General features: G+C 42.1%; 4 protein-coding genes across 6 annotated transcripts; 2 read left to right on the top strand and 2 right to left on the bottom strand.

Moving 5' to 3' along the window:
* Positions 1–8,730: 8,730 nt before the first annotated feature.
* LOC117840016 (uncharacterized) lies at positions 8,731–11,889 on the bottom strand. Its single transcript, XM_034720474.2, has 2 exons — positions 10,265–11,889; positions 8,731–9,359 (listed from the first exon to the last, which is right to left on the bottom strand). The coding sequence occupies exons 1-2, from the start codon at positions 11,727–11,729 to the stop codon at positions 9,247–9,249; spliced, it is 1,578 nt and encodes a 525-aa protein (XP_034576365.1). The 5' UTR covers positions 11,730–11,889; the 3' UTR covers positions 8,731–9,246.
* A 3,216-nt stretch (positions 11,890–15,105) lies between these two features.
* LOC117839913 (cytochrome P450 89A2) lies at positions 15,106–17,173 on the top strand. Its single transcript, XM_034720349.2, has one exon. It carries the CDS (start codon positions 15,290–15,292, stop codon positions 16,871–16,873), a length of 1,584 nt encoding a protein of 527 aa, XP_034576240.1. The 5' UTR covers positions 15,106–15,289; the 3' UTR covers positions 16,874–17,173.
* A 4,544-nt stretch (positions 17,174–21,717) lies between these two features.
* Positions 21,718–44,959, bottom strand: LOC117840268 (callose synthase 10). 2 transcript variants are annotated; one of them, XM_034720750.2, is made up of 51 exons: positions 44,496–44,957; positions 43,783–43,880; positions 43,519–43,673; positions 43,203–43,326; positions 42,885–42,998; positions 42,324–42,443; positions 41,242–41,331; positions 40,569–40,666; positions 40,360–40,477; positions 38,778–38,906; positions 38,219–38,295; positions 37,915–37,993; positions 36,973–37,065; positions 36,780–36,882; positions 36,501–36,624; positions 36,227–36,416; positions 36,102–36,154; positions 35,436–35,496; positions 35,263–35,344; positions 35,078–35,127; positions 34,891–34,977; positions 34,699–34,775; positions 34,542–34,566; positions 34,093–34,187; positions 33,934–34,015; positions 33,664–33,824; positions 33,406–33,526; positions 32,601–32,698; positions 32,424–32,514; positions 32,185–32,345; positions 31,998–32,107; positions 31,073–31,204; positions 30,826–30,894; positions 30,570–30,747; positions 30,102–30,219; positions 28,773–28,892; positions 28,081–28,205; positions 27,907–27,987; positions 27,648–27,760; positions 27,093–27,145; positions 26,219–26,395; positions 25,596–25,643; positions 25,343–25,501; positions 25,145–25,258; positions 24,986–25,074; positions 24,422–24,580; positions 24,045–24,147; positions 23,816–23,935; positions 23,187–23,237; positions 22,916–23,098; positions 21,718–22,364 (listed from the first exon to the last, which is right to left on the bottom strand). In XM_034720750.2, exons 1-51 carry the CDS (start codon positions 44,731–44,733, stop codon positions 22,134–22,136), a joined length of 5,727 nt encoding a protein of 1,908 aa, XP_034576641.1. In that variant the 5' UTR covers positions 44,734–44,957; the 3' UTR covers positions 21,718–22,133. The 2 variants fall into 2 exon arrangements, with proteins under 2 accessions (XP_034576641.1, XP_034576640.1); XM_034720749.2 differs by having other exon boundaries at positions 30,570–30,894; positions 44,496–44,959.
* Positions 44,960–55,355: 10,396 nt separating this feature from the next.
* On the top strand, positions 55,356–59,879 carry LOC117835117 (uncharacterized). Of its 2 annotated transcripts, XM_034714489.2 has the most exons (4): positions 55,356–56,540; positions 57,407–57,531; positions 59,568–59,630; positions 59,715–59,879. In XM_034714489.2, the coding sequence occupies exons 1-3, from the start codon at positions 55,364–55,366 to the stop codon at positions 59,589–59,591; spliced, it is 1,326 nt and encodes a 441-aa protein (XP_034570380.1). In that variant the 5' UTR covers positions 55,356–55,363; the 3' UTR covers positions 59,592–59,630; positions 59,715–59,879. The 2 variants fall into 2 exon arrangements, with proteins under 2 accessions (XP_034570380.1, XP_034570379.1); XM_034714488.2 differs by having other exon boundaries at positions 59,568–59,879.
* The last annotated feature ends 1,069 nt before the right edge of the window (positions 59,880–60,948 follow it).

Here is a 60,948-nt window from a genome sequence, read left to right as displayed (position 1 = left end):
TCTGTATTTCTCTTCCCATCTTTCGTCATCTTCCCATAAGGAACTAGGATGGTCCTAACCATGTTGAAAACATAGTGCCCATCTCATTTTTTTGGAGCAGATTCTAGTTCAGGCATACCGCCAAAAAAAATTATAGAACTTCTTACTTTGGTACATGTGTCCTTCACCAAGAAGTGCCTGTACCAAGGTAAACTACCTTTCTAGAATCCTCTAGGAAAGACCATACGGTGTCACCAATGCATACCGTGCATCCTGTCTTACCTTTCACCTGTCCTAACAAAACAAACAATGCTTGGTAATCATTGATGGTGACAAAGATAATGGCTTTGAGATTAAATTCCTATCATGTAAACCGTCAATGATGTTAATACCATCCATCCATAAAGTTTCCATCTATTGCATCAAAGGCTCAAGAAAAACATCTATATAGATGTCAGGATGCTTTGGTCCTCGTATAAGTATGGATAGCAGAAGGTACTTTCTCTTTTGGCACAACCATGTTGGCATGTTGTACATCATCAAGATCACTGGCCATATGCTGTGAGTGCTGGTCCTTTCACCAAACGCATCAGATTCATTCCATCCGTACTTAGTTCAAATTGAATATTTCTTGGATCATTTCAAATTGTGGATACCACTCATCGAACTTCTTCCACATACGAGCATCGGATGGATGTCAAAGCTTTCCATCACCCTTCCTATGCTTATCTAAATCCCACCATCGCATTAGTTCAGCGTCCTTTGGGTTTGAGAAGAAACTCCTAAGGCGATCGGCAATATGGAGGTACCACATGACCAAGGTAGGAATTCTACTCTGTTTCTCAAAAATGCCTAAAGTAGTGTCTTCTGGCTCAACATTGGCAATACTATTCCTTGCACCCTTCCTCTTCCTTTTATTCCCATCGGTTGGACTTTGCCTGTCGTCATCACAATAACTAGAATTATTTTCATACCGACTTGCAGAACATACATGACATTTGTCCAAGCCTTTGAAAGTATCCCCGCGGTACAAGATACAATGGTTTGAACACACATGAATTCTTTCCACACCCATCGTGAACGGACTGACAAGCTTCTTTGCTCGATATGTGTTGGTGGGCACTCTATTTGGCTTTGGAAGCAACCAAGCCAAGATACGCAGCAGATCATTGAAACTACCATCGGACCAGTCGTGCTTAGCCTTTAGAATCAACAGCTCAAGTATGAAATAAAGCATGGTCCAGTGTTTTGTACATCCCTTTGAACGCTCATACACATTTTCCTCCGTTGATTTCTTTACCGTCTTAAAGTTTGCTAACACCTTTGCACTACCAACCAATAGTTCCGCTTTGGTGTTGTTGATGGCAGTAAGCACACCATGTTGTGAACCGCAAGCGCACGGATCATCATAACTTTTCCCTTAGAGTATTCCATCCACGGTTTATCAATCTGTGGATCGGTAGTGAACTGGCTAGGGTTCTCTATCTAGCTAAACGGATCTAATCCTATCATGAAGCAGGAATTGTATATAAAGGTAAATCCAATAGTGAGATAAGTATTATAGACAAGGTAAACAGATCAGATCCATATATACGAGGTAACATAACCAAATGTAGCATGAGCCTATTGTCTTCTTGTTGTAGTTCCAGCCAAAGTGATAACCAATCTATGTAGCACCTTGATAAAGAGTCATCTCTCAGAATATGCTAGCTAAATATATGAGAATAAGCATGCATCATAGCAAATCAAAGTAAGCATAAGATTAGATTGATATCACCATCGTGTGTACATAAGCCTTGATGATCACAAGGCTCAGCTCCAAAACTCCGCCATGGCTTCGTAGCGCAAGGACGACCATGGCGGCTAGGGTCTAGCCTAAGCCATCTCCTAGACAACTTCGAAGATTTGTAGCGGCCCTCAGCTCCCTCTGGTGTGTGCCCTCTATTTGTCGAATTCTGGTGGATGGATCTGCGTGCTCGATGAAATATCGGAGTATTTATAGTCTGGAGAGGACGTGGCAGAAATTGGAAGGTGAAAGTAGCAAGGAAAGCCCCAGGCCGATCAGCCTGGGGGGTTGGCCTGGCCCTTCCTAGTGGCCTCTCGCTCCCTCCTTCATCCACAAGTCTTCTTAGGTGTCCTGGAGTCTTATTTTTACCTGCATGTGGGCCTGGCATGCCGATAGCTTCGGGATAAGATTGATCTTTGATAAACTTTCCAAATCTCTACTTGATCCTCTTTGATCCCGAACTCATCTTGCCATATCCTTGCAAACATAGCCCTTAAGTATCTTGGAGGAGTGCTTGAAAAAAATGAGCACCAGATGAGCCCTTTTTGGGCCTGTTGGCCTTCGTCTTTTACTGGTTTGTCGCTTGTTCTGGGCTTTATCCAATAATGCTCCATTTAGTCCAATTTCCTACAAAAACACAATATGCTCCAAAATACATTGCACATGCGAAAATGGGGTTATTTTAGGTGCCAAGTGGCGGGTTAGTATAAGAATATATATGAAAACACCACTTAAATGGTAGTAAAAGTGTGTACATAATGAGCGTCAATAGGTGTGACGCAACAACTGGCTCAGTGTTGGCGGTCCTTAAGTGCAAAATCTGACTATCAATGGACTCAATGAATAAAGGAAAACTAATCTTTCTTACTCCCATATTTAGTTATAATAACCTAGTTCCACATGTATTGACAAATAAGTGAATTCAGGAATACAAGTTTACATAAGGAGAGAAACATGCACAAATGCTAGAGAAACAAACCGAAGATCATTCTCCACGAAGCACGAATACCAAAGGGCCCACATGCCACGGCAAACTAGCCCAATCCAGCGAGGGTCCTCAAGGAAAAGGTCCAAGGCCCACCAGGCAGCCCACCATGCAAAGGCGGTGGAGAGGCAGCCTAGCCCAGGGTTGGCTGAACTCTAGGTTCAGCCAAACATGGACAGGCACCCCTCGTCCTCATCCTCCACGTGACAGTGCCTGGTTGACTCTAGATGGCGGTGGGAGAGGATTACCTGAAGATGCCTCCCGGGAACCACCCTCTACCACCAATAAAAAGAGGAGACGCCCCCTCTCACACACACCACACATTTGGAGCCTCTCTTCCTCTAAGCTAGACTTGTAATCCTTAGGCTAGTGGAGCTAGGCTAGAGCTTTATTCTTGTAGTGCTAAGCTTTCCTCCAAGTTCGTTGGGGACGTAATCTCTGGCCCTCGGTATGGATTTGTACTCGACTTATCAATATCTTATTCATAATATAGAGTATGGGTGTTATGTTATATAGTATATCATTCCATGTCTTGTGTTATCACAAGTTATGCATCATATGTGGATAGGCTAGTTTATCTAAATTACGGCATCGGTTCGTTGTGCTTTTAGGCTGGCTCTAGCTCTATGCTTGTCGATCCGAAGGGTCAGAGTCCTGGGGAAGCTAGGGTAGTTATCACGTACATGAGCATGGTGCTCAGGTACGGCGGCAACCTTCAGATATGGCTGCATCCCATGGTCTCTAAGGGTAGGCAACAGGTGGTGACAGCCCTATCCGTCCTTGTATTCCCCCACGTTCGAGTATGGCGTAGGAGTTCTGAAAGATACCTTGCCTTGATAGACCAGGGACGAGTATTCTCCCCATAATGTTGTATGCTTAGAGCTAGTTCTAACTGTGTACTTGTATGACCCTTGCTAGTATGAATAGGAACCACTAGGACCCCTGAATGCCTCACTCCCAATAACCTTAGGCTTATTAGTTTATTCTTTATTCATGAGATTGGCTTGTGCGTGTGTCACATTACCCATATATCTTTACCATGGCTCACCCCTATATGAACTTTGGTCTATAACTTAAGCTTATTATCATGAATATGTATCTAGTAAACTCTTTTACACCAATGCCATCCTTTGGGAAAATATAAATAACGATACCCTGAATACTCTCCGGGTAAAGCTACAACGGTATATCCAAGCGCTTGCGGATTTATTCGTAACGTTAAGAAATACCAACACTTAGGAAATCACTGTCATCAAGTTCCTCGTCGCCACTACTATCATAACCACCATTATCGTCACCACTACCATCGCCACCCTCGTCAACACAATTATCACCATCGGAGCCACCACCATCATCATCGCCCTCATCAAAAGAATAATCATAAGCATCAAACATTCTATCAAACTCGACATATTTCATGATTTCGTCAAGCGATCTTGAGGGGGTGCTTTCTCCCCATGAAATGTCCAAAGCATTTAGTCTTCAACGAAACCTTGAACCATCACATGTGATCTTATTATATTTGTCTCCCTGAATACTCTTGCAGGTTTTGCTTGGACAAGCCACCATCTTTGACTTCTCGACTATTGCATTATTCCCCGTGGCTTTAATAAATTTGTTAAGTTCTCCACGAAAATAGGCATCCGTTCTTCGTGCTTGGTACATCCATATCCTATCCATCTCTCTAAACAGAAAAAAGTATACAAAATCAAAATATCATCCATGTCAACTTGTTTTATCCTAATAAAAACACTATATATATAATTACACACATGTACTATTTCCTAATGAAAATATCATCCATGTCAACTTGATTAAAACTATCATAAATGTTAAACAAACACTAAATATATAATTACACATGTAGTATTTCCTAATAAAAATGAAAATATAGAAATCTTGGAAAAAATGAAAAACGATTATTCATCATCCATGTCAACTTATTTTTTTCCTAAAAAATCTTGGAAAAAAATGAAAATTATATCATGCATGTGTCAATATAGAAAAATCTAAATCTTCTTCTCCCTCCTCCATGGATCTAGGAAATTCATCATTCATGAATGAGGCTAAAACATCAAAGTTGAGTCCAAATGATTAGATAATCTTGTTCTTCTACCTTAATAACCTAACTTCATCCAAAAGTTTGAGGTAAATGGAGCTCCAAATGGCTAATCCACACCTTGGAGATCTAGATCTATCTAGAGATATATGGAACTCCATTTGAGCCTAAAACCCATGCAATAAGCTTCAAAAGATAAGGAATTAGCATCAACTTACCTCCTATAAGCTCCAACTCCAAGGAAACAAAGTTGAAAACCTTCCCCTATCTTTTTCGCTTTTTTCGATTTTCGGGCAGTATCTCCCCCGACCAGACTGGGTGCTGTCGGGAGGAAAAAGAAGGCCAGTTGCTGTTTGTCGCCCAATTCCAGGGGTGGGCCACCCCGTGCAAATGGTTCTCCAGGGGCGGGTCGCCTCGTGGCCTGCCCCTGCAAATGGTTCTCTAGGGGCGGGGTGGATGCTACAGTAACTACCCCCATTTTGTAGATGCGGGTGGCAATTTCGCTCAGCTTTAGAAAAAACAGGATGCCCCTACAAATCATTTTTGTAGTAGTGGTAGCGAGCAGCCAGCCAAGTTGGTGTAACCTTTTTATCGTTTGTGTGTAACCTTTGACAACTGCCATTAGAGGTGATAAGCGAGAGACCCATGAACTCCCTCTTCTCTCCTTTCTATCTGGTGATTTGTGCTGTGACACTGATCTGCTAAATCTCGCCGGCTCTTCTCCTTGGCATGTATCAAGGAGGAGGGTGAGCGGTATCTTCGAACCGTTGCAGTCAGGAAGCCTTCACGAGGGGTGACAATAAGGTTTCTGGACAGTGCAACTACGCGACCGCTCAAATCGATCGACTCTATTCTGCGCTGCCAAATTTTTGATCTGCACTACATCGCGTAATCCTGCAGTGAGTCTACCCAAGGATGGAGCACTATTCTTTAAGTCCATATATTGGTTTCTTACCATTGCAGTTTACGCAAGTTTCAAAGTAGGTTACATACCTATCATGGATTACATGATGTTTTGTATGGTTACTCTTGCTTTGCTTATGCTGCTTTTACACACCATTTAGTTACTTGAGTATGTTAATGGTTACGCATATCTGTTTGAAACTAGAGTTGGGTTACGTAGCAGTAACACTAGGTTACATAATATGCCTCATATTTATATCTGATAGATTTAAATGCATATTTCCAACGGTGGCATCTAAAAAAGAATTATTTCACTTACAATAGGCTTGCTACTTCAACTCATTAAGTAGGGTACAGTATAAGATATCCTAATTTATGTTTTTTCCTTGTAACAGTGCATCAAAAATCACATAGCCACAAATATAGAAGGTGAACTTAGGGTGTATTTGATAACGCTCCCGCCATTTCGCTCCACGTGAGAATCCATGGAGTGCTACCAAACGGCGTCCAATTCTTCCACATTTCCACGAGTCAAATCGGAGCACTCCATCCGCTTCCACATTGAGGGCGGAGCGGAAAAAAACTGCTCCCCCCAATTCCCTCCAGCTCCAACCCTCTTGTGCATCACCAGCCGCTCATCCCCACCCACCCAACCGTCCACCGGCCGCTCATCCCCGCCCACCCGCCCGTCCACCAGTTGCTCATCCTCATCCACCTGCTCGTCCACCGGTCACCCAGCCCCATCCACCCACCCATTCACCAGCCTCTTGTCCCTTCCTACCCGCCGGAGGTTGACCAGAGATCAATTCGTATGATTTGCGGCCACAAGAGCTCGGCACGAGGGCGATTTGCAGCTTTGGGAGCCCATCGGGAGGGTGATTCGTGGCTGCTTGTCCTCCTGATTGGTGGCCGTGCCTCTGCTTGGGTTGCTCGTGCTGCATGGGCAAGGGAGTTTGATTCATGTTGCTGGGGCTCGATTTTGCATCATCGGTGTTTGATTCATGGCGCTGGAGCTTGATTCGCGACCACCGACGTCGTGCCCTTGAGGTGGAGGATAAACGGGTTTTTTTTTTGTGAGCGGAAGTGGTCGGGAGCAGGATTAATTGGAAGCGAGGAGCAGAGCGCAGCTCAATAGCGCCGCGAAACATGCTGCCAAACACGCCCTTAACGGATTCTTTTTGCGTTGGTTTTGACATAGAGTAAACAAACAGCCTAAGGGTACGTTTGTTTGAGCTTCTGGCGGCTTCTCAACGGGAAAGTCCGAAGGTTAAACAAATAGCAAATTTCTGGCAAAAAAAAGCTGAGTTTATATGGAAAGTTAGGAAGCTAGTGTTAGTTTTTTAGAAAAAAGAGCAGCAGCTTTTAAAAAAACTCAAAAGCTGCAGCTCAAACAACAGGCCCTAACCTTGGAGGTCCAGGTCCATTTGTAGACATATCAGCTCTTTCACCATCTGAACAATGTTCCCAACCGATAGTGTGAATAGGATGATCAGCTTTATCATTACAATTTTGTGAGCTCCTCACTTCCTTTGCTTCGCATTCATCATTAGCGACAACCTTTGGCAATAATTGACTTACATCGAAAAATCCATGTCCTTCTAACTTCTCTTCATGAAAGTCAACCAAAAATCTCTACCAGCAATTGTGAAATCGTAGAATCAATTTTGTTCTAAATCATGCCAACTACAAACAGAATTGGGTGTCAATGAAGAAACAAACAAAGTAAGTACAACCCCTGAGAGAGATGGAACAATCTCCTTTTCTAAATGTCACCAGAGCTGGTCTCGGCATTTTGTATAACAAAGTATGCTTAGACTTAAGCAAAATTGAGCAAAGCCAAAAAAAAAAGTTAGGTAATTTCAGGCCTAAAATTTGTCTGCATACGTCCCACGGGTAGTGATAGACCTATTTCTCAGACCAGGCTCAAGCTTGCCTTTCTTTTTTATGGAAAAATAATTAAAACAAATGGTTTGGTACGTCCGAGCTTGGGTTTTCTCAAAAAATTTTGAGTATGTGTTACTCTGCCCAATCCTGACCCTACAAGAGTCGTGGGCTGTACTAAAGGGGTGTTTGGATACAAGATGTTAAACTTTAACAGTGTCACATCGGATGTTCGGATGTTAATTAGGAGAACTAATCATGAGCTAATTATAAAACTAATTGCAGAACCCTGTGCTAATTCGCGAGACGAATCTATTAAGCCTAATTAATCCATCATTAGCAAATGGTTATTGTAGCACCACATTGTCAAATCATGAACTAATTAGGCTTAATAGATTCGTCTCGCGAATTACACTCCATCTGTGCAATTAGTTTTGTAATTAACCTATGTTTAATACTCCTAATTAGTATCAAACATCCGATGTGATGGGTGTTAAACTTTAACACTGCACAAAGGCTGTAAAGCTCAAACGAGCCATTGGCCGTCCCAGCCTTGAATGCTCAGCTGTAATTGTGCTATTTGTTATGATATGGTTGTACTATTCTCATTGTGAACTTAGTAAATTATAAAGTTTCAATCACGGGTGTGACCAAGTAGAGGGCCTAAAAATTTACCTACAGAATTTAAGGATCTTGTAAAAAGAAAATAGACTGATTAAATTTATTTATTTATTAAAAATGGACCTGAATTTTTTGAGGAACGTGAATTTATATATGGTGGTGGTGAGCTAAAAAGAGGATTAAGCCGGAGTACAATTGGGACATATAGGGGTGTATATGGATCAAATACGCACTGATACTTACCGATACGAATACAGAGAGTTATTTTTTTCTTAGATTCAAGGGAAATGTCATATAAGGTATTCAAAATTTGATCCAGCGACACACAAGGGAATAGAAGAATTTAAGATGGCACACGAGAACTAACTCAGAAAACTGGGTGCACGTGCACACAACTATGCATCCAGTGAAATAAATCAAAGCATCAAGTTACAGTAATCTCACCCCGATGACAAACAATGACCACTACAGAAGGAAATAACCAACAACCACTCTGGAAATACCTAAGCATCCTCATCCATCAAAATACGATGCCATTGTTGCACAGGCTCAAAAAATATGATGCCATTGTTGTATAGAAAATAGCAATCACCCCTTGAGCGAAATAGTTTACAAACATCCAGCTACATATATTGATACAAACACCATGGACAACTTAAAAATGGTGCCACTCATAACTATTTGAAGTTTCTTTCCTACAAATAAAAGAACAATTTTAGCATTCAACATACAAGACACTATCTGAGCTTTCAAGCATCAGATTAATTACATCTAGTGCCATCCCTACCATAACAGTTACTTTGTTACGGCAACAACACATTGTGCAAGGTTAAGTGTTTCATTAGGTTTCGTTAACTAGACGAAGAGGAGAGCCAATTTCCATAGGCAAATGCATAATGGAGGGAGCAAAACCAAAGACACTCTTGCTCTTGGCAACCAACACAAGAAGGCTTCACAAACCATGACCCTATCAAGCATAGATGGCACAAGTGGCATACTAGCTTCAAGGATCATCGGATCCCACCTATCCACTTAACGATCCTCAACCATCAGATTCAACTCCTGATCCTTGATGACCTCTATGTGAGTCAACAGATCCTCCTCGCTCATGGCCGGTGGCACCGAGGAGCACACTGGAGCCAGCCCTATCAAAGATAAACAGCTTAGCTTACCAGATCATACATAATCTACTTTGTGTTTTATGAATCAGAAAGCAGATAAATCTATTTTTGAATTTGCACAGCAATTTATTAAAGAACCTATCAGTAATTCATTTATTAAACAAGCTGAAACTGGTTGAACTAGCATGTTAAAAGAAACCAGCCAAGGAATTTGCATATAGAGTCAAGATCTTTCAACCCTAAATGCTCATAATTTTCTCGATAGTTATATTTTCATCCATAAATTGGTACTACCCTTGGTTCAAAATAAAGGGTCAATTCTTTACTTTGCACAACAGGTCATAGTAAAGCCCCCACAAAGAACAGGAAAGCAAAGCAATTCATCCGGCAATTACTTAGGTACTGCAGCACTCTCATTTACAAGAAAGCATAAAAGAATGCACGAACAGGGTGAAGGGAAAGGTCCTATACTCCTTTATTAAAGAGTTCTTAGGGATCTAGGTTTAAGATAAGCTGTTGCTAAACAGGGAAATTTCAATGAGGCGTCCACATCTGGTGCTAGAGCTCTTAGGTATCCGGGTTTAAATTGTTAGCCTAGGAAGTTGGTCAGGTTGGGTTGTATCTACTATTTAGCTGGTGATTGTGTTTTGCTCACAGCAATTTGCTCATAACACAGATATTGAGGTGATGTGGTGTGGCTTTTGTAATGGGACCGGTTGTACTCTTCTCTTTAATACAAGATAGGTCTCCTACGTATTTGAGGGGGAAAAAAAAAGAAATGTCGCAATATGAAGAGCTCAATTAATAGCCAAAGAAATAACTGATACAACTCCACTTCAAATTGTTAGTCTTATACTCATGGAAATGAGAAGACATCCCATATTCCCGTTAACTCAGGGAAATACTACAGCTATATGCATTATATTTACCTGCTGCGCAGAAACTTGTGAATGGATAGCATGTGCGGTAGCCCAGTTTTTGGGGAAGTTTCTTAAACTGCGCAGACTCAAGATGGACCATGAAAACAACACCACCACCAGTTGCTATAAACACCACATTACAGTCTTCAGCAAATCCTATTATCTCTGAAGGATACCCATGTGCCCATCGCTTCAATGGAAGGTGCAGTTTAATAGTATTTCTGAGTACCCATCCAGTATCACCATCGGACTTGGCCTTCCTCTTCCATATTCGGGCATTGAAACCTTCTAGAATGAGGAAGCCAAGCTCACCATCTTCTGTCGGCATTAACAAGAATTGGCACTCGTCACGGACAGAAGTGTCAAGATCAATCACTTCCGGTGGTACCTCTAGTGTAGCTAGGCGTTGCGTATCCAAATCAAACTCAAGTATGGTCATACTGCTTTCATTGAACAGCCAGTAGATGGAATTTCCGACCAGGGTATTGCAACAAGCAAAATCATCCGGGTCAAATGGGCTCAGCCACATTATTGAGATGGCATCTCCCCATGTCCCTGTCTCCGATGAGTAAACCCAGACGATAATTTCATCCCCACAGCGGCCAAGGAAGATCACCTGGAAGGGGCTAGAGTGGCAAGCGCCGTGGACATGGCCCTGGTCGCCGCTGGCACAAATGACTGTCCCATCTATCATATACTTGTTGCCACCGGACGCCGAGGGCAAGGGCACAGGGCACTGGTCGCCAGTGACTGGGTCCCACACGAGGAAACTGAATGGCTTGCCGGTGACCACAAGGACGCGGCCGTGGCGGCAGCCGTAGACCCTGCTGCCCCTTGGAAGCCGCAAGGAGAAGCGGCCAGCGGCGGGGATGCGTTCCGGCGGATCCAGCACGGGAGTGAAGCCAATCTTGCCTCTGTTGTGGGAGAGGACGCCGAGCAGGGGGGCCTTCCGGTGATGTTCACGGAAGCGGTGGAGGAAGCCGGGGTCAGCGACGAGGCGGCGCCAGCGCTTGCAGACGGCGCCGGCGCGCGGGACCGATGACGGGCCCGGCGGGAGGCGGAGAAGTATTTCCCCGAGGATGTCCTCGTTGTCCAGCGCGGCCGGCACCGCCGGCGAGGTAGCGCTGACCGCCGCGTCAGCGTCACCCTCCGCAGATCCGGATTGCGCGGGAGATTGGGGACGCCTAGGCCGCCACACCATCGTACCGCCGCGTTGGCTTTGCCTCCCGGCGGCCGAGGCCCGTCCCGCCGCAGCTCCGCCCGAGGACGGCTCCACCGAGGTAGGCCTCTCAGAGCCACGGCCACCCCGCCTACCTTGCTCTCCGCCGTCGAAGTCTCGATCCTGGGCGGGTGTTGGCATCCCACTGCCAGTGGCCGAGGTCCATCCCTCGACCGGAGCGCTCGGCCCTGACCTCCCGAATCCACGGCTGCCTCGCCGACTCCGTCTTCCTCCTCCTCCAGCAACTCGATCCATGTCCAGGGCTGGCGACTAGGGCTCCAGATCTATGGCGTGGGGTTGGGGATTCGGCTAGCGTCACAGGAGAGGTGATTCGCCGGAGACGAGGAAGGGAGGGGGGTTGGACTAAAAGAGCATCTTCTAAAAATTTTTCAAAAGGTTCTTTTTGCAAAAAGACGAAGGACAGCAATTTTGAGTGCCATTTCAGTGGTAATAACCGGGGATAGTTCTGTCGTTTATAATTGATCCGACATTTCAGTTTTGTTTTCTTCGTTCGTTTCAATTTAAATAGGATTTTTGCCGCTTCATTCGTTGAGCCTCGTCATGTTACCGTTGAAAATTAGTTTCATAGCTACCCTAATTATTAGTCTTTTGTATCTAATCTATTCATTAATATTTCGACATTGCTAGCGCCGAACGATTTCTCGTCGGACAGTCCGTTACAAGTTGCAACATATATAAAAAGAAATTGCAACAACCAAATTTATCTTTTGCGACATAAAAAAAGATAACAGTTTGCTAACGTCCAATCATAAAGATTCTAAGAAAAATTCACACTACAAATAAATGGAGATGTTTTGTGCAACATCCAATCTGAACCTCATTTTAGTCAAAGGATCTGCAAATTAGCTAATGAAACATCCAAAACTACCTTATGCAATATCAAAATTATTTGTTTGCAACATAAAAAAATCGAGCATTTCAGATCGATTTTTGCAACATTGACAGTACTCTTCATTATCAAACTAGTAAATCATTCATTATCAAACTAGTAAATCGTCAAAGCACTCGCCAGGTGTGTAGCGCATCAGCTCCCGAGGGCTAGCTTAAGCTCCCCGATGAGCTCGCTCATGCTTCAATTTGTCGACGGAGGCATCAGTAGGCATGAGCTCCTGTTGCACCCTCCCACGTTGTGTCATGGCATCGAGCAGCATGCGGAGGAGCTCAGCGTGGCTTGCGACACCACAACGTGTGGCATTGAGGACCGCGCCCGCTGCACACCTGCTTGACCTCCACGGGGCGCTTGTCGCACCCGTTGGTGCGCCGCCGCGCAACCTCATGTGTGGCGCCACACTAAGTGCTCACCGAGACCACCGAAATGCCTTGTACCACGCTTCCTATCTAGGAAAGAATGGAAAAAGGGAGAAGAGTTGGGGAAGAAATCATGGGAAGGGAAGGGATAAGGTTTCCTGTGGGACCTACTTGCTTAGAGAAAAGGGAAGAGATAGCTGGGGGCGTGTATCCGGTTTTTTATCGTGTCGGATACATGGAGGGTAGAATTACCGTTTATATTTTGTTTTCTCATTTGAAATATGTGGCATTCGACCAAGTGGAGTCCACGCTATCCTATGTGTGCCAACTCTCACCGGTAGCATTGATATGGGAGCCAACTTCACCGGTGGGTGGCGTGCAACTGCTATTTTTGCCACTAGCTGTTTGCTACCCACCCTTCTCTGTGTATTTTTTAGTACTCCTGTTATAGGATCAATATTTATATTCTTATCCCTAATTTAGATTGTAATTGTAATTTTTCCCTCATCTTTTTAACTCTGTATTTTATCTTTCCCTATTCTCAAGTTAATGTGATTTTATCCTTGGTCAACGGTGAAAATATGGGTAAATGCATAAAGATCAAAGGTAAAATTGTGTTGACTCATGAATAGTAAAGGCAAAATGACAAAAGACGAGTTGCATTTAAAGTAGTGGCAAGAACACCAAATAACTACTCCCTCCGTTCCAAATTGTATGTCGTTTTGACTTTTCTAGGTGTATGTTATGCACCTAGATATTGTGTATGTCTAGATGCATAATAATATCTATGAACCTAGAAAATCCAAAACGATCTACAATTTGGAATGGAGAGAGTAATAATTAACAACTAGGCAACAGTTTGTACTGTAACACTAATTGAGGCATTGTGTTCATCCTATAAAATTTCTTGGTCAAGGGAGAGCATGGTGACTTTATATTACTTGGGCATTAGCCTGTGGCTGTACCTCCTTGATATTTTCTCGTGAACCAATTACTAGCCCCTCTCGCCCGTTGTTTTAAGGTATATGCATCTCAGTTTAAAAATATGAAGTATGTGTTTGACTCCACCAATCCACCAATATGTAATACTCCCTCCATTCCGAATTGTAGATTATTTTAGTATTTTTAGATTCACAATTTTTATTATGTATTTAAACATAGCGTATATCTAGAAATACCAAAACGGATAGAAGGAGTAGTTCACGTATGCAATGCGCACGCCACGCGAGATGGGCGGCTGCCACAGCTACCGGACGACTTGCCCCCCAGCTCCGTCGTGAAATCTCCATGGAGTCCCGGCGCCCTACTACTGCATGCTTGCCGCTGGAGAGTCAACCGGGAGATGGGCTTGGTGGCTGAAACTGGATCGGCACACAGCAACATCAAACGAGTCGCGAGCCACCACCGTCGTCGGCCATCGCCCCGTCGACACAACTAGTACATAAAAGTCGTCCTCACTGCTGTTTCCATGCTCTAGGACATTTCCAGTTTGACAGCGTCAAATGTTGGACTTGCACTATCTGTGACGCAGGCATGCAGTACACACAGTATTCGAGACTAGATTAACGTTCGCCGCCAAGATCCATCCACCCATCAACATTCAACAGGGCGGGAATGATCTTCAATCTGTTGCCCAAGGTCCTCTTTGGTGTGCAGAAAAATATATCCTCATGTTCAGATCCTGCAAGAAGCCCATCGAAAAAAAGTCGGCGATGATTTCTGCATGTAGGCCATAGGAACCGGCGGGAAAAATCTCTGCGTTCCGTCTTCCGGGTGATGCGAATGCGACCATGCGCTGTCGCAGCAGAAGAACATGGATCGAGTTACTATTAGTAGGTTTCCATTTCTTTGCTGCGGTAATGCGCGCTGGTTGGTCCTTGCGCGTTCCATCTTTTCTTCACCTGGAGTTGGCACTACCAAATGCTCGGCAGCTTCGCTTTCCTTCGCATCCAAGCATACAGAGCAGACAAAGACACGTCCACTTCTCCCTCCAATAAAAGTTACATGATATATTAATTTTCAGAAAATCTCGAGAAATTTGACTGTATCAAAATATACAGTGGGATTTATATTCAAGTTTATTTCGCATTAAATTGGTTTCATGTTCATTGATGGCATATATTTTGTGAGTTAGCAATGGACAAAGGTTATGTATGAAGACCGAGCTCAAACAGTAGAAACACGTCAACAACCGTATACCAATGGCCTCCTCAACAAGCCCTCCAGCTCCACAGTATCCGCTTAAAAATGTTTCTCCACATGAACAAGAGATGCAAGAGATAGTTTAATTTCAAAACCCGCTTGCATCCTTGGGAGGAGGTAATATCAACCTGTCTTCCCTTGTGTAACTAAAAGCAACAGCTAGTAGCCATTCAGGAATCAACTTCTCGACTATCTGTGAAAAAGTCACAGCAAAGAGCCGAAGATTAATCCCTTTTTGTAATAACGTAGTAAGTAGAGATCGTCGTCATTCCTCTTCTCCTCTATAAAACCTCACCATCGCACATGGATCTATCATCCATCTGAAGCCATCGACACGAAAACAAATGGAGCTCACCTGGCCCCTCCTCGCTGCTCTCCTCCTTCCCCTCTCCTTCGTCCTGCTGCACTCCCACGCCAAGACCGGCGGCAAGGACGGCCGCCGCCGCCTGCCGCCGGGGCCCGCCGTCGTGCCCGTGCTCGGGAACCTGCTGTGGGTGAGGCACCACGGGATCGACGTCCTGCGCGCCATCCGCCGCCTCCACGCGCGCCACGGCCCGCTGCTGGCGCTCCGCGTGGGGTCCCGCCTCGAGGTCACCGTCTCCGACCGCCGCCTCGCGCACGCCGCGCTCGTCGAGCGCGGCGCGGCGCTGGCCGACCGCCCGGGGTTCGCGTCCAGGGACCTCCTGGGCCTCAACGCCGCCACCATCTCCACCTCCAGCTACGGCCCGCTGTGGCGCCTGTTCCGGCGCAACTTCGTCGCCGAGGTGGCGAGCCCGGCGCGGCTCCGGCTGTTCGCGCCGGCGCGGGCGGCGGTGCTCGCCGAGCTCACGGACAAGCTGCGGCTCAGGAACGGAAGCGGCGGCGGCGGCCAAGAAGGCACCATCGTGGAGACGTTCCAGTACGCCATGTTCCGCCTCCTCGTGGCCATGTGCTTCGGCGAGCAGCTCGGCGAGCGCGCCGTGCGCGACATCGCCGCCGCGCAGCGCGACCTGCTGCTCTACTCTTCCACCAAGCTCATGGTCTTCGCCTTCCTGCCCGCCGTCACCACGCGCCTCTTCCGCGGCCGCCTGCGGGCCATGCTCGCCATGCGCAAGCGGCTCAAGGACATGTACAAGCCGCTGATCGGCGCGCGCAGGGAGCTCGTCGGAGCAGCCGCGCCCGAGCCGCAGCAAGACGACGAGGCGACAACGACGACGCTGCCGCACTGTTACGTCGACACGCTGCTGGAAATCTGGCTTAACGACGGCGACGGCAGCGAGCGCGCGCTAACCGACGACGAGATGGTCGCGCTGTGCTCGGAGTTCCTCAACGGCGGCACGGACACCACGTCGACGGCGCTGCAGTGGATCATGGCGGAGCTCGTCAAGAACCCGGCCATCCAGGGCAAGCTCCACGACGAGGTCAAGTCCACCATGGCCTCCACCGGCTCGGACCATATCGCCGAGGAGGACGTGCAAAAGATGCCGTACCTGAGGGCGGTGGTGCTGGAAGGCCTCCGGCGCCACCCACCGGGGCACATGGTGCTTCCGCACGCGCCGGCGGAGGACATGGAGATGGGCGGGTACGTGATCCCCAGGGGCACCACGGTGAACTTCCTGGTGGCGGACATGGGCATGGACGAGCGCGCGTGGGAGCGGCCGGCGGAGTTCGCGCCGGAGCGGTTCATGCCGGGCGGCGACGGCGAGGGCGTGGACATCACGGGCACGCGGGAGATCAGGATGATGCCGTTCGGAGCCGGGCGGAGGATCTGCCCCGGGCTCAACGTCGCCACGCTCCACCTCGAGTACTTCGTGGCCAACCTGGTGCGCGCGTTCGAGTGGCGGGAGCAGGAGGGGGAGGAGGTGGATGTTGACGGCGAGAAGGTCGAGTTCACCATCGTCATGGCCAAACCGCTCCAGGCGCGCATCGTGCCCAGAGGACATTCTTGAGACTCTTACGTGCTTGCTTCATTATACCGAGTCAGTTACTTGTAGTACTAGCTGTAATTGGTTGCTTTGTGTCTGTGATTTGTGAATTAGTGGATAATAACGCCATTTTGTTGCTAGTGGAATTTTTTTTATAGATTTAAGAGTTTTGCTATTTATCTGTCGACAGTTTTTTCGCAGAAAATCTGTCGAATTTTTTAATGTTGTAAATGTCATCATTTGATGTTGCAAACATTATTCTTTGATGTTTCAAAATATTTCATGATTTTAGAGGAGGAAATGTGACAGATTCTCTTGATGTTACATATGCTATTTACTATATTTCAATATATTATTCTTGTACGTACTTCATGTTTCGATCATATGTAACATAGGAGAATAACATCTGCAACATCAGTGAACAACATATACAACATCATAAAATTCAATAGATTTTGCCCCTAAAAATCTGTCGACAGATAAATGCACACTCCCTAGATTTAATTAGGGGAAAGCTATCCAACAGAGTGTTGGGGAGGCTCCTCAGACCTGATTTCCTACAAGCAGCGCATATGCTTGTCGTAGTAGCAGAGGGGCTCATCTTCCCCGACGCCAACAATGGCTCCAATGAGGTTAGAGTTCAAGGTTAAGGATTCGTGTTCGAGCTTGGGGGTTCATCGGAATATGGAGGTCTTAAAAGAAAGCTTTGGGGCCACAGGACGACCTGATGGTACAGTGGTGGCGGTCATAGGGTCAGCGAGAGCAAGGCGGCGATGATGGTGATGACAGCAGCGGCAGAGAGGGAGGCATAGGTATAGATTTCCAAATGGGCCGCATAACCCTAGTCCGGCCCTAGCACGAAATGGCCTGGCACGAAATGGCACGACGCCTATTCCGTGCCGTGTCGTGTCATGCCATCGTGCCGAACAGTCAGCCCAGGCCCGGCACGACGATCCTTTTTTAGTGTCGGACCGGCACGGCAGGCACTAGCGTGCTAGTGCCGGGCCAGACACTAAAGGCCAATGACCACTCAAACTGAACAACATAAATCATTCATCTTGAAAAGAACAACAGATTCAACAGATTAAAATCATCTTAAACTTCAACTTCACAACACATACAAGAGATAAACAATATCAACATCACAGATCAACATCACAGAGAGGCACAGGAGATTATAACTTATAAGTTTGAGCTGGTGCAATGGATGCCTCATTAAAAACCTATCTAGGTAAAACTCACACCTTGTGAGAAAAAATCTTAGATAGGAAAAAAAGAGTACAGCCCAGCTCAATCAAATTGTAGTAGTTCAAGACTTCAAGTTATTACAGGCAAGTGTTACACTTCTGAATCATCAGAGACATCTAGGTACAAATTAGCAGAACTTTCCTCAAGTTCTTCATCCTCTACTAAGTTCTGAAGTCTTGCTTCTGCAGCCTCCCAATCCTTGACGCAAGAGAGCATCTCGACCACCTCCGGTTTCAATCGACGCTGCCTCTCCTCGATGATCCTGCCAGTAGTGCTGAAAACAGATTCTGATGATACTGTGGAGACAGAAACAGAAAGAACATCTCTAGCTAAGATGGACAGAACTAGATAAGTTCTTTTATGCTCACAAGATAAGATGTTGAAGTTATCATCAAAATGGGTGACAGTGTCACTGTCCAAGTAGACAGAGAGTTCATTGCCAATACCCATACTAGTTGCAGTAGTACTTGCTGCTTGCAGCAAAGCACTTGCAGATGATCTTCTAGACAAAGCAAGAGGCAAAGAGGGAGGAGGGGTGGAGAAAGAAGTAACAGGGACATCATGAATTTCAAAAGCAGATACACCAGAATTTGAACCTATGGAAAAAATATCATCCCAAGCACTAGTTTTCTTACCATAAGTGGTGGAGGTGTAGGCCTTTGCAATTTTACTACACCAAACTTGTCATCATACAGTTTAAATGCAATAGATAGTTCAGCTCTAACATCAGTGAAATAAGCAGAATAATCAGTACCAGTAAGATTAGATAACAACCTGAGCACATTTTGAAAACCATTCAATTTAGCTCTAGGGTCCAATATGAACGCAACAGAATAAAGCATAGGAATGTCTCTCCAGTATCTTTCATAGGAAGGACCACATGCCTAAGCAATTTATCATTTTCATAATGTTTAAGATGCTTAGCAATCAAAATGAGCTGATGCAACATAAATGGAGAGGTAGGATAATAAGCATCAGATAGTGCAATAGTATAATTATAAAAGAGTTCAAACAAGGATAGCATACTCTGTGCAACAGTCCATTGATCTTCTGTCAACAGTAAAGCATCTTTTTCACCCCTGGGATAGTTAGTCTCAATGAAAATATTAAATGTGTGTCTGTAAGGGAGCAAATGCTTGAGCATGAGGTAAGTGGAGTTCCACCTGACATCCATGTCCAAATCAAACTTTCTAGGATGAACATTCATAGCAAGATAAAATCTCTTAAATGCAGCAATGCGCTGGTTAGAAGCATTGATGAAAGATATTGCAGATCTAAATGCATCTAGATATGGCTCAACGAGATTCAAGGCAGATTGAACCATGAGATTGATGATATGACAAGCACAACGCTGATGTAAGAACAATGCTCCAACATAAGCAGCTAATTTAGGACTAAGTTTCTCAATAGCAGTAGAATTAGCAGATGCATTATCCAAAGTAACAGAAAACACCTTTGAAATCAAACCATAGTCCTCTAGCACATTACTCACACGGTCAGAAATGTTCTGGCGAGAGTGAGATTCATCAATGAGCCTTAAACTAATTAACCTCTTCTCTAATTGCCTATCAGCATTAACATAATGAGCAACCACACTAAGGTAATCTTCCTTAACATTACCAAACCAAATATCAGAAGTGATAGACACAGATGAAACAGCAACAAATGATTCAATAAGCTTAGCACGGCAATCAGTAAAGTACTTGCACATATCTCTAGTGGTTGATTGCGTAAAGATAGCATAAAATCTAGGATTATGAGCAAGTTTAATATACTCTTCAAAAGCAGCAGATACACTGAAACATAGAGGAAGATCTAGTCTAGCAATCAAACGATATAGTTGAGTACGAGCTACCTCAGCAGAGTAATCCCATTGACGGACAAAACCGTCAGGGTTGAATTGGATCAAAGACTGGGAACTACGAACCTTAGCCCTCCTATTTGGGAATTTCTCAACATGCCTGTTGAGATGGCCAGTGCGAATGGAAGATCTAGCAGCATATATAATGCCACAATGATTACACTTGGCAGAGACCCTTACCTTCTTCCCACTGATGTCCTTGAAGATCTTTTCAAAGTCCTTCCAGCACTCAGAGGTGGTGGAACAGGTCCTCTTGGTGCTGTTGCTCACCATGTCTGGATCAGGAGCATCAGGTGCTTCTTGACCAGCAGGTGGTGCTTCAACATCAGCTATGTCGATTGGATCGACAACGTTGCCACCGAAGAGCTCGTCCCGCTCTGCCTCCATGTCACTCTCGTCATCACCTCGCTGGCCCATCATCCGAAGCTTGTCGCTGATGGTGTGCTCCTAGAAATCGTCGCCGCCGTCCATCGCCGACGCTCTGGTCCCTCAACGGATCAACCTGCGAACACAAGACAGAACAAATCAGTAGAAGAATACCAACGAATCAGCAGAAGAACACCACCAGACAACAACGCAACGACTTACTAACGAATCTGGAGGACCAGAGCGCACAGCAAGGTCAACGAACAACGAATCCGGAACACCAAAGCCAGGGAGGAGCGAGAGGAGGCAACATGATAGAGGAGTGGGCGAGAGCCGAGAGGTGGGGGAAGAAAACAATAACGCAATGGCTTACCAACGAATCCGGAGCACCAGAGCGCGCCAAGGTGAACTAACAACGGATCCGAACACCGGAGCCAGAGAGGAGGTGGGGGTTGGGGGAAGAAGATGACACGCCAACGAATCATTAGAAGAACACCAACAAACAAACGGTTGGTTGGGAGGTAAGGGGGGCCAGGGGCGTCGGTAGGCGGCCGACGCCAGCCTCCGGTCGCCGAAGAGGGAGGAGACGAGAGGGGCACACACGAGAGAGCGGAGACGAAGAGCCAGAGGCGGCGAGGCGCGTGAGAGAGCAGAGAGCCAGAGGCGCGTGAGAGAGGTGCAACTCGAGAGCAGCGTCCAGGGGAGGGAAATTTCGCTGGGGTTTGCGGCCGCGAGGGGGAGGACGGTGGCCGATGGCTTGATCCAACGGTCGGGAGGCGAGGGGACGCTGGCGATCAAAGGTTGGGAGGCGAGGGGCGCGGGGGTGTCAGGCCAGCATCGGGCCGGCCCAATAATCGTGCTGTGCCCATGCTAGCCCAAAGTGCCGAGGATGCGGCCAGACCCGGCACTATCATCATGCTGGGCCAGCCCTAGCACTATTCCCCTCATGCCGGGCCCGTGCTCGTGCTGGGGTTTTTAGTGTCAAGCCTCGGGCCGCCCAGTGGGCTTGACCCATTTGGAAAACTATAGGCACAGGTTGCTGCAGGTCCGTGGCGACATCCCGCCGCAGCTCCCGCACGACCCTACCACGCCGCAGCTCAGTGGGGGTTTTGCAGGTGGACCTGCTACAGCTGAAGGTTGAAGACAACTGGGACCGTTGGATCACCATCCGATGGTGGCAAAATTCTAGTGCATCGATCTCTGGAAATGCTCGAGTGTGCTGTAGGCAACCCCAATTAACCCCAGATGAAAACCAAAGCAGCATTCATCCATATTTTACATTGAACGTAGATCGACAGCCGATCTGAATCCGTGGTCAGTGCTTAATGAGAATCCGTGGCAGCCTCATGCATCAGCTAGACGACCCCAAGCTCTAAACAGTACTCCAGAAAACTCATCAACTCAACATATTGCATTCCATGAAAATGGTAGACACCAGGTCCACGGTTTAATAAAGCCTGGATATTCTGGGCAACGATTCGCAAAGCGATTACGGAGCTTGTCATCTGTTGCACAGCCCAAACGTGCATGGATGCAACGGGCTGCTGCTAGAGCAAAATCGAAAATGATTTCGCCAAGATCACGTGAAGATACATCTGCTCAGGTTACAATAATAAACACATCTACTGCCGTAGTTCTTTCTCCACACAATTAGAGTCCAAATAACGGAGGCAATTATGTACAGAGGCTGCTGTTCAAATCGAGTAACCCTCACTAAATTGTTCAAGCCAACTAACTAAGCTGCCCTCACTAACTCCAAAAATGTACAACATAAACATAAGGTGGATGCGACCCAAAGGCCTTTCATGTCTACTGATTCGCCTTGTTCCCTGCCAGGATGAGTGAGATCTCCAATCCACGACTGAAGGCTTGGTTGAACAGGATACGTGACTGGAAGGTTGACACAAAGGGGAACCATGAGAAGAAAACGATGGGCACAAAAATGAGGGCCCCCATTCCTGCATCGTACATCCGTGCAATCTCGCGTACAGAATCCCACAGGCCAAGGGTTTTCACTACCCTCTTCCATGTGATGGCCAGCTGCCATGGCAAGTAAAAAGTTAGTAAGGCATGTGACTACGAAGTAATGTGATGAGGCAAGCACATGAACTTTGAGTTCGCCTGAATTGTACTATCCATATACACATGTTCCTTCTAACTGCTCTAGTGATAAAACATGATATTCCATCAGGATTCTGATTAACTAATCAAGTTATATACAGAAGTGCTATTGCATATTTAGTACACGTTCCTTCTTACTGCTCTAGTGATAAAACTTGATATTCCACCAGGATTCTAATTAACTAACTAATCAAGTTATCTACAGAAGTACTATTGGCATATTATAGATGTATTTGGAACGCTAGATTACAGAAGTACTAATCAAGTTATGTAACTAATCAAGTTATCTACAGAAGTACTATTGGCATATTACAGAAGTACTATAGGTATTATAGATGTATTTGGTACTGTAAGACAGTGACAAATTAACTTTGTGCTTCCAATATTCCACTATTGTTATTATTAAGTAGCAGATTGGTATCGTAAAGCATGTAGAAAACCAAATGATATAAGGATGTTCTTGTACTTACACATAAAACACACCAACCAGTTGCTATAAAAGCAAGTGCACTCGCAAATAAATCAGCAATTGTGAACCGGGTGAAAACAATAAGTAGGGCGATTCCTGCAACAATCCCAAGAGCAAGGAGGCCCTGTAGAAACCGAACAAAAGTCGGCAAGGCAGTTGACTTCTTTGGAGTTGCAGTAAAAAGCTGAAACCAGGACAAAAACTTAGTTTAGAGTTCATCCGTATAATTTGAAAATGTGCAATATGTGAAGGCCAACTATAACACGATAAACCTTGAAAAGGAGAACCATAACAAGGAGAACAATCCATGAGAAACCATAGACCTGGACAGTAACAAAGGCATTAGTATGGAAAGAAGTTAGAAAGAGAGAAACATGGTGGTAGGAACAAAAGTAAAGCACAGCATGCATCCTGCTATACTATTATTTATGTTTTTATGTTCCTTTTTTAAAACATTTAAGCTATAAATATCTACAATAGCCTCTTCAACACAAAAATCCATGACAAGATTGCAAGGGCAATAACATTGTTTACTAAGACCAAACTATTAAGTTACATTCAAAATTATCAAAATCACAAGTATTTTAGATCCAAACTTCTGACATATATACCTGGTATTCTTTTTAAGACCTGGAAGGTGAAGATATAGGATTCCTACAGTAATTGTACTAACATACTGACGCTTTCGATGAGGATATCCTACTCGCATTCAGAGGAGCTACCATCGATCAGTTTGATCAACAACGGAGAAATGAGAAGTGAAAACAAAGCATATATATGATATATGAAAATCGGGTTAATAAGAAGAGTTTTTAAACGGAAATACAGTAGGGGCTTCAACTACTGTGAGCAATCGAGGAGTTTACATTGAAGAACTACTAACTGAGAGAGCTTGACTTACTGCAAGGGATGTATTATGCGCCGTAATCTTAAGCTTGTACACAATGCCATACTGAAACATGAGAAATCTGAGGGTCAGGATTGTCTCTAGAAAACGTCCTCTGAAAGTCCGGATATGAGCCTGCATAAACATATTTAGATAAACTAATTAAACAGTGTTAATTGTTCAGTAAAAAGAACAAACTACCCAGCGTTAAAACAAATATTTCCAAAACAGGTGCATAACTGACCTGCTCCTCCTCCCACCAACTTTCCCAACTATTGTCACCCTTTACCCCAACTCCACCTTTATAAAGTAACCAGTTTGTCCAGTCATCGAAGTCCTCCACAGTCCTTATATTTCCAATAATGCAAAGTACAAAAAGTTATTGAGGGTACATGTATCTTATGCATGCAAAAAATCACGCTCTTAAACCCAATGTTAATGATAGGTATTATCTCCCTATACTTCAAGAAAATATTTCATCAATGTTGTGTTATGTTTCTCCACAGTGTGAAAAGCTAACTAAACTGTCAACTCTCCCAATCAAGGGTCATCTTGTTTCGATTCCAACTGCCAATTAACTTAAAGGAAAAGGATTTAAAGATAGGATTGGAATAAACATACTTCTGCCACTCAAAACCAGAGGGGTTGAATATGTATGGCGCAAAAAGCCAGGACATAACAAGGAACCAGCTACTGATAGTTATCAGAATAAATGAAGATGAACCGCCCTTCGTGTAGCCATACGCAATGTAAATGATGAGGAGGAGAGCAACCTCGAGCCTGCAATAAGAATGCCTTTCAGATCCATCATTAACTAGTGCAAGCAAGCACACTTAACTAGAACTGCAGCATCAGATCCCAGTAATGCCTAGGAAAACAAATATCTGAGTGTGATTCTGAACCTTAAGCCCAGAAATTCAGCTTTGCCAACACCAATGTAACACATGGGTTACTGTAATGGCTCAGGTTTCATGTTTTGGATGCATCAATACACCCACTTTTAAACAATAAATTGCACCTCGTTACCAGTATGCATGTGGCACAGTAATATAAGATACTACATGCAATACCATTGTCATAACAAATTAGCACTCTTATCTATTAAAGATGTGTTTGCGCGACCATTAATAGTACAGGTCAATTTCCTATAAGAATTTATGACTACTTAGTAAGTAAACAACTTACGCTTTAACAAAGTGGCTTCGAGAGTAAAGCCTATAATTTTCAGCAAACTTTATGTGGCGAACAACAAATCCTCTTCCAGTAGCATGATACTGCATAAAGGAAATGTTCAGCAAAAATTCTAGCAAGTGATAATTTTAACGATTAATACGACTTTTGTACCTTTGCACCACCATGAAGGATTGTTCTACCAAAGTAATGTGTTCTTGTTCCAAGTGAAAAGGTGAAAAAGACTGAGCAAAACTGGAGCTGCATTGTAATAAAACTGAAAACAGCCTGCACAAGATTGAACAATATGATGTGATAACAAATACCCTGGTAAAGAACAGATATATTTTTCCAAAAAAAACAAAAGGCCACCTTCATTAGCCCCAGCTCCAAAATGAAACCCATTATCATTGGTACTGCTGTAAAAACACCAATTTGGACCAGAAACTGAGCATTCAAAGCAGCATCTAGTGCAGTGTTCCCCAAAAACCTAGCCTGGCGAGATATTGAGTAGTCCAGTCCAGAGAGTGCCTGAAAATTACAATATCAAATATCAGTCAAATTAACATTAAGAGAAATCCTCATCTGGCAGGAGCATAATACATTGAAAATTCAAAGTACTCACCAAATAAACCCTTCCGTACAAGAAGATGTACACAGTTAGAACAGTCATCTGTGCATAAATGAGCAAACAAGTCAACAGATTGGTAGTTAACAAATTGAAATCTGCAGAATCAGTTCACTATAAGCCAATTCCTATTGCAGAGTTGTTCAAGGTGGGCACCAAGAACAAGGTTTCCTTGCTAGGAATAGGGAAGGAAAAGCAGACCTGATTTCAATTGTAATGTGGAAAATTAGCTAAACAAAAAGTTAAGGCTCAACAAGCTCTGTGACTTGAGCTCAACCACTAAAGGGAGTGTTCAAGATAGATTCCTATCACGAATCAGGAACAAATTCAACTTAACAATTTACCAAACAGCCTTTTGGTACTGATAGAAGAGTTGTTCTATTTCCATTACCCTCCAAAACTGGCATCAGCATTCTGGAGGAACTGCAGTGCAGTATGCAGGCATGCCACATTCATACTGTTGCAATTTTTAGCTATATGGACACTCAAGTATCCGCGTGGTGTAATTGCAACTTAAGATGCCACGGAAACAACCCAGTAAACACATAAGATGCTGCAGAAAAATCCAGAAACCACAAAATAAACCCATGTGCACAGGCAGCAAGGGAAGGAGGGAGTACCATTGTGCAGACATAATAACCAACAGTGGTGAAAAAGAAGGTTAGCATCCTGAAGAAGTCAAATAGCTGCCCCAGTCGATACACATCTCGGCTGAGAACTTGCTCGCCGTTGCCTCCAGCTACTTTCCCCTCAAAAAGTGCAATTTGGTTCAAGCCAACATCCCGACCTTTCCCAACCTGAAAAGAAGAAGAATTTTTATTCCCTTACAGGAAATAAACTTCTGGGAAAAGTAAATATGGAGATAATGGCATAAGCACTCATTGAGTAAATTCAAGCATGCGTACGCTTTAAAGAGTCTAGAATGCCATGAGTATAAATGTTAGCACATGTGCACTTGCAACCTTGTCAGGCAAAGAAGTTAATAGCCCAGTTAATTTGTTTCCATGGTTTGCTCCTTCCTAGCAAAACACGGTGTGTTCTAATGATGATCGCTTTTACACGAGAAAGGAGGACCGCCCTCTAAGCCTAAGTATTCCTCAAATGACAGAGAGTGTACAAGTACCATGTGGTTGGTTAAAAGAACCACAATCGGGGAGTGCAATAGAGAACCTGAGATCTGATGCGAACAATCAGTCGAAGGTGCAGAGTGTGGGCACACTTACTCTAACGCCACACCTTTCGCATGACGGATCAACGAAGAAATGGGAACAGCGGCTTAAGCCATTATGTGTAGGCGGTTTCGAGAGGTGGAATACAAAGGTCATATCATTTGCTTGATATACAACATAATAATCAATTCTGATGTCTAAGTTTCACATGTCTTATAATGCACATATTAATATTTTGAAGTGCAGAAGTATGCAAATGTGAATGTCCCATTGAGTCAAATAACCACGAATACTGAAGGGGTAACAAGGCAACTTAAATGTTAACCTGAATATATTCATGGTGCGTGATGTTCCCTTGGCGCAGAGTCGAATTGAACCCTGCAGAATGATTCACACTTAAAGAACTTTGAAGAGTTCAGGTATCCAGTATTGAAAAACAGAAGAAGTGTAATATGATAGAAACAACAAAAACATAGATAATATTACAGAATCCACCTCCCTTCCATAAGTCCACATATTTCTCACAGAACTATAAGGCGTTTATACATAAACAATATAATTGTGTAATCATAAACATCTGTCTATTTCATGAAAAGAATCTATCCGGAACATTTGAATAGCAGTTCAATTTTTAGTGACAGAAAACTCTCATACACACGAAGCTGAAATACAATTTTCTAAATGAAAATCTGAAGAAGGAACAGAAAGAAAAATGGTGTATCGCAATGAAAACCTCCCAGTTTTGTCCAAATATATTTTAGTTGCAATTCCTTTTCTTAAGGACTTAAATCCGGTTCCAAGCATCAAATACAACCAAGCACAACTGCCACCATGTCAAACTCATGATGAAACTTAAATGTAAAGAATAAAAAACACCTACCAGCATATATATCTTCACTTATATTAATCACTCGGGACGCCTTGCTAATGCCACCTCGGGTTATGTGAAATATTCGATCAAAGACATCAGGATGTCCATAGTGCATTCTAACCCTGGAGAAGGATAACGTCACCAGTAAGTTTGTCTGGTTCAGAATCATTGTCACAGATTCCATATTAAAAAGATAATGCAGTAAGAAAGTGCAGCCAGACAATATTTCCTACAGCAACTTATCACATGGTTGATACCATTTACTCACTTGAGGTAAGCAAGAACTCGTTGCCCCAAAGTAACAAAACTGGTTTCTTGTTTGGACATAAACGATGCCAGGGAAGAGACACTAGCAAAAATGAAATTGAATGGGTCAATACAGAAACATTTAATCAAGTAAACATAAATATCTTGTAAATAAGTAGATTAATTAAATAATAACCTCCCCGTGAAAACATGCTCCCTCACACCTAAGATTGTGGGATCCCTTATGCCATGGTTTCCATGAGCATTACGAAATTCCTCAAGCAAATTTCTCATTTTCATCGCCTCCTCCAGGTAGTTATCCTATATGGGAACTTTTGTCAGTCAAGGTCACAAAGGGGCCAGTTTCAAAAAAGGTTGCAAAGGGGCATCTCAAACAATGTAATGTTGTTCTAGAAAAGAATCTATACTCTCTGGTATGTACAACAAGAAGGGGAACTGTCCAGTTCAACCTCATCCAAGTGCTTGCACATAACCTGAGTGCGGACCACTGTTGGATGAGATATGTGTGTACATCACATTAACTGGAGATAGGTGCATCATTTCTTTTCTTCTTCTGTGAGGGTCTAGTGATCCTCACAACCCTTTGAGTCTAATCTGTTCACGTCTCATGTAGAGACTCAGGTGATGGGACAGTATATTAGAACTTAAAGATGTGTTTGCTCTATTAGAACTAAGCACCTATACCATGAATGAAATTATTAAGAAAAAGCACAACAAAATGACCAATACAAGAGTAACAAAATTTTCAAATCAAGACCCTATTCCCAATAAGAATTAACACAGAATAATATATGCAAGTGCTAGTAAACAGGTTCCGCAAGGAGTGTCTATCAACGAAAAGTTGTGTTGAAATAGAAAAAGGTAAACCTGGTTCATATCAATCGTCTGTATTGCATCTCCTCGAGTGAAGATTATAGCATGGTTCTGGTTTTCCGGTTTCCCCTCACCAAGCTTGGGGTTCCCAGGCAGTTTGATGGAGTATATTTCCTATTTGTGTAACAGGATGGCAGGATAAAGCATAAGATGTTAAGTAAAAGAAACAAATGCATTATGTCTAACAAGATTGCAGCAAATAAAAGTATGCTTCCAATTGTGATTTAATTCAACTGAAAAAGTAAATATGATAAAATCGGTATCACATGAATAGACTAGTAAATGTATACATAGACCTAATCTCAACATAAGTTTATACAACAATTCAAACCATTGAACATCTTTTTCTGAAAGGGTAGGTTTTACAAAAGATACGACTTGATTCCATTATAATACATGAACTGTATTTTCGTGAATTGAGAAGTCTTTGACCTACAAAGATGCACCAGCGTGTTCATGACTTAGCAGCATTGCTTTTGCACAAGTAATGATAGCAAAGTAGCTGTACAACAGTGAGTTGAGGCCAGGGAACAAATGCCAGTGGTAACCGTTCAGCTACCATCAGTAATCAGATGTACTGGTCCGGAACAGAAGATATAAAATACTGGCCGGTAAGAGGTGATTTCATACAAGTCTAGATGTAATCATAGTGCTAATGATATGAAAGATATCCTGCTGTTCGAGGAAAAAAATGATATGAAAGATAAAACAAACACATTACAACGAGGAGACGATGTGTAAAAAGAACATGATAAAAAAATGTTAAGTACAAAAACTGGGAAAATAAAGGTAACCAGAGGGACAGACCGAACTGTTAAATTTTAGCAATCCAGTTTTCAAATCCTTGGTTGGGGCTAAATAAGGTACTAACAGATTTGGAAATTGGTTCGGTATTTTGTCCAAAGTTTCAAAACCTACAACTTCTTTTTAACAATTCATTCAGGACAAAACCATGATAAAATAGTGCTATCAGCTTATTCAAAAGGAAGAAAATGTTGCCAGACCAATGACATGGGGGGCTTTTCTTGGCAAGGAGTTACATAGTATTTGGTATTCACAATAAAAGGAAAAAGAATGGTAGAGGATGCTATTATCGCATGATACATGACTGACCAACTCAGCCAAGAAAACACAAGCTAAATAAATTTGTCAGCAATCTATATTTTTCCGGAGCCAACTGTGGTAAGCTGGCAATCTAAATCGGACTGATATGATCGAAATGGTAGATGGGTACAGATTCATAATTTGATTTTAAAGAGAGAAGATGAATAAACCACAACAATGGTAAAAGAATGATTAATAAATCCAGCAAAATAGACTGACTTGATCTTTGCCGTGAACATCGGCCTTTACAAGCTTGGAATAATACTCTTTTGTAGCATGTCCATCATTTGACACACTATCCTCTTCATGTATGAAAGCAACCCGAAGAGCCTCGTTTCTACAAATTATAACAAAACTTGATCAGTATCATTAAGTTTTGAGTGTTTGACAGCTGTAGGGCCTGTTTGGAATACAGGAGTTTCACAAGAATTTTGCAGGAAGCAGATCAATATCCACACAAAACAGGTAAAATTCACATGCAAACAGGACCTTTTAGGTGTCGAGCAAAAATCAAGATCAGAAACATTTTGAGACATGAGAATCCTCAGAACAATGAGGGGAAAAAAAAGATCATGTCCATCAACTAGTAGACAAAGGAACTTGACTAGTAGGCCCTTAAAATAGGATTTTTTTATTTAATACTTCAACAAATACAAACCCATTCAATAAACACGAAAGCCAACGAACCTTTGCAGTAAGAGAGCAATATCAGCAGCCTCTTGTTTTTTCATTTGTTTCTGCTGTCCATATATTTGGCATGAAACGACATAAGTAAATTTTATATCTGCTTGGGCCCGAGCATCAGGAGACAACTCATAGCCTTGAGTGTCAATATATTGTGCTGCAGAATTGCCATCTTCAATACCTGGCAGAGCAAGAAGGATGAAGATAGCCAAATAAATGTGTTGAATTAAGTAAAAAAAACACAAAGCTATATACCCACCTCCAAGGTATCGCTTCTCCAGGTAACTTTGTAACATCAAAGCTCTTCTATAGTACATCATACCACGCACTGCCTCCGCAAAATAAGTAAATGAACATAGAAATAAAGAAAAAGCAAAACCATGCAGATAAGCATATCAGAATAAAGATTTTCGGCCTAACATGTAACTTGTTTATTGCGCATCAAATTATTTTTTTGATACTTAATCATCTACTACAACGAAAAGAAATGAAAAAAATAGGCTTACCTGTCCTTGCCAAAGTTTGGCCACGATAGGACACCCAAAACCGGAGTTCCAAGGTGTCACTTGGGTTATCCTTAAAATCATCTTCTGATGATTCGCCTCGGTCAATTCGTTCTAAGAAGTTAGCCCACTCATCTGCAATCCAGGTAAGAGCAAGTTTGATGTGAAAACCGCAATCATTACGCGTGTGTGCTGTGTGTGGGTTGGGTTGGGGTGGGGTGGGGGCAATGCTTGATGCTCTATTTACAGCAGTATAATAAAGCATTTACTATATGGAGTTTTAGCGAGAGAAATATTCAAGAAAAAAGGAATCAATCTTTTTTCAACAAACAGAGCATTTTTCTCTGTAAACCCAACTGAAAAGAAAAGGAAGTCACTCTAGTAAGTGAAAAAATTAAACGTTGAAACGTCCTCCCACCCACATACGCGAGCGAGGCAACCGTTGTGCCAGCAGCCTCAAAGCCTAAACCACACGACACCATGACAACCATGCGTACAAATTTACCGCCAAAGAGCAGTCTAAAAACATAATACCAAAACATACTCTGAGCTTGCAACATGTCCATTGCGCTAGGGTGTTACCAAGAACAAAAAAATATGAAAAAAAAGAAAGCAGAAATCAAAAGCAGACACAATTTTTTGTCATTCACTTGGACCTCCTTTTACACTCATCACCCTACCAGAATAACAAAAAAGAGGTAGTATATTTCCACTTTCTAGCTAGAAGGCTTTGATGTGCCCCAATACAATAAACCAGGAGTCACAAGCAACAAAACCCAAGTACAAAGTAGACCAGTAATAGAAGCGGCATGTGACTACTTCAACACAAAGGTCCAGAAACATAGATGTGCTTAAAAGATAAAAATATATTTTCAGGGATTATAAATTTTGCAAATTAGAAGTACAGAATTAGGCATGGAAACAGTACCAGGGTATATTTTCTGAAGGTAGAAAAGTATTGAAATGCCGTCTTCATTGTCAACACAAAGCTCCGACATGCTATAAAGTACAGTCTCACTGTAGTAGGGGGTAAAGACACTGTTGCACATGAAAAATAGGTGTTAATAGGAACCTATTCCTTGGGATATAACTAAAACCCTATGCGTTAATAGTACCTGAAAGGGATCATCTCAGATACAGGCTTTGCATCTGGCATGTCCATGAATAGAGAATTGGTGAAAAATTGTAATCTTCTCCGAGCTTCAAGATTTTTTGGAATGTTAGCCGCAGAATCTTTGACAGTCAAAAGTAAGTGTAGACGCTTAACCTGTTCTTTCTGCAGGGACAAATAAAATCATCACACTAGTAACAGTATCATAGCTACAAGATTTTCAGTTTTTTATAAGATTAGTACCAGTTCCGGATCATTTGGCCAAAAAATCTTAGAGAATAGACGTCCTTCATTTCTAGCTCTTAATAATAATTGCCATGTATCAAACTGTTCCCTGCAGAAAAAAAGAGAGAATATTTTCAACAGGAAATAAATGGAGCTGACATCATTGTCAAATAAAAAATGATTTTCACTGCATACCTCAGATTTGGTGCAAGAAATTCATGCGTCACAACCTCGAAAAGCTCAAGGAGAGCTTTTGTAACACCAGCTGCAAGACCAGCAGTCTCGTTGCGTATCTAATGGACATACCATTTATCATAAATGCATTCATAACAAATTAATGAAACACGGAAGCATAAATGCAGTCATAATAAATTTATGAAACACAGCTGAGGGGATTTATTACAGGCGCCTGGTCTATAAAGGATGCTGAGGAGGAGCTCTAGGTTAGTCAAGCAAGAACCCTAAAAGTAGTCAGAGCCTCCCGAGGGAGGGCAACGAATAGGTTCTTCATGCTATCCTTAGTTATTCCATATCAGCCAACAATAACTATGACATAATTGTTGGCTTTGGCCTCCAGGTTAGTCACTTAATCTCACGCATGAGCACGAGCAAGGAGAAGGGAGAACAGGGGACAGAGAAAACAATGATGCTGCTGAACTGAGCTACACCTGCTCCTACTCCTTGCATACATCACAAGTCAAAAGTAGAGATACATGATGTCACTACTCACTACCAACTACTACTAGCTATATCATACTTCTACACTAGCACCAATGTTGCAGCACAGTTCCTATTACTTGCTACTGCCTGGTTCCGTCCAATATGGCAGGCTGAGCATGGCCAAAAAGAAGGTGAGCACTACCAGCTCCTGATGCAAATGGAATGCAAGAGAGTACTCAATTATCTATCAATAATAAAACACCTTATGCGGAACATGCAAGTAAAGCACAATAGAGTTGCTTTTCATGCTCTGACCCAAAAACAAGGGTAACAATCTTACCAGAAGACCTGTCAAACCCGTAAGCCTTGTCAGGACTAACTGCAACTTCCTGAGATTTATAGTCACTAAAAGTGAACCCTGTGCTATACTGTCACTGAGATCTCGGAAAAGCCTTTCAACCCTGTATAAATATCAGCAGCATGTGTTACTGTCGAGTAGTGAAACAAGGACAAACATTGAGTAGCCTTGATGTTTTTTTAGGGAAGAGTAGCCTTGGTGTTAGTATCAGATTCATCTTCTTTCTCTGAGAAAGCATACCAGCGCTGCCCTTCAGCATCAACCAACGAGTGAAGAATTTTTTCGGTGCTGTAGTAACATTCCTTGACAGCATAAGCCATGTATTCATCTTTTGATATTCTATACCATAGCTCATATTGTGAGTCTTTACAGTCAGAAGCATAGTCATTTGCCAACATAATCTACAGAAGAATCAACGAACAGATTGATAACAACCAAACCACGGATCAGATATGCAAAAGATTCATTCTCACAAATAAAAATGTTAATTTACACTAGGATTTCTCATACCTTGCTAGTCAGCAGAAACAGTGGCCATTGTACAAGTCTTAAATTTCCACAATTACTTGGCATCATAAGCAAGTCCATTTCCCTGAAAGGAAATTGACCAATATTGAAGCAAAGAAAATCACACACTAGGTAATAAACTATTATTATTTTATGCCACACCTGTTGCTGATATAGTCTTCTTCGCGCAAGCTCCTGATAATCTCATTCCAAAACGGGGAAAATATCGAGGCATACATCTTAGTAATTTCTGAATCCTAATGTCAAGTGACAAAATAAAAAATAGAACAGCATTACACTTATATACAATGTTTCTAGAAAAATTGATTATCAAATTCACTAGGTGACTTTTTGTATAACAAATAGAAAAGGAACATCTAAAACAAAAACATGTGCAATCTATCATCAAAGCTGTAAGGATATTCTAGTGAAACAAGAAGCTTCATTAGTGTGACATGTTCAGCTAAATTACGTTCAAGAAGAAAATGCAAGTCAGGAGGCCTAAAGAAAAAAATAGCAATTACTTCAAGGATGTGAAAAAGGCAAGATTATGGAACCGATCTTTTAAAGTTAGTATCAAAACCAACATCTGTGAACAGGTGTTCGTTTACCTGAGCAACTGGTCCGATCGATATCCTGCAGCATAAGATAGAAATAGTATGAAAAACAAGCACCTAAAGTCCACAGCAAATTATACTAAACAGAAATAAACATATACAAAGCTAATATGTGATTAATCATAAACAATCAGAGAATAGGGCTAAGAACCTTCGAGGGGAAAGGTTTTTAGCAAATGCTTCTGGAAAGCTCTCAAAACGTTTATGAAGCATTTCTATCGAACGAATCTGCATCATATTAGCGAATGCCAGAATGATAATTCAGTTTGCACATCATAAATAATGTATGCATAGCTGATAGCATTTGGATCCACGAACAAGGCCAGGACTTGAAAGAATATACCTCCCCAAGACGATCTCTAGCACCCATAACACCACCAACAAGAGCCGATAAGAGTGTGTACCAAATGTGGATGTCCATCAGGTATATCTATAAATACATAGATACAAATAAAAGAATGTAATGCATCATTTTCAGAGTCTTTTTTCTTTTCTTATATCAAAGCTACAGGTCAAAACAGGGAACTTACAGCCAAGACAGGTGCCCAAAGACTTAGAATGGTCAAAGCATTTTTATTTCCTAAAAGATTACGCTGTCAGATCATAATTGCATTGTTTTAATGTGCTTAGAAGTAAGGTTGCAATGACAATTTCAGTAGACATAGTGGCAACAATTGAACAATAATATTAGTGTGATATTTCCAGATATACTAACCCCTTGATACAAGATCATGCCAGGAATACTTCAAATCATGGAGTTGAACAATTATATTGGTTGGTTCAACTAAAGGCTTAATCTGCAAGAGGTGAATGACAAAGTATGAACAAATTTTGTTGTTATACTGAACACAGAACAAACATCATATTTCTAGAGTTTGTTATAACCACCTGGAGAAAATATGCAAAAGTAAATTTGCAGGCCAGTATGACAAGCCAAAAAATCACATATCTGCATAAGAAGATTTGCAGTAAGTCCATAATAAAGAATGATGAACACAATCAGTGAGGACCAGTTACCACTGAGAGAAATGGTGAGTATTCAAAATGACAGTCTGGTAGGTAGTAAAAAAAACTAGTGGATGGTATATCTCAGGAAATTTGCAGTAACTACTAATGTCAAATCATGCCAGGGCCCGGCTATTGCCAGTAACCACTAACGACAGGAAGTAATCAAACCCACATGAGTATATCAGGCTACTGTAACTCAATTCCTAACTTCTATTGGTTTGTAAGTATACATGTAGCCACACCTGAAACAAAGGCAAGTAGCACAACAAATGCCACAAGCAAACTTCAGTATGAAATGCTCACAACTCAACAAGGAGAATTAAGAGCAATTGCCAATGGCAAAGTATACTCAAGAAAAATTAACAGCAATGTGCACCAACACTCAGAAAAATTACAGTTTTCATACATTAGGTGGACATTAGTATATTGATGCTAAAAATTGAAAATGAAAGGTTTTGCTACAGATGTTAGCCTGAAGAACCATAAAAAAAATAAAGGTGACAAATTACTTTGTTGTGAAAATCGTGAAAAGCAAAAGGGAAAAACCTGGCATAATCTCTTATACTCTCATAAAGTCCCCGTCCAACATAATATCGCTCCTAAGAACATAAAGTAAAACAAGTCAGTGCATATTTCATTCTTTCCCAATTTTGTGGAATGATGATATATACCTGGTATATCCACTTGAAAAATTGGAAAAACTGTGACCGATCAGAAAAACTAGAAAGCCTGTGACAAGCAGGGATCTTGGCCATTAGTGCAAACACAATCCGAACAGCAGCATAACCACCAAGAACAAGACCATAAATCCGGAAATAAGTTGAATCAGAGTTCCTTGCATTTCTCTCTTCCAAGACTTTCCTGCTCAGCACCAGTATTCATGTCAATAGATAACTTAGTGTACATTAACAGAAAAATAGGTAAAAAAGCTAACTGAATACTCACACATAAAGATAAGTTACAAATGTTGAAACTGCAGTTAACCAAAAGAACCGGATAACTAATCTTGAGATGGCAAAACCTCTTGCTGTCTTATATGCACCAATCATGAGCAACACGTCCAAGCAGCCTAAAGAAGAACACAATAACAATAAAATATGGAACATAAATGGCACAACAGAAATATCAGTAGCTCCCTGTACAGTTATATGTAGAAATGAAAAGATGCAATGAAGTAAGAACAAGTTATAAAAGAAAACAATAGCAGTAACTTAGAGAACATACACTCAACAAAGTTCAGTATGAAAAAGGCTGGTCCAGCACTAAGTAGTACTTTAAAGGTGTCAATGTTTATCTTCCCATGGCGAAAGGCGATAATAGCTAAGCCCTGCATCACCAATAAGGGAAAGTTCATCTTTAGTGATTATACATTAATGACATACTTATTCATGATTAATCATTATCTCAGACCACTAACCTGAAACATTAATAGTAGAAAAATCCACAAGCGATGGAAACTGCGGTACAAGTGCAGAAAAGTACGATGTTCAACAAAATTGGTCTTTCCTGTCTGCAAATAAGGCATCAAAGACAGGAATCATAAGGTCAAAAACATGATCAACATTACAGGAAACAGTATTGATTTTAGTTTAGTCAAAATGCCTCCCTCTTAGTTGCGCACACCACCAGATATTGCACAAAATAAAGAAAGGATAAGAATAAACACCCGATATTTTCTCTAGAGACTACCTCTTTTCACTATATTCTTCCAATACTTATAAACTTGAGAGAACATTCTCCATGAAAAGAAGAAAAGGATTAGCATATCATCTAGCCCTATCCTCTTTGCATCCCAAAGTACCCAAACAATAAATCAGCAGAAAAGCATCCTGATTCAGGTACCTTAACTTTCAAATAAAATCGATACAGTTTTCAAGCCAGAAACTAGCAGGCTTTGTAAGGGAACTAAGACTAGTATTTCCCATATCCACCTTTCAGTTTCCAAGATAATTTTTAATTGTTCCCAATTTAATAGTAAGATCAAAGTTACTCTGTAACTGTTTAAGACGCGTCTTTACATTACACGTATAAATGGTAGAATTGACCAATTATAAAACCATATATTATAGCAACAGCACTACTGAGAGAAACTAAAATTGCAAATCTGAATATTTAGTGTAAATTATGTGATCAGATTCAAAGCAATTAAAATAACGTAGAAAACTAAATCCAAAACCACAAACATGCATTAAACTGATAAAACACTCAAGTCTAGAAACTAGCTGACAGGAAAGTAGGAATCTCAAGTGATAATGTTTCATGTAGTTGACTAGTTGTGTTTCCCACATTGTATGCCCATCACAAGTCACAAATGAAAAAACTGCTAGTCCCTTTAGGAAAATATGCATGATTAACTTACACGCTTCCTCTTAGCAGGCTTGCGCAAAAATTTGGAACCCTCAGCGGGTGGCCAACTAAGCTCAAAGCATGAACGCGACCTACACATACGTAGCAGAATAAAGTTAGCGACAGAAAAGAAAGCATGTAAGCGGAAACAGCAGAAAGGCAAGCTTATGGTGGGGGCACTCTTGTGCTGTTGTTGCCCTTCTCGGGCTCTGTGCAGTGTTTATTTTGTTTTCTCCTATTAATATATATACCACAGTGGGGGTTCCCCTCGCTGTTTCTTTCAAAAAAAAAAAAGAAAGGCAAGCTTATAGACGAACCAAAAATATTCATTGAAGTCATCATAATTCCTCCAATCAGAATGTGCAGCTTTTCCACCATTATTATTGTTAGCCTCCTGTGAACAGTGTATGAAAAAACTTTCAATGCAGTAGCAAAAGCTCTAAGACAGTTAAACAGCCGGCACGCAGTTGGCTAATTTACCCTAGATAATACAGAGATGACAGGCACAAAATAAACTAATTAAATGCCACATGAACGACTAGAACCATCTCATTTCAAATATGCCCAACTAACCACTGAATGAAAAGTTTCAAAAAAATAAACAGCAGTAAAACTACAATTTCAAAGCACCAAACATTTCCACCAATGCAAATGTATCATGTGCAACACAACTTGAAAGTGTAATTGTACAATTAGGATTGAATTTTATCACCAAATAGAAGTGAAAATTCTGGGGGAAGTGATACATTTAATCCATGTTTTGGAACCCCATACCAAATTTTTGAAGGGTATATGTCCAAATGCAGCAAGGAAAAACAGTACCAATCTATATGGTAAAAGTAGATTAAAGATAGAACCTTTAATAGATGAACCTACCGCTGCCATGGTTTCATATATTGGGGTGATTATTTTCTCCAGATATGAGGTGGAACCATCACTAGTAATACAACTCTTTGCAGGTTCAGCTTCAGATGAGTCAAGAATTCCATCGAGTTCCTTTGCCATCTGAAATATGCCAATAATGTCAATTAAGCTGAATAAACTTAACTACTGTACATTGTTAGAGAAATACAGAGGACTTTTTCCCTAACAGGACATATACAACCACAACAACAAAAGGAGTCAAGCTTAAGTTTTGACACAAAATGCAAATATGGTTACTCAATATTGTGGTATCTGCTAGGCCAAGTGTTTGAACACTGAGGGATATGGCACTCACCCTCAACCAGGGTCGACAAGGCTTCTCCCTTACGAGCTAGGAGAGGCTCTGAGGCTAATTAAGTTAAGTTTAGGTTCATCGCATGACTATGAAGTACAAGACGTCCCTTATGTATGAGGACCTAACGTCTACAATCACATAAACCAACCTGATCTCTATCTCTAATTTCCCAACAAAGCTCATCACCCTCATAACTAGATGATCTGCTATCTTCACGTGATTCCTATTTGAATTACTAATAACTTGCCACATCAGCCTAGCCTGTGCAGTTAATCCATCCGACATGCAAGTTAGCACATGATGACCATCTCAAGGCAAACACACAACCCACACACCATTCTCTTGGCTAAGGGGAACACACGACGGAAACCAAGACACCACCAGGCTAACATGGCCGTACAGCAATTGCCGCGCCAGACTACACGCTCTCTGACTGCCGCTGCATGGAAACAACAAGGCTGCCTGCCTATACCTGGTAAGGGCTTTCCTAGTAGCTTTGTTGGTTCACCTTCTTTTTGCTTCCAAATCTCAAGAATGGTCATTTAATCTGGAGTGGAGGGTTATACCATTATACAATACTAGAGGTCGCAATCTGAATAGTAGTATGTAGCTAACTTTTCTTCACTTTTTTTTAGAACTTGAGATGCTTTGCTTTATTATAATTTCATAACCACTCTTTCACATATAGGATTCGTAAAACTCTTCAAAAGTGATATTTGACCATCAATTCTATTAACTGTTACAAAAGTAATATCATAAAGAAAGCTACATGAAATATAAATTTGTTATTGCAACTTTTAGACACTGAACATACAATTTGACAAAGTTGTTAGTAAAAACTAAGTCCTATTTTTTTTTCAAATCCTAATACGCCCTACATAAAGAAACAAGGGAGAAGTTCATATGATTTGCTTGTCATATGCAAGATGAACAATATGAGCTAGTCTGGGTTACTAAAACTAGTTCATTAACAATATGCAAAGATACAATATGACTTGACTAGCCAGAAATATGCAAAGATACAACATGTATTCTTATAGTATTCCAAATTAAACCATAAAAGGAGCACCTTGCCATGGACAGACCTAAGATAAATGTTTGCAGCAGCTAACATATCAGTCATACTCATCGAATGGGCATGACCATCTAAATAAGGTAGGCCTAAACTCATTTATAGATGCAGTCTTTCTGAAACTACAAAAAGAGAAAGACGGGCACTTGGGACAGGAAGGGACTCACATTGTGGAAAATGTAGCATAAGCATTCTGGGAGAAAACGAACATTCGCAGCTTCACCCCAAATCAGAAAGTAGAGAGCAACCAATATGATCTTTCGGTTCTTATTTACTGCTTCAAGGCTATCCAAGAAAAATAGATGGTAAACAGGTAAAGCACCCTGCAAGATGATACCACGCGCAATGAAAGTATTAACCACAAAAGTTTTTATACCTTGTCCAGGCCACGCGCTTTCCCAAGTACCTGCACCATTTCATGTAGTTGTCCAGAACTTTGCAAAAAACTTCAGTGACGGCCTTCTCATCAATTTTCTACAAGACTCATCACTTTGTTTAGAACTTGTTGCATATACATAAGAGAACTTACTGACAAGTGGACACAAGATTATTGACTAGCATTACAAACATGGAAGTCAAAGGACAACTAGCAACATGTTACACAACAACAATAAATCTAGGAATTACTAATTAATGTAATGGAGAACTCATTCACTCAATGCTACTTTGGCAAAACTTTAGTTCCCTACCCAAGCAGAACTGCAGTACTAGAGCGACAGGTATACTCTAAATTTGTATGCAGAGCAATTGATAGGCACAAAACAGAAAACACTAATTGTTCAGATTTCCATTCCTTAAGCCAAGTTTAATTTACATGAATTCCACAAAGAAGCTAAGCAATAAAAGAAAAATACATCAGCAAGGCCACTGTAGAACACCCCACTACAATTTATATACAGTTTGAAAGACTGGGTAGTGGTAGAAATTTTTAAAATGTCCAACACAAAACCTAGTTAGTAACATATGGAGTATTAAATCAGCAGGATACAAAGTTCTAATCAAAATCATATGCCAGATAATAAGTTGCTTATATGGATGGCAGAACTCACTGGTTCTGTTTCAACAAGCAGGCCGAGCCGGGACTGAGCATTGGCTAGTGTAAGTACAACATTTTCACGTTGGTTTCGAATATTATCATCCTGGAACAATCATCCAGAAGAATTAGATAAACAATACAAAGGCAACACGAAATTAAATCATGAAATTAGTGACGAACAAATTGGTAAGATGCTAGAAATAAAGAACTCCGTATGCAATTGCATAATCAGTAATTAACTCATAATACAAAGATCACCAGGACAAGCATGAAAAACCACAAGCTTTTGAAAAGAGTCTATGACAAATCATGACACTTTGTTTAGTCAAAACTTTCTTTCTGCAAAATGTTCTTGTATGAATATGATGTAAGAAAATCCACATACTATCAAACAGTCCATGTCCAACCAAAGATAACAGAGAAATACAGTGTCTCAAGACACAAAGTAGCTTGTCACAAGCAAAAGAAAGATGTCAACAGTCATTGCCAGTTGTGTTTTAGTCGTTTGACACTTCAAAAGTAAACTACAAGCACTAAGCATACAGGTGCTTTTGGCAAAGCTTTCATTTATGCCAGGTCTGAGCACAGGATGCCCCATAATAATATTAGCAAAATATCATGATAGAAGACATAAAAAAACTCAACCTGCAGGGGGTAAGACAGCCCCCGGGCATTTTGCTAAGAGAAGACCTTCTCACCAGGTCGAGAAAACCCCCAAACCCCTGCCCCACCCTTACACAGCGGCACCGTAGCCCGTGTGAGATGACCAACGACCGAGGCTGGGCCTTGGACCTGTGCTTTGGTGTGGTGACAGACAAGGGGATTTTTTTTAACCCCAGCCTGAAAATTCGCTCCCACGGGGAGTCAAACCCAGGACCTTGCTACTACAGCCACCTAACCAACTCAGCTAGAGGCCCGTTCACCATGATGAAGACATCACAAATAAGAAACTATGTTACTCAGAAAAATCAGCAGTTTTAACTGTAGCATATGCCAACAAGCAGGATTAAGTATTAAACTATACAAGACATCTAGCAGAAAAATCAAATACGGTGTGATCAATCAACAAAGAATACGATACAGGAAGCTTCTTACCTGGAAGCCAAATACATATTGCAAAAGGTCAAAAATGTCTTTTTGCCTTAGTTGTGGCGCATCATAAGGGAACCGTGGCAGGTCCTCACAGTTTTGAATCGCTGTTGTTGCAGCCCTGACCTAATACAGTTGCATAGAATTGTTGTCAACAACAAAAGATACTTCTTTTATTTGTTAAGGCATAACAAGACAAATAAAGAGCTCTGAGTCTAATAGTTTAATCTGTACAACCTATTTCCTCCTCTTCATTAGAAACATATAAATCCCATACTACAGGAGTATTGTGTTGTATGATTATAAAAAAGCCTCCGGTCAGAATAAATAAAAGTCATCCAAGAGAACATACAGTGCAAAACTGCAAATATTATATTTTGACAAGCTGTATTTTTATGAATATTTAGATGGTTCATAGGAAAATGACACTTTATGGATTTGAGCATTTAACTCACATACTCCTGAAGTATGTTTGTTGTATTACGTTCAGAGGCATAGTACAGCACAAATTGGTAATCGATGATAAGTTTTCGAAAATGTGCCACTATCCAAAGCAAATATTCATACCTCGGGGAAAAAACCAATAATATTTGTTACCGACGATGGTGCATCCAGGGGTACAATATTGTACGGAATAAGTTCACCCCTCAAGGCTGCATCAGATCTTTTGATTTTCTTTATCTGAAAATAACAAAGAGGAAAGAGTGGTTGATTTAATAAAACACTAATTTCTTATGATTCAAAAGTATGTGAAGCAAACCAGATTACTATTGCAGGCTTTTAGTACACCAGTATACAACCACAAACAAAACCACAACAATGATTTCTACGAATCATTACAAAATAAAGAAAAAAATTAGTATGTTGAGATCTGTCATGAATTACCTCCTCTAGAATTTGTCTATGAAGTCTATCTGTTGGTGATTGCCCAACAAGAATTTCCAGAACATCAAGCAAAGCCCTCAAAGTAACATAAACTTTCTTCATTTCCATAGCCCTAGCTCCCATTCTGATAATATCAAACAAAATAGAAAGACATGAGCGATATGGCATACATAAGGTTTATTTTCATGAATGACTTAACAGTGTAAAGCCCTGGAGGCACACATAAGCCCAAAATGGCACATTTTCAGAGATTCGATGCTAGGCCAATCCGAAAATTAAGAACATGTCAAGATCTCTTAACAGAGAGGGGTCATACTCTGTACTGAATGTTCCCGACTCTCTCAGTCTCTCCTGTTCACGTTGCATATCATCAACCCGACGCCGACTCTTGTAATCCAGATAAAAGTTCCATAGAACTTGAATGTCATTTTGCCGGTCTATCGCAGCTCCGTCCTTCTTAGCAAGTTTTTGCTGCAGAATGCCATGATTGGACAAGGGAAGTTAGGAAGAATTCAGTACAAAATAGACGGAAAGCCAAAACAAAAGTAATCAGTGTCTGAACGATGAGGAGCAAGCATACCTTAATAACAGATTGTAAACCTGTCTTGAACTGAAGCATCCCTCTCCCCGCGCTGCTGGGATCAAGATTTTGAGCCAGTGTATAGGCTTGTTCACAAACTGTGGTGCAAGAGAAAAGGTATAACTTTAGAGTAACATCAAAGCACGTGCCTAGCCTTAATAAAGTTAGCTGATTATTATCTCTATCGAATCCCTGGAGGGGGTAATTTGTCTAGTTTTTCTTCCAGATTCATAGCACTGGTGTGTTTTCCAAGTGCACAGACCAACCAGGATACAAAACCACGAGCCGGTAACATCCAAAACATTAAGCGTTGTGATTTTTGTATGATAGTAACTTTAGCACCAGCAAACTCCAGTCAGATGAGGGCGCCTAAAGCCCTCTGATTACGCATAGATGGTCACAGCAGCAAGCCCCCCGTTGCTTGGAATCAATTGTCCAGTGAGAACCTCAGTAAAGCACCCAATTATTAGCTACTAGAACCCAGCTCTGCACCTGGCCATAACTTGGCAGCACCTAGAATCTAACTAATCGTCACTCAGCTGGGAGAAGAGGAAAACGCGGTATTGCAGGACTCAGTACCCCCAAATCAGCAGCTCAAGAACACCCCATCCAGAGCTCCCTCGACCCAATCAGCTGCGAGCTCCATCCGTGGACTAGGCGAACTAAGAGAGAAGAGAGTGAGGGAGGGAGGAGAGGGGAGGTTCTGGGCTTACGGATCCGCGCGACGTTGGGGTCCTCGTCCTCGATGTCGTCTGCGGCCTGCAGGATCTGCTCGATGTTGGTGGTCCGGCCGAGCGAGGCCGGCACGGCGGCGGCCAGCCCCAACCCTCCTGCCGCCCCGCCGGCGCGGAGGTGGTCCCGGTCCCGCTTGAGCGCGGCCCGCACGAGGCGCTCCCAGTTGTCCGCCGCCCGCTCGGGGCCCCCGCCCCTCCGGCGCCTGGACGACGACATCGCCGCGCCCGCGCCGCGGCGGCGGCCTCTGCCCGACTAGGTCACTCTCTCCCAGGCAGCAGTGGCCGCGCGATCTGGAGCTGTCTGCGCGAGCCGGGAGGGTGGCCCAGCAAGCTGTAGTGGAGGTGGGCGTTTTGGGGGAGGCCGGACGGGAGCGGATTCAAAAGCGCCGCGGGGTGGGGGGGAGGTGGAGAAGGAAGGAAAAAAATGGTCAGTTTCCTTGGCTAGTCGCTAGATTTCACTGCCGCCGCCGCGGCCGCGCCCTGCCCCCTCGGATGCTGGCCGCGTGGGCTTTCTTTTGGTGCGGATGGGGAGAAGCCGGAAAGGGACGCTGAGACGATCGACGGATCGAGGGTTCAGGGAGGTGGGGCGGGCGCACGCGGTAACGTAAGGAGAAGTCTATCTAACGACGGTTCGTTCTGACTCACGAGAGCGCGGCTTACGCGTCCTTCTGAGAGTCTAACGGGACTGACGCGGCGGCCTTCTGAATGTGGGCTAACGTGGCTCGTAATTCTTTTATTATTTCACCTTTAAAAAAATATGATAATTTCGTTCATTTTCAATTCTGTTTGCACCACTGTATTTTTTATGTTGAGATCTGCATGAACCATGATCGATATATTTTGAAATATTTTTTATGTACTGGCAACTTAAATTAAGTGTGTGGTAGCTATTTATATATTAAGTGTGTGACGACTTATGTGTAAACCTCTTGATAATCTATATACATAAATTGCTACATAAATAAATTTTTACCTTCATATTGCTTACCATCATGAAGACTAAAGTATCTAAATAAGTCATCACATTGTCTTTTACCTAAGTACTATCGGATATAGTAGATAAGTTAGGGGGTGTTTGGATGCACCCTCCTAATAAACTTTAGTACTTGTCACATCGGATGTTTGATATTAATTAGGAGTATTAAATATAGTCTAATTACAAAACTAATTGCACAGATGGAGTCTAATTCACGAGACGAATCTATTAAGCCTAAATAGTCCATGATTTGGCAATGTGGTGCTACAGTAACCATTTGCTAGTGATGGATTAATTAGGCTTAATAGATTCGTCTCGTGAATTAGTATAGGGGTTCTGCAGTTAGTTTTATAATTAGCTCATGTTTAGTCCTCCTAATTAGCGTCCGAACATCCGACGTGACCCTCCTAAAGTTTAGGACCTCGTATCCAAACACCCCCTTATTATACTCCGTGCAAAACAAGTTGTTCACACCTTTACATGATGATACAGATTATGTATACTATGTGACAAGTTTAATATATTTCTACTAATAGCAACTTATGATATACTTTGTTACTACGTAACATGTTTATCATATATTTTTTTACGATTGCAGCTTACGTGCATACTGTGCATCAAATTTAATATAGTAAGTTTTGAGGTGCTACCTCATGTACATACGATGTGACAACTTCAGTATATTTCTAGGATAGCAACTTTAATATATGCATGGTAACAACTCCTTTAATAATCTCCAACCACACCTTTACACATAAGTTGCTACTAATAAAAAGTGTTATATGCAAGTGGGGTCTAGTTTTGTTCGTCTCATCACGTAGAGCCCAAATGTATAAACGAAATTTGAAATGGACACCCGTTATAGCAATTTAAAGTAAATATTATCCTTTTTCCTAGGTGACATCAGTCAAATATTAGCCATGCATGCAGCCTGCTTCTTCGATAGTACTTTCATTGGCAGTGGTACATTAGGGGTCGCACAGTTCTGTATAGCACGACTGGTTGCGAGTTAACGCAGTCTGCAACGTAACATGCTGACCGCGGGTGATGCGGGGTGATCCGGCGGACCGAACTGACTAGAAATATTCGATATCGCTTTTGTTCGGCCGTCGTGACCTCTCTCAGTATTTGCGGAGCGGCACAAGTTTTACGAGTTGCGGCGAGCCCACGGGACGGCACATCAAGAAAGGACTGGTGGAATTTTCTCGAATAAAGTGCATCCCTTATATAGGGCTGCTTGGTTGCGGTCGTGGCGCGCGGCAACCAAGCAGCCCCGTACATGCAACATGTGTTATTTGGTACTCTTGTGCATAGCACTACCATTTCTAAGCGAAAGGAATTAATCTCAAAAGATAACCTTCTATAATCTCTACAACTATTAAGGCTAATCTGGCGACAATCACATCGTGAAGCCATCGGGCCAACCGACCTTGGTTGGTTCTGCCACGAAGAAACGAGCGTCGCCCGATGTCGCGATCAATCCGTGGGGTGATCAGTGCTCGCCCACACACTCTCCGTTACGCCTAACCTCATTTGTCTTACAATTTTGGGCCGTCCGATCCTCCTTTGGCCTGCCCAGGCCTCATGTGCCCTCAAATCCCCCCATGCTGGCGAAAGATGCGCTGCAGTTCCTCCCTACCTCCCCATGCCGCCAAAACACGGGGGCAATCCCGACAGACGGCAGGGTCGCCAGCATCAGGACGTTGCCCTAGAGAATGCATCCTAAACACTGCATCACTAGCGCTCGTTGAATCACTGACGTAGCCTGGAGGAGATGCCGCTGTTGTTGATCTCCATCTTCTGGCGGTCGCAACCGCTGCCGCCCGTCGCCCGTTGGTCGCACGGATGGAACGTAGAAGACGACTCTACTGGAAAACTGAGCATTGGTCCTAGCCCTTAGTACTGGTTGGTTTTTGTCCCTGTACTAATGTGAGTATTAGTACCGGATCTAACGGATAGCTCTCCAGGAGCCCCCCGTGACCCCCTTTAGTACCGGTTGGGGGATCCAACCGGTACTAATGGGTGAGATACTAATGGTCACCTATTAGTACCGGGTGGAGCAACCTTATCCATTCCCCCCTACCCGCTCCCATCCCCTTATCTCTTTTCTCTCAATCTTATCTTCTCTTCTCTCACACTTTTCTCTCAACTTTATCTGCCCGCCACCCCCGCTCCGCCGCCGCTGCCCCTCCCCCTTCCTCTCTCGCGCCCTCCCCCTCTACTGCCCCTCCCCTTCCTCCTCTGCTCGCCCCTCATTGGCAACGAGGAGCGGCAGCAGGCGAGGTGCAGGGCAGTGCTTGGGCGCGCGGGGGAGCGGTGGCCAGCCGGAGGCGGCGGGGCGCAGGTGAGGTGCGGCGGCGGGCTGGACGCAACGACGCGCGGGGTGCAAGTACGGTATTGTCTTTCCCTCCCTCTCCCTCTCCCCCCTCTCCCAGGCAGGCACAGGTAGGGGGCAAGCGGGGTGCAGTGGCGGCGCGCGGGCGCACGTGGGGTGGTGGGGCAGCCGGGCATGGCCGACAGGATGCGGGGCCGGGTGCTCGGCCGGATTTCATTTTTTTAGTACGGTCCGGTTATTTGACTCGGTACTAAAGGTCCCCTTTAGTACCAAAGTAGCGTACCCAGAGAGGTTAGGAACCGGTATTTCCTAACAGTGCGAGGTACGGATGGAAGGAGAAGACAACCTCGAGCCCTTGAGGACCTCCCCAATTGGTCTGCCGTCTGCACTTGTTGCTCTCCACACGACGCGAAGGCGAGAACAGGTACGTCGTGAGTCTCTCAGAGTTCATTATCTCTTCTCTCTCACCATTGTTTCTTCTCCGCTTTTGGATTTTCAGATAAACCGTGTGTCAATTTTTTTTCCTGCTCTGTGCCGTCACCCGCCGCGTCTTCAGGCGCCGGAGTTGCCGGCGACGTGGGCCTGACGAGTGCCCCATCTTCTTACTGGTAACGCGCGCCTCGATCTCTTCCATTGTCTGTTTCCACAGACAACCAGACATCCTCCTCCTACGCTGCTACAAATCAATAGCTAACATATGTGTTACAAATCAATAGTCCAAATAAGGAATATAATCAGTTTTTGCTAACTGTGCATTAATATGTTTCTATTGTCTAATATTATATTGAATATGACATTTGTTCTTTTTGTACAAAAAGAAGGCACCAGCACGAGCAACATTCCAAAAACATGTCCACCTTCTGTGGAAGTTACATTATGTCACTACTAATTTTGATGAAATTGGCTGATATAATAAGCATTCTGATGAATTTCACTGATATAATAAGCATCACATATAAGCAATTTCAGTACTTATTCTATGAATTTGTTTGGCAGAACGTGGACTGTGACATATACATAATTTTACAGTTGACAAAACAATCATTCCATAAACTTAGTACCATATATCATATTGGTTTCTCGGTTGTGGCACCATTTGGATCAATTACATTTTTCCTGAATGTTCTGATGCATATGATAAACCAAGAACGAACTTGGACTTGCGCAACTGTTTGAATTTTAAAGGCCTAGGGAAAGGAAAGTCATTGATTATAGGGATATAACTAGCATATATAATAATATGCCAATATAGCCATCCTGCTATCTTTTAAAATTGCAACCTTTTGTGATTGACTGAAACTTTCACGCTTCTTTAAGAAACATGTTATCAACAGGATGAAGCAGCATTCAGATAGTGCACCGGCATTTTCAAAATGTGTTATCAACTGGATGCTGCAATGAAATTTTTGCTAATATAACATTCAGATAGTGCACCGGCATTCACTACAGTATTTCAGTTTCATAATTTCTGCCTGATTTGGCAAAATGTGTGCTACTTTCAATTTTTGAAAATGCAAAGATGTCTTTTGAAATTCTGCACACCTTTTTGAAACTCTGCACATCTTTTGAAAATCATCGTGAAAACTGTCCATTTGACGTACTTCGTCCCCGTGGCACCTAGACATCTTGTTCGTCACCGCCAGGCCACGGTGTTCGTTGTTCTTCCTTATTCCATTTTGCAGCTCACCCGCGTCCCTCGTGCCTTGCAGTGCTTCCATGTCCGTACTATCCCTTATTCTTCATTTATCTGTTGCATGCTACTCTGTATGTGCATGGCTTGCATTTTGAGTGTGTGTCGCTTGTGTTGACTGCCAGCGAAGGCGGTTGATAGGACAAGAGCGGCTACCACTGGAATCCAACGTGGGAGACGCGGCTCAACTCTTACTGGAGACGAAAAAAATTCATGTCACTAAATTTACATCACCGATGTGAATCACATCGGAGATGCGAATTTTCCGCGTCACCAATAACCCCTCATCGGTGACGCGTTTTGCCAAATCCGCGAATCTGCGTCACGCGGATTTGGAAAACACGTCTCCAATTATCCTCATCGGTGACGTGTTTTCACAAAACGCGTCTCCAATGATTGACTCATTGGTGACGCGTTTTGTCTACCCGCATCTCCAATGCTCAATTAAAAAATAAAAAAAAGAAAAAGCAGGGCATTACATATATTTTATATACATAAAAGATACACATGTTTTATCCGTTACACGGTTCTTCCATTACATACATAACACAAGCATAAAGCATAAATTCAGGAAAAAAAGTAATCTAAACTTCAAGATGGCATGTCCAAAACGTGGCTCGACTAACCTATAGGTCAGTTTACTTTCCACGGGAAACAATACAACACTAAGATAATATTGGAGGTAGGTGCTTAGAACAGTATTCTCTTGTCTGTTTAGCGGAATCATTCCTATGTTGTTATTTTACAGTATTCTCTTTTCATAAACAGACCATTGGCTGCCTTGAAGCTGCATAGTACACCGTTTCAGGCGATGTATCATAAGTGTGCCTGAATAGTCAGATTGCATTCAACATTTATATCACATCAGTCTAAACTTCAGAAACAGGAGCTTTAAGTTTCAGACTAAGCCTGCATAGATCTCAGACCAACAATGTACAGAGACTAAAAGAGTAGTATAATCCCTACTGGCTGGATACAAAAGCAAGAACTTGAATGACAACGTTTAGCTCATCTGATGCCCGCTGGACGGCTGGGACGTACGTCACCGGCGCCGTGGTCTGCTCGGCCGAGCACGACGACCACACCGACTGCCACTCCAGCCCGTTCCGCATCGTCTTCGTGGAGCGATCGTCGGATTACGAGTTCGATGACGATGATCTCGTGTCCGCTTGCGTTTACTCCTCAGAAACCGGCACCTGGGGCAGTGTGGCCTCAATCCCATCCCCATCCCGCGTTGGCCCGGAGGCGAGCACCCTGGCGGGCAATTCTCTGTACTGGCAGCTCGATCTTTATGGGGAGTACACCAATTACATTCTTGAGCTGCGTAGCCAGAGATTGGCTCTGATCGAACTGCCAGAGGCTGTTGGGGAAGACTACATGTTCAACAATTACATTATGCCGGCAGGGAATGGCAGCATAGGTTTCGCTTGCGTGAGCGAATCAAGTGTCCATTTTTGGTCCAGGAGTACTGGCGACCGTGAAGGTGCAGGGGGATGGGTGTTGCTCAGGATGATGGACCTGCGGAAGCTCAATATTCATCAGCCTGGTCTGGCAGCTGGATGGCATGTGGTTGTGGACTGTAGTGAGGTTTGCTGAGGACAGTAATGTGCTTTTCGTCAAGTCGGGAGCTGGCACCTTCATGATCAATCTTACGTCAATGCAGCTCAAGAGAGTGCCTTATACAAGAGGGGTTTCCATTTATCCCTACACAAGCTTCTATACTCCAGGTACTGATCTTTAAAATGGAAGCGTGATAGTGCATTTCGTTGATAGATGGATAGAAATCTGTAAATTTTGTTTCTGCTGAAGATAGCTAATTATCTAGATTAATCGAGTCAATCTGTATGCATAAACGGAAAATCATGTGAGCAAACAATGTGCCATTTCATTTCACTTAGAAAAATGCAGTTTACTTTCTGTTGTCTTGTGTGTGGAACTATATGCATCAATTTTACATTTGAGTATGTATAAATATAATCTATGTTAACCATGATGCTACAGTACTAATGTTTTTAGCTTGCAAGAGAGTTCTTCACATCTTGCAATTGATTGACACATTTGTTAAAATGATCTTACCCCCTTCAGAGTGTCTACTATGTACTGAAAGCTATCTCAGTTTAATCTTTTTATGGCACTACACGTCATTCTAGGATGAAGTGATTTAGCACAAAAATAATTCCATGTTAAATTTTGTAGTTAAAATTAGGTAGTACTTTCTTTGTTTTCAAAGAGAATAAATAAATGACGTTTGCTACTGTGATTAGCCTTCAGATTTCTTTTTATGTTTCTGCCCTTTCATTTTTGAAGTAATGTAATTGCATTTCTTTTCCCCAGCAGGAACTTTTCTATCAGTACAGCTAGAAACCTATTTTCTGATACCTTGTTTAGGGACTCTTAATTTTGCTGGGTGCTTTTGCCTGAAACTGTTTCCTGTAAAATCCCTTCTGCATTACGGAAAAGCCCTGAACTCGCTTTGCTTTCTTGACAAAACAATCGAAATGTTTAAAGTGCTCCTTTCAGATCAAGCTAAAAGGTACTTGTCCTTTGAAATGTACTAATAAACATGTTTGTCTTTCATTATTTCTATCAAGGTTGGTAGGCCATTATTCTCTGTGGGAAATTTGTTCAAATTTTCCTAATGCTGAAGCAACTTAATGATTACAGCTTTAACTGATTATGAATATTTGCAAGTCGGTCCAGCTAACTGATGCTATCTCCTCGATGTTTTTCTCTAGGTCGTGACATTGTTGGTATTGATGACAGCTGAAGAATAGACGCATATATTCCTCTGCGTGTTGCTTTTTTATCATAGGAGGTAATGAAAGAATATCATGCTACTTTCACCCATCTTTCATCGTCTCTTGTCTTAGATATCTGAATGTTGCTGTGTATACCGTTACCCATATCCTATTCTTAGCTATTCACACAGCTGCACATTTTGGAGGTTATTTGCACCTCTTATTTTCGCTTATTGACTTGTGAGGTCAAGAGTAGTAAAGTGATTCTGTGATGGATTTTACCTATTCTTTGTGTTTTTTTGTTCTGAATTTTAAGAGCTTAAGTTCTATCACACTAGTCTGATTTCATTATGAAATGGCCAAGTGCATGTCACAGTGGTTTTATTAATTCATGGGTGCTAAAACTGATCCTATATAACAACAAGAACCAGCTTTCTAACATTGAAGCCATCAAGATAATATAAGTACTGAAGTCAGACCACCCACTCCTATTATAACCTGAAATTCGACCCCCAGTGATCTGTTGCTGATGTGCTCCAGGTGAGCGAGATGCATTCTGACTTCTGAAGCCCCAAAGGACTGCTCCGATGTATTGTTCTTGCATTCGTTGAGATGGGGTCGTGCTGATCCGGATTAATCTCTTAGTATTCCACTGGCTTCCTGAAATAACTCCATGGTCCAGATAGAATGTGGTACCAAACTTTTTTCTTTTGAGTAAAATGTGGTACCAAACTTGATGCATGCCTGACGTTGTATTTCTAATTAACAACACAAACTATTTCTTAGTTTCTGAATCCCTCATAGGGCAGCAGTGTTTACAGTGTTAACTAAATCAAATGGATGTCCAAGACTGGAGTTGGAAAAAAGCAGTTGTATTGCCAGCAAGCTAAACAATAATAATCCACAGAAAAACAAACTATTTGAAATATCTGAGTTACCTCCTGCCATGGTATCTTGCCAGTGTTTGTCGATTAGTTCCCTTTTATACGGAGCCAGCTTTACAAATTTTCTTAATTAGCAACCTCTATAGACGCCAGGATGAAATCCATATAATAGTGTTTGTCGACTGTTGCTATATATCCCAAAACTGCTTAGCAACAGTTAGACAAGATGAACATCAAACTCTGAATTGATTGACACATGCTTTTGTACTTGTGCAAGTTTTGTCACTTTCATAATAGCGACATGGGTACGCAGCCCGGAGACCTCCGACTATAACGCAGCCCGGAGATATGGGTACGCCGCTCCCAGCGACGTCGAAGAGAGGGGACTCCAGCGACGGAGGCTACATGCTGCGAGGTAGTCCAATTACTCGTAAAATATTCAATTTAGGATAATAATAATTTGACAAGTAGGTGTTGATTGGTCCAGCTACTTGTAAAATATGCTTAATTTAGTACAATAGAGAGTGGTGCATCCGCAGTCCAACCTTTATAATGACAACGTATTTGCTAACATACAACCGCAATGAAGAGTATACACGGATCGGAACAAATTATTAAGCATTATTTAGTCACTAATATTCGTGTCGGCAATGTATATGTCAAGACAAGAACCTTCGCTATTTAGAAAATTAATATTATATTTTCATATTAATTTTTGTACAATGGTTTATTTTTTGTTAAGACTATTTAATTTCATATTCAATATTGATAAGTTCACTCTCACTTTTTTACATTTTGATTATATGTACATAAGAAATAAATCAATATGTTGATACCTACAGACAATATCTTTTAAGAGCTTGGTGTAAATATTTTTTAAAGCGTCCTTTACTTATTTAGAAAGGGAAAATGAGCTTAAGGAACAAACAAACATGTTTTTAAACAGCTGTTGAATACTCTATACATGAGCAGAGTGCATGACAAACCTGGTTTCTCTTATAGATTCCAGTCAATCGTTTGCTAATGACATAATTCTAGCATTTGGTTGAATCTTAACTAATGAGTTTTAACTGATAAACAAATAAGTTCTGTACATAAAAGAAACAACTTGATCACAGTCAACAACTTATTGACAAAAATTAAGAACTATTGGTCAGAAGAAAATCCATAGGTTTATTTTTTGCTTAATTGATGTGTTGTCTTTATAACATTTGGACCGTAGATGCACCAATTTGCCAAATTATTATACCGAATTGAGGGTTTTTTATAAGTTCTTATCAAGTTATTTTGTACCCACCTACCAAGTTTGCCGTGCAATTTGCTCATTATGAAATATCAAACTAATACGACAAGCCGATACCCTCCCTACTTAACTATTTCATGATAATAATATTTCTAAATATTTATAATTCAACTTAATATACAAATTAGTATTACTCCCCACAAATAACTTGTGTAGGAGTAATAATTACTAATTATTGTTAATTATAATTTAAGTTGTCAATAATGATCCTTAGATTCTTAAACACTCCCCACCTTTATCTTTTGACAGGCATATTTTCAAAAGTTAGATTTTTCACAAATAATAGTCCTATTTTGCCATCAATGTGCATCGACAGTGAGAAGTCATCTCTCTAAACATTGGAGAAGGTTAGTTAGAGTGCACAGTTTCATTGCACTGTTACCAAGATTGGGACTAGGTAACTGTGCTTGTTGAGTGTCATGGGGATGAAACTCTTCTCACATATGATGAAACTTCTCCTTCTCTCTCCTCAGAAAGACCTTGCCAAGTCAGCAAATATGCCCATGAAACTCCAGACTGGCCTAATGAGGAGAAGCTTGTTTGCATTAATTAGATGATAAACAATGTTGTTTTTTCTCGATACATTGTCTCAATGTGAAATATGCCTATCAAAAGAGAAAAGAGAATGGATGGAGTAATAATTAGTTATGGCTAATAACATCTAATTATAATTATTTTTAACTATAAATTCTTAATATAATCACTAAAAGTCCGTAATCATCACTACCTACAAATAATTAGCGCAGTTAACACCACCTTTAGACATATCTTTACGTATTTTTTTCAATATATAAGACTTGTAAATGCAGCGAACGCAAGTAAAATGAGCACGCAAAAAAAAAAAAAACATGTAATGGACGAGAAAGAGAAAAACGTGAAATGGAACCAAACGCACCCATGTAAATTGGCTTCCTCTGCGAAATGCAATGCAATTCCCAAATGCGCCGGCTGCCAGAGACAGAAATGTCGAAGCGCCTCGTGCCGCACACCTGCTCGCCGGCGGCCGATCTGCTGCCGGACGACGTCCTCCTCGACATCTTCCTCCGCCTCCCACCGGAGCCTACGCACCTCTTCGTCGCCTCCCTCATCTGCCTGCGCTGGCGCCGCCTCATCCGCGACCCCGCCTTCCTCGTCCGCTTTCGCGCATTCCATCGAGCAACCCCCGTGCTCGGCTTCTACCAGAACATCCGCGATGGCTCCCGCTGTGGCATCCGCTTCGTCCCCATCGCCGATCCAGCCCCGAGGCTCTCCGCGCTTAAAGAATACCAGAACGGGGCGTGCCGGGTGCTCGACTGCCGCCACGGCCGCGTCCTCATCTGCGACGAGGTGTTCGAGTCGCTCTTCGTCTGGGACCCCATGGCCGCCGAATCGTTCGATGTGGGCTCGCTCCCGGAGTTCAGTGGCGAAGAGAACTTCACCGCCGTTCTAGTCTGTACGCCTGGGCACGATGACCATACCGACTGCCACTCCGCCCCGTTCCGAATCGTCTTGGTGGACAACAGTGATGACGACGAAGAATTACTGGTATCTGTTTGCGTCTTCTCCTCAGAGACCGAAGCCTGGGGTGAATGGACTTCAATCAGCCCCCCATCCCTCGTTAGCACAGACTCGGCCGCGGTCGTGGGTGGTTTTGTGTACTGGATGCTTGGTTCTGATGAGGACAATTACCAGGACCACATTCTTGGGTTTGAAATGCAAACCAGGAGATTGGATTTGATTGAGCTGCCAAAGGAAGTCCAGGAAAAATACAAGTCGGATATTCATCTTATGCCAGCAGAGGACGGTGGCATTGGTTTCGCTGGCGTGAATCTGTCTAGTCTCCATTTCTGGTCCAGGAAGACTGACAATGAAGGTGCTGCCGGATGGGCATTAATCAGGATAATCGACATGGCGATGCTCCCAATATCTCATAAGCTAGCTGGAGATATGTTATTGTGGTCATCTGTAGCTGGATTTGCTGACGATAGTGATGTACTTTTCCTGCACTCAGAAGCTGGTGTCTTCATGATCAATCTCAGGTCTAAGCAGCTCAAGGAAGTGCCTCAAGCAAGTGACAATGCCATTTACATTTATCCCTACACAAGCTTCTACTCTCGTGGTAATAATCTTTTTAAAATTAACTATCATAGTGTATTACTTTGCTGGGTAGATGGACACCTGTAAATGCTTTTTTAATGATGCTTATAGTGAGCTAGTATATTGTTCTTTTTCAGAGATAACTAACTTTTTTTTTTGTTAATCTGTTCGATGAATATGCATTGATGGAAAATCTCCTGAACAACCATTTTGATAGTTAATTTTATTTTTTAAAAAATGTGAATGAATTTCTAGCATCTTGTCTAGGTCTACATGCATTAGTTTTATTTTAGCATTTATACGTATGCTATCTGTGATATTACAGTATTTACATTCTGAAATCTTCAAGGTGTCATGCTATGTACAGCATTTGGAATGTAAATAGAAATGTACTTAGTTTGAACCATCACAAATGTCAACCAAGTAATAGGGTTGGCATATTGTACATTTTGTAATGCTGTAAATGGGTTCTTCTTCTCCTGCATAAATTTTTTCTGTCTAGTGGTCTATTTTCTGGCACTTTGTATAGGGACTGAACTTTTGCAGGATTATTTACATGTGAAACCCCTCCTGCATTTCTAGAAGGCCCTTAATTCTTCTTTTCTTATTGGCCTAAACAATCAGAATGAGAAACATGCTCTTGCCAGACTAAGCTGAAAATGAATCTGCAATGTCCTGATTAGATGAAATTTCTGCTTTTTTTTGTTAGTGCTGTTGAGGTCGATAAACCATGATTTAGATGACTTTGGCCAGTTTTATTTCCACCTATTCTTTTGTTTAACTGTTTCTAACGTTGATGGAAATACTAGTAGTTTGATCCGAGTTGTATGAGTATGTTCTGGTCAGTTCTGCTTATTGATGCTATCTTTCTGATCTTTTTGTTTGTAGGTCCCGACATTATCAAGGATGATAAAGATATGGCATTAAAGTACCGAAAGAAGAAGATGCAGGCAGCTGCTCAGGTGGAGGCCGTGGATAAAGAGCAAACAGAGTCGTCATCCTCGGGACATCAGGTCCGACTTCCATTTTCATTCAGTTAGTATCATGTGATCTGTAGATGATTAGCTAAGATCTGTCAGTAGCTTGTTACATATGTTAGCATTGTTATTAGTCGGTTTGTTTGGGAAGTCAGCCGCGTACTATCCGTCATTATCATCATAGGTAATCAATAAAAGCTAATCTGCTATCTCACCCCTTTCGCTGTACCTCCGGAGACCTCCCACTCATACCCCATCTGGTCTCCATCATTGAAGTGACAGCTGATGAGCTGAACGGTAGGCACATTTGTTCCTCTGCATCTTGGTTTATTAGCTTAGGAGGTAATAAGTAATGAATTATTACTCTATTGCACACATCCTTTCACGTACTCTTCTTTTCTTAGTTGTACGGTATTATGGTTATTACTGTATGTACAATTCCCAGATCCTGCCCTAGCTTAAATCTGTACCATTGTGGTAAACAGGATAGAAGATACAGAACATAGTTTCACACACTGCTACATGCAGACTTACTGTAAGCCATTTTCACAACAATGCACATGTTAGAAATTAAGCGCACCACTTGGTTTCATTTATAGTATAGTACAGTTAGCACAGGAGCATAAAAGCAATTTCATAATGGGTTTTATCCTTATTCCTCATATCTTTGTTCACTTTCATTTTAGAGATAATTCTTTTAGAGTGTTACACATATGCCACAATATTCCTTAGTCAATGTTTGTGTTGACTAGTTTACCTTGTAGATGGAGCTGGCAATACAAATTTAATTACGGATCTACATAGATCTGATGATAGATTCAATATAAGAGAAAAGAGTGAATAGGAAATCTGAAATGCTTGAGGCTATTCTTCTGTACCTCTCCAAGTTCTATCACATTCCTCCTAGTGTTTATCAATCACTTTCCTCATGATTATTTCTGCTCTTTGGTGTATTCATTCTTCTTCTACCATCTGCAAGCTTATTTTAAGCCCCATGATGATGTTTAATTACTGAGTTTTGTAACAACTAACTATTTACTACAAAGTATTGCTGAAAAATAGAGATGGGATCCTCTCAAGCTGCTTTCTATGTGATGTACTGATGTTAATATCTTGTGGCCGTGAATAGTCAATATCGTGTGGTCATGAATCATTAAAAATCATAAAATCACTTAGTCAGTACGCTACTGGATGATGGGAGTTGGAATCCTCTCAAGCTGCTTTCTATGTGACGTACTGATGTTTATAAGGAAAAGGAGCAAGGGAGCAGTTGCTAGTTTCTGTGGGGCTAGAATCTGTGGGTTCTTGTTTGTTACGTCTTCCAACTGATGGAAATCTGCTGTGGAATAGGAACTCCATATACTTTGCTAAAATTCAAACACACTTATAAACTATGGCTTGTGTATGTAGCTGGAATAGCAATGTCTGTATGTTTGGCAATTCAAGAAACTTAGAAACTGGGGATTGACATGTAAGTAACTGTCTGGTTTCAGAAGTTGGCTTCTATGTTCTCTTTTCTCCAGACATAGTGAAAACTGTGATATTGATTTTATACCTAACATAAAATAAGCACATTGAAGCTATCCACATTCCAGCTATAGTGAATGAGCTATAGTGATGATGATTGAACAATTCGGTGACCGAAATGTAGGGAGAATAGTATTAATGCTTCTCGTCTCCAAACCTGTTTACCTAAAGGCTTCAAAGACAATAAAAAAACAGAGTTAAATATATTTGCACTTAAAGCTAGTTGAATTCCTACTGAAAAAAGGGCTTGAGGGTTCTGTTATCTTTCTTTTTTTTGGTTCTCTATTTCTGAAAGGAAAAGTGTTCAGCTTACCCTTTTTACTTTGGAAATTCCACATTGCAATTTTTGCGTTAGAACTGGTTTTCTGGCCTTTGATCTCTCAAAAGCACGTCAGCAGAGTGCTGGTCTTAAGAGTAGATATGTGCTTCATATATTAACTTTTCTCTCAAGAGTTTTTAAACCTGTGTGGGCATGTCGTTTTATTTATCCTTGTTGGTTTTTCTGGAGCAACCTGGTTGTGATGACTGATGCTGTTATCTGTCAGGTTCATAAGCTGCTTACCAAGTGATCTAAGGGAAGGACGAATGGGAAACATTCCTGTCTCCCGGTAATCATGTGGCCTTCAACACCTTTTATCAGCTGTTTCGTACTTGTGGCTCGTGGCCCTGACAATGTCGGTATATGTTGATAGGCAAGTGATGTAGTAAAGCAAGTTACTGCTTTTATATTTGGTTCATGGTGTTGTCATCTATGCTGCGGAGCGTCAACTGCATGTCTGGAGATAGTCAGAAACTCGTGAGGAGCATGTAGCAACGCCCGAGTTCATATGCTGTTGAGCACCACCTATTTGGTACCAGTTTTTGTTCCTGTTTTTGGTTCATGTTTTGTAGCGTCAGGCTTGGTCGGATGCTGTGGCCGTACGTGCGAGTCCGTTGGAGCTCGACGCATGTTTGTCGTCCATGCGTGAGCGCGTCCGAGTCCTGCGCGGCTAGTGCGTGGTCGTGCACGCGTGCCGCGCGTTGTGGGCAGGCCACGCGTGCACCGAGCGCAAAGAAGCAGGCATCGTTGGTTCTCGGGCAGCAGCCACCACCGCTCCTTGCACCGCCATGGTCAGCTCAGGTCTATCCGCCTCGGCACCGTCTACGCCGTCGTGGCCACCGCAACGGAGGCCGCTCCCGAGGTGCTGCAGTGCGGATGGCTAAGCGTTGGTGGGCCGCGGGAGTGATTTCAGCCCACGAGAATTTAGGAGCTGTTGGCCCATGACTTTGCCAGCTTGCTGTCGCTGTCATGATAGCGATGGTCCAGTAGAGAACATGCACATCTCCCAGGAGCTTGCACGTGCATGCAATGCAAGTTGCATTTTTTCCCCTATTCTCTCTTTTATATTTTACGTTTATATTATTTTCTTAACTATTTCATTTTTATTTGTATTTCTAACCTTGTAATTTGTGTTTTCCTCCTTCCTTTTTCTTCTTTTATTTATATTTCTTTCCTTTTTTATTTTGTTCTCTTTGTCTCTTTTTATTTTTGGCAGTTAGAAATTTATTTTTATTGTATTATTTCCTTTTAAGTTCACTTTTGTTCCCTTGTGATCATTTTCACCATAACTATTGTTTCGACCTATAGCTTTTTTTCTTTCTTCTTTTTTGTTCTTATTCTTTTAGACAAACTTAGAAAAATACTCTTTTATTTTATTTTTATTTTCTATTTATTTATTTAGTAATTTTTTTTTCTAATGAGCTTTATATATGTTGATTTTATTTTTATTTCTTCATATTTCTTCCCTTATTTACTACTTTTTCTATTGACTAAGTGCGTGAGTGCTATAAAGACACTGATACCTGATGTTTTATTTTTTTTATGTTTTCTTCTAGTTTTCCCTTATCCTATATATAATATTTTTTCATTTAAGTCTTTTATGTATT

Source organism: Setaria viridis, chromosome 9, assembly GCF_005286985.2.
Source record: "Setaria viridis chromosome 9, Setaria_viridis_v4.0, whole genome shotgun sequence".
Lineage (NCBI taxonomy): Eukaryota > Viridiplantae > Streptophyta > Magnoliopsida > Poales > Poaceae > Setaria > Setaria viridis.
Note: the sequence above shows the minus strand (reverse complement) of the source record. Positions and strands in the feature narration are given on the sequence as shown.

What these genes read in the sequence shown, in the direction of transcription:
- LOC117835117 (XM_034714489.2), top strand. Translation starts at nt 55,364, where the DNA reads ATGCAATGCAATTCCCAAATGCGCCGGCTGCCAGAGACAGAAATGTCG. An exon ending in CACAAGCTTCTACTCTCGTG is followed by an intron (nt 56,541 to 57,406) that starts GTAATAATCTTT and finishes TTTTGTTTGTAG; the next exon opens with GTCCCGACATTATCAAGGAT. An exon ending in CGTCATCCTCGGGACATCAG is followed by an intron (nt 57,532 to 59,567) that starts GTCCGACTTCCA and finishes GTTATCTGTCAG; the next exon opens with GTTCATAAGCTGCTTACCAA.
- LOC117839913 (XM_034720349.2), top strand. Translation starts at nt 15,290, where the DNA reads ATGGAGCTCACCTGGCCCCTCCTCGCTGCTCTCCTCCTTCCCCTCTCC.
- LOC117840016 (XM_034720474.2), bottom strand. Translation starts at nt 11,729, where the DNA reads ATGGATCGAGTTGCTGGAGGAGGAGGAAGACGGAGTCGGCGAGGCAGC. An exon ending in CACAAGTTTCTGCGCAGCAG is followed by an intron (nt 9,360 to 10,264) that starts GTAAATATAATG and finishes TATCTTTGATAG; the next exon opens with GGCTGGCTCCAGTGTGCTCC.
- LOC117840268 (XM_034720749.2), bottom strand. Translation starts at nt 44,733, where the DNA reads ATGTCGTCGTCCAGGCGCCGGAGGGGCGGGGGCCCCGAGCGGGCGGCG. An exon ending in CATACTGAACTTTGTTGAGT is followed by an intron (nt 36,625 to 36,779) that starts GTATGTTCTCTA and finishes GTTCTTCTTTAG; the next exon opens with GCTGCTTGGACGTGTTGCTC. An exon ending in TCCTTCATGGTGGTGCAAAG is followed by an intron (nt 25,075 to 25,144) that starts GTACAAAAGTCG and finishes TCCTTTATGCAG; the next exon opens with TATCATGCTACTGGAAGAGG.